At 48.7% G+C, this 71,036-nt stretch overlaps 1 protein-coding gene across 3 annotated transcripts; it reads left to right on the top strand.

The window, feature by feature from the left end:
• Positions 1–35,771: 35,771 nt before the first annotated feature.
• On the top strand, positions 35,772–55,235 carry LCMT2 (leucine carboxyl methyltransferase 2). 3 transcript variants are annotated; one of them, XM_063306093.1, is made up of 13 exons: positions 35,772–35,975; positions 36,225–36,306; positions 36,393–36,573; positions 36,672–36,828; positions 37,724–37,913; positions 38,047–38,154; positions 38,568–38,658; positions 40,109–40,366; positions 40,451–40,681; positions 41,100–41,197; positions 43,661–43,848; positions 52,439–52,574; positions 53,708–55,235. In XM_063306093.1, the coding sequence occupies exons 1-13, from the start codon at positions 35,788–35,790 to the stop codon at positions 53,876–53,878; spliced, it is 2,079 nt and encodes a 692-aa protein (XP_063162163.1). In that variant the 5' UTR covers positions 35,772–35,787; the 3' UTR covers positions 53,879–55,235. The 3 variants fall into 3 exon arrangements, with proteins under 3 accessions (XP_063162163.1, XP_063162164.1, XP_063162165.1); XM_063306094.1 differs by lacking the exon at positions 40,109–40,366; XM_063306095.1 differs by lacking the exons at positions 40,109–40,366; positions 40,451–40,681.
• Positions 55,236–71,036: the final 15,801 nt, after the last annotated feature.

The raw sequence follows: 71,036 nt of genomic DNA, 5'->3' as shown, positions 1-71,036 counted from the left end.
TTCCAAAGCAAAGCCAAAAGATAATCGTTCCCATCCTCCCTAGACAAGTGAAACACGCATCCAATTAATGACATGCGAAACGTTACGATGCATCAAAGACATTGAAACGGCGCACATGACACCCGCAAAGTTACCTCCCCTGGGGCCAAACTTACATGGACTTCTGACTGTCAAACAGCTTTTGACAATTTGAAATTGCTTTTCACTCATGAACCTATTCTCGCCCACCCAGACCCAACTCGCCCTTTTATTGTGCAAGCTGATACTTCTGACTCAGCTATTGGGGCAGTTTTAGTGCAAAAGGATGAGACAGGTTTTCCTCGTCCTTGTGCTTACCTATCACGCAAGTTTTCTGATGCTGAGCACAATTGGCCAATTTGGGTGAAAGAGGCTTTTGCTGTAAAAACTGCTCTTACACACTGGAGGCATCTCTTGGAAGGTGCCCTTTGTCCCTTTGAAGTGTGGACTGATCATAAAAACCTCCAAGTCTTGCAAACTCCCAGAAAATTGAATGAAAAACAGATTCGTTGGGCTCCATTTTTTAACCTTTTCAATTTTACCCTTAATTTCCTTCCGGGGAAAATGAACTTTTTAGCCGATGTGCTTTCTCGCCTCCCTCAATATCACACAGCACAAACACAAATTGTAGACACTGTTTTCTCACAAAAGCAGCTTGGAATGGCATGCGTAACGCACAAACAAGCAGTAGCCAGGAAAGTGAAAGGCAGCACCTGAATCAGTTCCTTTTAAGTCAGCCTGCACTAACGATCCCTGGCTACAATGTAACAAAGCTCAATTGACTGAAATTGACATCTGGTACTCTAACGGCAGAATCTACATTCCTGAGTCTCTTCGCAAGACCATTTTGCAGCGTTCCCATGATAGTAAGTCTGCAGGTCATTTTGCCTTTACTAAAACTCTTCACTTGGTGAGACACCAATTTTGGTGGCCCTCCCTTTGAGCTGATGTGCAATCGTACGTCACATCATGCCACGTCTGTGCCCAGGCAAAGAGGAAGGGGGGGAAACTGCAAGGACTGCTCCAACCGGTAGCCTCCCCAAGGGCTCCCTGGCAGGAGATAGCCATGGATTTCATTGTGGATTTACCTGAGAGTAAGAACAAAACTGCAATTTGGACTGTCATTGACTTGTTTTCTGAACAAGCTCATTTTATACCCTGCACTAAAATCCCAACAGCTCAGCAATTGGCCAAGCTGTTTCTCACGCACATCTATAAAATTCACGGGTGTCCCACGTGTGTAATTTCTGACAGATGCATCCAATTTACTTCTAACTTTTGGCACACATTTTTGAAATTAATTGGGGTCCAACAATCTCTCAGCTCAAGCCATCCAGCCACTGACGGGGCCACTAAATGGGCTCAATCTACTCTAGAGCAATTCCTGCGCTGCTACATTAGTTTTCAACAAAATGACTGGGTAGACCTCCTCCCTTTTGCGAGGTTGCTTACAATAATGCTGTTCACCAAAGCACTGGGTTTTCTCCTTTCTGCATTGTTTATAGCCAGGATTTTGTTCCTATACCTGAGCTCCAGCTGCAGTCCTTGCCTGACTCCTCCATGGCAGACTGGGCTGCACAAATCTCCACTAATTGGCCTGTCATCCGCCAGGTGCTGGATCACACTCATGAGACTCAGAAAAGATTCGCTGACCGCCACAGACGCCCTGAGTGGAATTTCAAAGTGGGAGACCTCGTTTACCTCTCCACTAAATTCTTGCACTCCCAACAACCTTCAAAAAAACTTGCTCCCAAGTTTGTTGGACCATTTCCCATTACTAAGATTATTAACTCTGTGACTGTTCAATTGCAATTACCCCCCACCCTAAAAAGACTTTACCGTTTTTCATTGCACTTGCTTAAACCGGACCATTCTAAGTGGTACCAGCCTGCAGTAACCCCTCCATCCATCATGATCGATGGCCACCAACATTTTGAAGTTAAAGACATTCTGGACTCTCATTTCTTTCGCAAAACTTTACAGTACTTAATTCAGTTGAAACATTTTCCAGATCCTGAGTGGGTTAATGCATGTCATGTTAATGGTCCTCTGTTAACCAAAAAGTTTCATGCTAAGTATCCTTCTAAGCCCTCTCCTGCTTAGTCTCATTATTTAATTAACGCTTGCTTAATTTTTAGTTTGTCTTGGGGGGGCAGTATGTCAGATTCCGTGATCAAAGGTTTCACAGAAACCCTTATCAGGGCATCTCCCATCATGTCCTTCTCTAAGGTTGCTGGATGGGAGGGGTGTGTGAAGTTGGAGTGTAAAGGGTTTTTTTTGGCTATGGAGCACATCAAGGACACAAGGTTGTGATACGACAGGAATACCATCTGGATGGGAGGGGGGAGTGACATGCTTCATGGGAAAGGGTACTAGCTAAGGGAATGTAGTTTAAATTAGGTTTTGGCGGAAATTCTTTATTCGCAGCTTGCCTTCTATACCATTCATTATGCTTCATTAAAACAGCTCAAAGAAATTCAGTTTCTTGACTGTGAATGCTCCAATGAGTAGGTGCTGACACATGCTCCTTTTCATTCTCTGAGTAAATTAAAACATTGAGATAGACTTAACACTCTTTTGTACAAATGCTCATGTAAAACTTCATTAATCAATTGCATAAACACTCAAGGACCACCTTTCAACCCAAAAGGTAAAACCAGGTACTCAGAACTTCCAACGGGGCAATTAAAAGCAGTTTTCCACTCATCTTCCTTGTGGATGCAAACCCGAAAATAAGCCTCTCTCAAATCCAGTTTTGTAAAAATTTTCCCTTTTGATAGATGGGCCAACATGTCCTTCATTAGAGGGAGGGGGTACTGGTTTACTGTGCATATTGCATTTAAACCCTGATAGTACATAATCTCAATGAGCCATCCTTCTTTGTTCTAAACAGCACCGGAGCAGCCATCAGGGAGTTGGGTCAAATGAACCCCCGTGCCAAGTTTTTGTCTATAACTCCCATAGCGCTTCTTGCCTTTTCAATGACATAGAATACAGTTTTGGTTTAGGGAGCTTCGCCCCCAGTTCAATGTCAATAGCATAGTCTATTTTACAAATAGGTGGTAATTGATCACATTCCACTTCCCCAAACATCTCCCTTAGGTCCTGGTATGGCTTTGGAATCAAATCCCCCTCAGAGGTGCCACTCATCCCCTCCTCCATAGAGACTGCATCTATGCTTTTGATGTTTTTTTCTTCCCCTTCTCCCTTGGATCCTAAGTACAGTCCATCTTTAAATTGTATTTGCCTGGTTACCCAGTCCACTTTTGGGTTGTTAGCCCTCAACCAAAGTAGCCACAAAATCAGCAAATGATTCGCTATGGAAGTCTGTCATGATCACCGTTGCTATGCTTGTGATATCGCAACGGCTCGCATGACAATACAAGGAAATGGGTCTCTGGCGGATTAGGCAAAGGCAACTAAGAAACACAAAGAACCAGCAGCAGGTGCGAGGAAACTAAGTAACGACCGAGACCGGCAGACCGGGAAACAAAAGATACAAAGTAGCCAACGGGTAATTGACTAACAACAGGAGAGGTGCGCCCGGGCTTTCGAAGAATTAAGAGCCTGATCGCCCAGCAATGGATCGTTACTGCACAGAAAGGTGATCGAGGTGATGCCCAGGGCGCAGGGGGGCTGCATGACCTCTCACCTGGCAGGGACAAAACCATTGGAACTCGTGGGACGCACCTGGGATGATGTGGGGTGGAGTGCTGACCGGCACGGGCTATTTAAATCCCGTTCCGGCACGCTCCCCTCACTCTCAGCTTTCTAAGGGCATGCACTCTATTCCCAAATAAACCCAGAACCTAAGTCTACACTAGTGTCTGTGTTTTTATTGGGTCTCAGGCAGAGCCTGACATAAAGCTGAGAGTCACAAAAAATGAACCTCGCCAGTCTCCCCGGGAAATTTTTTTTCTGAGGGAGAAAACACCGGCGATGATGGAACCGGGGACGGCCATGGAGTCGGCGCTTCACACCAGAGGCGCGAAGGATGCAACGCAAGAGGGGGAGACGATCCAACAACTGCTGGAGTCAGCGCACCCGAGATGGGACACGGGCTCCCTCCCTGCCCACACCGCACCCCAGTTCCAGACCTGGAGCTCCAGCCCGGAGTGGAGAGCCCCGATGGAAGAGGAAGTCGGGGGCCAACAACTCTTCATGTGGGACGGCGTAGCGGGACCCCGGCCGGGGACATCCTACACCACCTGGAGACTCCACTACCCCCAAACGCCCGAGCGGGGAGTCATAGGACTGCCGATCGGGCAGCAACCGGCAGCACCGAGGACGGACGACCCTGTCACCCCCGACAGGATCAGAGCCCTGGAGGCCAAGGTACGAACCCTGGAACACATGCTCCAGTCCATGGCATTGGCGATGTGTGAGCTCACAAGGACTGCTGCTGCACAGGGGGCAAGGGGGATCGTGGCACTCTACCCACCCCATCGACAACCCTGAGAGGAAGGGGACAAGCGCGGGACTCCTCAGGACCTCGTGGTCCCATTCCGGCGAGGGCCATCCCTAGCCACCCACAGGTGGGGGGCTCGCAAATTGGGGGGCTCGCCAAGGACTTCCCCATGAAATTTGACAGAGACCGCACGAACCTGTCTTTCTTCATAACTAACGCCACGAACTACATGTCACAATATGGACATTACTTCACAACAGAAGGGGCCAAAATCTCGGCAGTAGCCATGAAACTCAGAGGCAGGGCTGCGGACTGGTACGTCCAGATGTCAGAGTCTGGAGCCCCAGCCCTGGCTACCTTCCATACCTTCCTGGTCGCTCTCAAGCGGTACTTCGAAGACCCCCTGGCAAAGGAAAGGGCCAAGAGCACCCTTAAAGGACTGCGCCAAGGACAAAAGGCGGTGGCGGACTACGCCCTCGAATTCAAGGTCCTAGTGGGTAAAATCCCGGAATGGTCTGAGGCCACCTTGATCGACATGTTCAAGGATGGCCTCAGCCATGAGGTGTTGCAATGGGCACTATACAGGGACGATCCAGACTCCCTGCATGAGTGGATCTGCCTTGCTGGGAAGGCTGAGCACGCCCAGCACACCTTCATGCTAGCAACCAAGAAAGACAGAACCCCTCCCAACGGGAAAGGACCAGTCCCACAGTCGGGCTCGACGTGGGACGCAGAGCAACAACGGCGGTTTGCCCGTGGGCAATGCGTCAGGTGTGGGAAGACGGGGCACCGGGCAGCTGAATGCCTCAAAACCAGAATGACGGATTGCCCGCCCAGACCAACGCGGAAGGCGCCGCACAAGCCACCCAACCCTCCCAGATGGCTGACAGGAGTGCTAGCAACCCCGGACAAGGAAGAGGAAGCCTACCTCGCAGGGGACGACTTGGACGACCAGGAGCAGCCAGCGGGAAACGCCTTCCACCTGCCCTAAGCAGCACCTCCGGGCAGGTGGTAAAGGACGGGTGCGACAACCCCAGGGTGAGTGAAGATTGTCCCATCCTGGCAGGGAAAATCGAACTGACTTACGGCTCCAAAGCCATCGCGGTCGGAGCTCTAGTGGACTCTGGGTGCTCCAGAAATCTGATCCACCCAGACATTGTCGCTGCACTAAAACTGCCCTGCTCCCCCCTCCCAAAACTGCTGATATTTCAGCAACTTGATGGCTCCACAGCGGGGGGGGGGGGGACCGGCCACCCAGAGTACAAGAAAGGTCACCCTGAAAATGGGCACCCACAGGGAGACCATAGACTTCGTGGTCACCCCAGTGGGCAAGCCCACAGTGGTACTGGGGATCCCCTGGCTAACACGCCACAACCCCTGATTAATTGGAGGACCCATTCCATAACATTTGAGGACGGGGTCTACCAAGCACCAATGAAAGAGAAATCCTCCGCTTTGACTGTGGGGAGGGCTGAGATCGTTGACCAACAAGCCCACACCCCCACCCCCCAGAAGGACTGCCGGAGCAATACTTGGACTTCGCCGACGTCTTCGGGGAAGAGGAGGCGGACCAATTACCCCCCCATCGCAAGACGACTGTGCAATCGGACTGCTCCCAGACGTTCCATTACCCAAGCCCAAGATCTACCCCATGACCCAGAGGGAATTGGCGGCACTGTGAGAACTCTTAGACAAGAACCTCACTACGGGCTTCATCGAACCGGCAAACTCGCCGGTTGGAGCGCCCATCCTATTCCGGGAGAAGAAGGACGGCACCCTGAGACTATGCACAGATTACCGCGGATTAAATTCCGCCTCCCTATCAAACAAATACTCCCTCCCCCTCGTAAGAGACATGCTGGCACACTTGTCAAAGGGAAGGGTGTTTTCCAAACTTGACCTCCGCAAGGTGTACTACCAAATTCGCATCAGGGAGGGGGACGAGTGGAAAACGGTGTTCAACTGTCCCTTGGGCTCCTTCCAGTACAAGGTACTGCCTTTCGGTCTTGCGGGGGCCCCGGGGGTCTTCATGCAACTCATCAACAAGGTGCTGCACAACCATCTATTCAAAGGAGTCCTAGTTTACCTAGACGTTGTCCTAATCTACACAAGGACTCAGAGAGAACGTGAGAGATTAGTGAGACAAGTTCTCACTAAGCTCCGGAAAGCCAAACTCTACACTAAGCTCTCCAAGCACGAATTCCACAAGTCGCACTTGGACTATTTAGGGCACAGAATCTCAGCCAAGGGCATAGAGATGGACCCTGCGAAAGTTCAGGCTGTTTTGAGCTGGGAGCGCCCACGCACCCGGCGCCAGCTTCAAAGCTTCCTTGGGTTCACGAACTTCTATAGGTCCTTCGCGAGGGGGTTTGCGGAAATTGCCCTGCCCTTGACTGATTTACTAAAGCCCAAAGGTGTCGGGGAGATGAACAAGGTCAAAAACACAGGGGCCATGCTTAATTGGACTCCCGACTGTCAAACCGCTTTTGACAGGCTGAAAGTGCTGTTCACAGCGGAGCCAATTCTGTCCCACCCTGACCCCGAACGGCCTTTTGTTGTGCAGGCTGACGCCTCTGACTTCTCAACTGGGGCTATCCTACTGCAAAAGGATTCCGCTGGAATCCTGAAGCCATGCGCCTATCTCTCTAGGAAATGTTCAGAGACAGAGAGGCGCTGGCACGTGTGGGAAAAGGAAGCCTTTGCGGTCAAAGCAGCACTGGAGGCTTGGCGTCACCTTTTGGAAGGGGCAACTTGCCCTTTTGAGGTCTGGACAGACCACTGCAACCTCAAGGCGCTCCGTACGCCCCGGCGCCTCAGTCCCAAGCAGATATGCTGGGCTCAGTTTTTCAGCCGGTTCAAATTCCAGCTGAAGTTCATCCCAGGGAAAAGGAATTTCCTGGCAGACACACTCTCCTGACTACCCCAGGACGCGGAGCCTATCTCCGACGTTGTAGGGACTGTGCTTTCTGACTCCCAATTGGGTCTGGCAGCTGTCACCCGGGGACGCGCTCGGGGACAGCCTTTCCCCCCCCTTGCAAACAACTCCGGCGCAGCCTGCACCAAGGCGCAGGCAACCACAGATGCCAGGCGGGTTACATGCAGATTTTATAACAGCATTAAAATCTGACCCCTGGCTCCTCACCAACCCTAAGCAACTAGGGAACAGGACCTCGCCTGGGTGGAGGGAAGGTTATATGTCCCTGACTCACAAAGACCGACAATCCTCAGCAGGTCACATGACAGCAAACAGGCTGGTCACTTCAGGTTCCTAAAAGCCCTACACCTAACCCGACGCCAATTTTGGTGGCCCTCGCTGAGGAAGGACGTCAAAATGTATGTGGCGTCCTGCCCTATGTGTGCGATGGCCAAGCGACCGGCCGATAAACCCCAGGGGCTGCTGCAGCCAGTGGCTGAGCCTTCCCGCCCTTGGGATGAAATCTCAATGGATTTCATCGTGGATTTACCGCCTAGCCAAAAGAAAACGGTAATCTGGCTAGTCAAAGACTACTTCTCAAAACAAGCCCATTTTATCCCATGCCTCGATCCCGTCAGCACAACAGCTGGCGAAACTCTTCCTGGTACACGTGTACCGCCTCCACGGCTGCCCCTCCTGCTTGGTGACCGATAGGGGCACACAATTTACCTCGAGGTTCTGGCGGGCTTTTTTGAAACTAATAGGTACCCAGCAAGCCCTGTCAACCTCCTGGTACCCCCAGACGGACGGATTTACAGAGATCCTTAATGCCTCACTGGAACAATTCCTCTGCTCCTGTATTAACTACCGCCAGGACGACTGGGTGGACCTACTCCCGTTTGCAGAGGTCGCATACAATAATGCGACACATCAAAGCACGGGACAAACCCCCTTTGGGGTGGTGTCGGGCCGGGAGTTTGTCCCCATCCCTAAGCTACCTCAGCCCCCGTCCCCAGCAGTGGCCGCCTGTGATTGGGGTGCGAAACTCGCAGATTCCTGGCTGGTCATCAAGGACATGCTTAAAGAGGCACAAACCGCATACAAATTGCAAGCGGACAAGCACCGGCACCAACAACCAACTTTTCGGGTAGGGGACCTGGTTTACCTATCCACCAAATTCATCAAATCACCACAACCGTCCAAGAAACTGGCCCTCAAATTTATTGGGCCATTCCAGGTCACACAAATCGTGAACCCAGTCATGGTGCGCTTGGACCTGCCCCATAATTTAAAGCGGCTGCACCCAGTGTTCCACTGCAGCTTACTCAAGCCAGCAAGTGACCCCTCCCGGTGGCACCCACGCACGCCCCCCCCCACCAGTTATGATAGACGGACAACAACACTTCAAGGTCAAGGAGGTACTCGACTCCCGCAGGCTGCGGGGCTCCCTCCAATACCTGGTCAAATGGAAACGCTTCCCACACCCTGAGTGGGTCACTGCCCGCGACATCCAGGCTCCCGACCTAATCCACAACTTCCATACTGCCTATCCCTCCAAACCCGCGGCTTGATTATCTCAAGGGGGGCAGTATGTCATGATCACCGTTGCGATGCTTGTGACATCGCAACGGCTCGCATGACAATACAAGGAAATGGGTCTCTGGCGGATTAGGCAAAGGCAACTAAGAAACACAAAGAACCAGCAGCAGGTGCGAGGAAACTAAGTAATGACTGAGACCGGCAGACCGGGAAACAAAAGATACAAAGTAGCCAATGGGTAATTGACTAACAACAGGAGAGGCGCGCCCGGGCTTTCGAAGAATTAAGAGCCTGATCGCCCGGCAATGGATCGTTACCACACAGGAAGGTGATTGAGGCGATGCCCGGGGCACAGGGGGGCTGCACAACCTCTCACCTGGCAGGGACGAAACCGTTGGAACTCGTGGGACACACCTGGGATGATGTGGGGTGGAGCACTGACCAGCACAGGCTATTTAAATCCCGTTCCGGCGCGCTCCCCTCACTCTCAGCTTTCTAAGGGCATGCACTCTATTCCCAAATAAACCCAGAACCTAAGTCTACACTAGCGTCTGTGTTTTTATTGGGTCTCAGGCAGAGCCTGACAAAGCCACTATGAATTTTAAAGTCTCCTTATGGGTACCCACTTTCATTCTCACCTCCTCAGCACAGAACATTGCTGGGCCCCCTGTGGCTTCTGACCCATCCAGTTGGGTAAAGATAATGGGTTCTTTTAGTCTCTGTACTTTCAACCCCAAGCCATTCACTATAGCTGGCTGAATTAAGCACTTAGCACACCCAGAATCCAACAGAGCCATTAGAACTGCTCTCTTCTCTCTCCCAAAGTCTGTGACTGCACCCCCACCATCACCATGGGGCCATCTCCATTCACTAATAAGTGTTGCACCCTTTTGGTTCAGCCTGCCTGTTGGCGCCCTTTAAGGCAGGCTCTGCCCATTTCCTGCTGGCAACTGGGGTTCATCCGATTCCATGTCATGATCACCGTTGCGATGCTTGTGACATCGCAACAGCTCACATAACAATACAAGGAAATGGGCACCGGGCGGATTAAGGAAAAAGGCAACTAGCTAACAAAAGAGAGCAACAGGTGCTGGCAACAAAGTATCAATTCTAGCCGGAGGCGCGGAAGGGATACAATGTTGCAAAGGAGGTAATTGACAACACCCGACCACGAGGCACGCCCGAACTGTCAGAAAGATTACGAGCCTGATCACCCGGCAATGACCCATCACCGGCCGGGAAAAACAGTCAAGGAAACACCCGAGACACAGGAGGGGCTCCATGACCCCTCACCTACCGGCAACGGAACCGAGGATCGGGGCACACTTGGAGTAAGGAGAGGTGGAGCGCTGACTGGCGTGGGCTATTTAAATCCCGTTCCGGCGTGCTCCACTCACTCCCAGCTTTTCTAAAAGGCATGCATTCTGTTCTATCAATAAAGCCAGAACCTAAGCCCACGCTAGCGTCTGTGTCTTTACTGGTTAGCAGGCAGAGCCTGACATTCCATGTCTGAGGCGTCAGGTTCTGCAACCAGCTGCACATGTTTGCTGGCCACAGCTGCCTTGCTTTTGGCAGTTGGAGATTTAGTAGGCTTGGACTTTGGTTTTGGAGAAGGAGCCGCGGTGCTATGTTGCCTGATGGCCTTCCTGGCTGCACTTAAAACATAATCCCTCTCTTAGGAACGATCCTTTTCTTCATCCCAAGACAGCCGCACCAAGGACTTTGCTCCCACGCTCCTGTGCAAGGTTGGCTTCTTGATTGCTGGTTGCAGTTGGCATTGCTTCTTCAGGTGAATTTTGGCGTTCTCCACTATGCCCACTAAACAGATCTACTCTTTCAGGGTTTCTGGGTCACCCCTCACCAGGCACCAATCTAGAATGTTGGTTGCAGTCCCACCTGGAAAAACTCCACTTTGAGCAATTCAGGCCAATCAGTCAAGCTTCCTGCCAGGCTTTTGAATTCCATTGTGTCATGCGCTGCCTACTACTGAGTAAAACACAGACACTAATTTAGGGAAGATCAGGTTCTAGTTTATTTCAGCATAGTGCATAGCTAGAAAAAGCTGAGAGTGAAAGGAGCGCGCCGGTATGGGGTTTAAATAGCCTGCACCGGTCAGCGCCCCCCCCCACCTTGGGTTGTGTCATCCCCCCAAGTCCTGTATGCTTCGTTGCCGGTGAGGGGTCGCGGGGCCCCTGCTGGTGCCCCGGGCTTCTCTCGTAATCGTCTTCTTCCTCCAGCCGGTGATTGCTTTCAGCTGGGCGATATCCTTTGTGTTCCTGCTGACAGCTCCAGGCGTGCCTCGTGATCCGCCCTGTCTTTGTCACTCTTTCTTCCCCCTTTGTGTTCTTTTGACAGGATTTTCTGGCCAGGGTCGTTCCCTTCTCCTCGGAGTCTGTGTCTGTTGTTGTGCATCGCTTTGCTTATCTTTTAATCCCTTGCTCTTGTTTCCATGGTATTGTTATGTGTGCCGTTGTGCTGATGCATTCAGCTCAACGGTGCTCATGACACATTGCATATTTGGTCACGGATCGGTTCCCTTGCCTGATATATTGCAGATTAGTTTTGGCTTTCATCTTGGCTAATGGGTCTTTGAACTGACCCCTCAGTGCTGTCACAAAGTCCTCAAAGCTCTGGAGCTCTGGAGGTCTAGCTCCTTGCATCGCCACCATCTACTTGGAGGCTTCTGCCACCAGGTGAGTTGACACATGCCTCACCCTAAATTTATCAGTAAGGAAAGTGCCCCCAAATTCATCCATAAATCCACTCACATGAGTTAAGGAACAGGCCAGTTCATTCGGATCCCTTCCGAACTTCACCTTCAGGTTCGAACTTCACCTTCAGGTCGTGGAACCACTTCTGGCTCTCGGTCCTTCTGGCTCATCTTGAGGCAGGCTGGATTCGAAATCACTTCCCAGCCGGCTGATTTCTTGCTGCCTCTGAACCTGTAGTTTCGTCATCACTTGATCGGGTCTGATCCAATGTTCCTGAGTCGCCTCCTGATACCAACACTGATTGAGTGCTTTCTGGGGTAGGCACTTTCTGGGTTAGGTGACTGACCAGTCTGTCTATCCTATCTTTCAGGCTGGACACCATATCAGCCACCCCTTGCATCTCTCGCTCCAGACGGGGTAAGTGTCTGTTGGTCATCAGCTCCCAGCTTCTGGCTTCTTGCTGAAAGGAGTACCACCTTGCTGGAGTTCTTTCTGTCCCATCTCCAACCACAAAAGTCCAGCCGGGTTTGGGTTTCCGAAGCAGTTCCTTCTCCAACAGGTCATCTGATTCTGGGGAAGGGGGTCGACTCGTGTGCTTTTTGACTTTAGGCTTAGCTCCCTTCTCTTTCACCTTCCCCCTTGAGCTTTTGTACCTCGACCTCTCATGGTCACTGAAATCCCTGCAGAAGTTCCTGGGACCTCTTTGTCCTCTGCCACCACCATTGGCTTTGTTTGATCAGAGCCCTCCATTCCATCAGGGTATGAATGTGGAGAGCTGGAGCTTAACTTTCCTCAGCAAAGGTAACTTCTCCTGGTAAAGTTAAAAGATGGTATAGTTGCAACTTTATGTAAGAACTGACACCTTGGTTCCCAAATAATGACCTGACTCATGCACAATTGAAATATGCAGAATTCAGATTTAATTAGTATACAGATCAAGAGAAAAGCTGCGAGTAAAGATTCCCGCCTAAGCTACCTAATTAAAACTTACCTAACACCCCACTCCCCCCTTACATCTCTTCCCAATTCCAACGATCAGCCATACCAAGCATAGTTGTCTCCGGCAGCACAACCTTGACTCCCCCCTTAACCCAAATAGAATAGTTTCACACTCCTTGGTGTTCCCCCTCCCATCTGGTTCTTGACATGCGTTGACTCATTATGGCAGATGAACACAATCAGACGATTCATCAATCATTTGATTGTGGAGTCTGACAAGCTGAAAAGTTGTAAAATACGCTTCAATATGTTCATCCTCAGACAATTTAGGGATCTTAATATCCTTGGGACCAGTCTGGCGGTGGGTAGACCGCAGTTAAGAGGTAGGCTTGCGGTAAGAGGTAGGTACGGAGGTAGATCACTCTTTGATAGATGGAGAGATGGCAGTGACACCACTGCGCCCATTTCTTGTCCCATTCCGTGACACGGTTCTAGTTGTCTTCCCACGCGAGTGGGTCGATTCCGAAGCGAATGCCGAGAATGCATACTATTGGTTGAGTTGTTGCTGTATGTGGTAGAGGTATGTACTGTGGTGGGCGGAGAGAAGCAGACTGATGAGTGGTAGGAGGGGTACTGTGGATGCTTTGGCATGGCTGGGGGAGGTAGGTCCTACCAGCCAGTGACCAGCCACATTGAGAGGTCTTGTCGGTATGGTCCTTGGTGGCGGTGCAGTTGTATGACCAGGCTGTTGTCCGTATTGAGTTGTGCTCTGGAGGCATGACTGAAGAAGTGGAAGATGTTCCAAGCTGCTTGTGTCTCATGTTGTGTTGCGACGATGAGGCTGATGTCTGTGTGTGCTATAAATTTTATGGGGCGGATGGCGGCCTGAGGTGTTGTGACTTGAGTCAGGCATGGGAAGCCTGTGATGGTATCGTCTTGCATTGCCCATAGCAGAAGATCAAGGTAGATGACATATAGGATCGGGCTAAGGGGACACCCTGCCAGATTCCTGCATGAAGTGGTATGGGGACACCCCACTTTTGGTTTACCTGTGGTGTAACTGTCACTCCTGAGTAGAGGAGTTGGATGGCATGGAGGAATGCCTCCGGTACCCCGTGCCACTTGAGTGCCCGCCAGAGGAATGCATGGTGGACTCTATCAAAAGCTTTTGATTGGTCCAATTGGAGCAGAAAGCCATTCCATGTGCATGACGTTGCCCTCCAAAAAATTTCATGCATTAAACATAGTCTGTGATGGAATGGCCTGGGATGGCGTTGGTTTGAGTTGGGACGATTCGCTGTCTCATGGCAGTTGCCAGGCGGGTGGCAAGGACTTTGGCTAATAGGCAGTAGTCCCCATTTGTAAGGGTGATAGAGCGCCAGCTACTGGGAAGTGTGGGATCAAGACCTCCTGGTTTGCTGAAATAGATCACCATGATAAAATGAAGGTGGGATAACCTTGTTGACAAATGCTGCTGTGAGATAGAGCTGTAGGAGGGCCATGAGGGGTGGGACCAGTTGGCGTACATTTGATAAAATGCCCATGGAAGGCCATCTGTGCCCAGCACTGTGTTTTGTTTGCCTGCCATAATCGCTGTTCAGACTTCTGCTTCGGAGATGGGTTGGAGGAGCAGGTCCTGGACTTGTTGTGCAGCTGGCCAGTGTGGGGAAGAGTGGGAAAGGAAATAGTTGTCAAGTGTGGTGACTTGGACATCTGTTCATGCTGAAAATAGGCTTCTGTAGTGGGTGTCCATGATGTGGAGCATACCTTCTAAATCCCGGATGATGGGTTGATCTGGCGACATGTGGAGGCCAGTGAAGTTAGTTTGTGGTTGGCCATAGAATTGGACACCCCCGATGGATGTTTTATCATGCTGTGTGGACAGGTGTTCTTTCCTGGTCGTCTCCTGGTGCTATGATGGCGCCTGTTGCCCTTGTGTATTGGGTGTAGGTTGGTTTGCATTTAGCTCTTCTGAAAGTGTTCTCAATAGTTGAATGTGCTGTTGTAAGGGTGAGCTGGTTGAATGGGGTGCTCAAAGATGCTGCCTGATGGCAGGCCAAGAAGCGGCCTACTGCTGCTTGGTGTATTTGTCTGAGTTGATGGCATCAGCGGTCCCATTTCTGGCCAAGGCATTTGACTGCTGTTTTGACCCTTTCCCACCAGTCCACTAAGGTGTTTGAATCGTACAAGTCACATAGGGAGATTCTGCATTCGAGGAGGGTGGCAATAGCTGCTTTGAGGCTGTGGTCTGTGTCCAATTTAGCGGCTGTCAGTCGCCATAGGGGATGGCTCCTATGCATCCGGGGTCCAACAGCCAGGGTCACTTTCACGATGGCATGGGTTGACCACGGGGTGATTGAGAGATGGCAGCTTCAGATGTGGCTGTTTTGCGGTGTCCAAATCCTGTCAATGCGGCTTGCTGTTTGGGAACCATAGTGAGTATAATAGTGGTGATGATGTGGTGATAGGGAGGTGGTGGAGGTCGTTGGCTGTTGGATGGGGCAGAGTTGTTCCATGTGATATGGCTTGAAAAGAGCTGGCAGTGGGCATATCGGAAAAAAGTTCATTTGGTTGTGGACCGTCATAGCTGCATCTGTTAAGGCTCGATGCGTACAGACTTTTTCCAATAGGTGTTCTGCTGTGAGCAGCGTTGACTGTCGTGGATGATGGGAGTGGGATGCAGTGGAGTGATGTGTGGCAGATGGGAGTGCAATGTGGTAAGGGACTCTATCACCTGGTGTTGCACGGTTATTGAAATCTCCTATTATCAGGTCACAGTCAGTATCACAGACAGCTTGCAGTTGACACCAGAGGACCTTTCTGACATGCGTAGAGGAAGCAGAGGCATAAACTGCACATAATCTGTAGATGCTGCAAAGGTGGGGCCTCTCTGTGGTGGTTGGGATCAATCTCGAAGTCGAGGAAGGCGAGGCAACCCATGGCAACCTGTGTGAAGCAAGTGAGATGGAGGTCTGGGCAGGAGGTGACGAGGATGGCCACTCCTATGTAGCCTTCCGTCCCATAACTCCAACGTGATGGGCCTTTTTGCCAAAGCCATTGTGCATTTGCCTGGTGTCTTTCTGATGTAAGGTGTGTTTCCTGAAAGATGAGGAAATCTGTTCACAATTTGGTCAAAGATGTTAAGATTTCAGTCCATCGATGTGCTTGTTGGAGGCCACTGGCATTCCACATGGCAATTGACAGGTTCCAAGTCAAAGCAGGTTGTGGAGGTGATTCCAGGCTTGATGTTGGAAGGGTGGGTGAGTGATCTTGTGGAAGGTCTGCCATATTACGTGGAAGGGGGAGATGTGATTGGAGGTTCTTTGTTGCTGCCCATTTGGGAGTCATCGGCTGGTGGGGGTTGAACCTGGGGAGGTGATGCGTGTGGGCCACTAGACAGGTGTTCGAGTGGGTCCCAGGTGTGGGGGAGACTATCATTCGATTGCCATGGGGTGAGTTGACTCAAATCAAGTGATGTCCATGGCATCTGAGTACTGGGTGGCAAGGCTGGGCTGCTCATGTGTGAGGGAAGAGAGTCAGAAGGAGTGCTGAGGTGCCCTTCGGGTCATTCAGATGAAAAGCCACTGAGGACATGCTGACGTGGAGGTGGAAGGCCTTGTTGGGCTGGGTGGGCGGGTTGTAGTAGAGGAGAATGTGGTGCAGGGGTGATATGTTCGTGCTGGACTGAGACATCAGTGCTTGAGGTGGACCAGTTGGCACGTGAAGGTCTGGGGGTTTGGGTGGTTCCGCTTTCTGTGGAGGCTGGGAAGGATGGTGGTCAGAGGGCTGTGCTGGAGGGGTTGCTGTTCGTTGAGGTGGAGATGTTGGTTGTTGAGGATGATGTGGGGTGTTCTGGCAGAGATCCGGGTCTGTTTGATGGGTTGGTGTTGATAGGTGGGCCTGTGGGTCGGTGGTTCCTGCTTATGCTTGCATGGAGAGGTCAGAGGTGGTCAGAAGGGGTGCGAACCTGTTTCTTTGAGGTAGTGGTTGTTCTAGCAGGTTGTCTGTCTCAGGAGCAGTAGTCTGGGACCCTCTAGGTTTCTTCTTCTTGCAGGTGCCTGTGGCGGGTGTGTTTCACGGACCCCGCTTCCTGAAATTCCATGTCTCCATCATCAACATCGTGGCTGATTCTTGAGCCACTCGCTGGAAGTATGGCAGGTTGCAGGTGCTGCTCAGTGGGATGTTCCTTGCTAGGGGCAGTGAGGGGTGGGGTGGTGGGGTGAGCCGATGTGGTTGGTTGTTGAGCCATCTGTTGGTCTGCAGATGTCGCTGTAGAGTGGTGCAGCTGTTGCTTTGGCTGTGGTTCCTTGTCAGGGTTTCGTTGCATGGATTCATGTCTTGTAACTCCAGTGGGATGTTTTCACCTTGTTGCTGATGAGGTGGGAGGAGTGTGGGACTGGTCACAGGCCTGTTGGGCTGGTGGTCTGGAGGACCGGGTGGTGTTTGCTGCCTTTGGACATGCAGCATATGTATGGCCGCCCTCATCACATAAGTTACATTTGATCATGTTACATGATGATGCCATATGGTCTTTTGCATTACACCGAGTGCAGATGGGAGTGGTACAGTTCCTGCGTTGGTGGTCATAGGAACCACAACTAAAGCAAGCATGTAGTTGGCCCAGATATCACATCATGCCCCTGGCAGCACCTAAATAGAACTATTTGGGGAGGCGGCGTGTCCCTCCTGGAGGAAAATGGACCAGCAACCTGACTTCACCGGTCCATAAACCTACCTCATCCCTTACTTTCTCTGGGTGGACGATAACTTGCCCATATTTTGTTAGCCAGGTCTCGACATCCTGAAGGGGTATAGTGGTTGTATGGAAAAAAACATACACTGGATGGATGTCCCCTTCGACCACAGTAACTGCTGCAAAGTCCTGGAACATAGCTGGTCTGATTTGTGCGAGGCCATAACAATTCCGTGCAAAAAGTCCAAAGTCTGTAAATGTCGCAAAACAGATGTCGACCTCATTGGATGCGGGTGGCTGTATGACTGCTGTGAGGCTTGTAATAGGGAAAGCCAATTGTGTTTTAATAAGTTCCCTGACAATGTAACGGGGTTGGAAGCCATCTGTACATCCCAGGTAAAGCGCAGGACGTAGTGTTCTTTGCCATCAATTGCTGGGTCATCTTGGTCCTGTGTGGCATCATAGGGGCTGGGGAAGTGGCTTCTGTAGTGGGGTTGATAGTGATAGAAAGATATGTTTGAAGTCTTTCACTGGGTCATTTGGCTGGTCTCAGTGAGAGGCTGCCCATTTTGCCCATACTGAGGGTTCCTGGCCCACTGCAACTGCTGCATAGGAAGGCAGCTTTCGTTGTTCTGGTTGTTCTTGAGATGGTGGCACAAGGTGTGGGGCTGTGCGACTGCAGGGTGGCATGGAAGGTTGTTGAGTAGTGACATCATAGCTTGGGTTGCTTTCACTGTCTCCATGATGGTGCACAGGTACTGCTTGTGGAGTGGTTAATGGAGCCATGTTGTGAGGCTGGAACGTGTTGTGAGATGTTGCCTTCAGTTTGCAGTGTTCCTGTCATATCTGAGGTTTGTTCTAGTCCTTTCATTGTTTCTACTTCCATGTGTTGCAGTGGCACGGTGGGCGAGTCAAATTGCGGCACGTAACTTGTTTCAGGAGAGGCGGGATGCTCTTTGTGGAATAAGTCGATGAGCTCTGGAGGTTCAGAAATCGGAGCGGAAGCCTCTTTGTGTTGTACTTGGTCCATGCCAGAATGATAATCCTTTGCTACATTGTCAGCTGGACAGTTGTCAGCAGGTTGTGGAGGTGGAGCTAGGACCTGTAATTTCTGGTGTTGTTCTTTACGTGAGTAGTGTTTGGATTTGGTGACTTGCTGTGGAAGTAGGCCTGACTGGATAGGCGACGGGTAGTCCATTTCGGTTGTTTGGCAGAGCGTGCGTTGGCGATGTTGCATGACTTTAATGACGTAATCTATCCATTCTTCGTAGGTCTTAGTGGAGTAAAGCGTGGATCGATCTCCTTCGATTTTGAGCAGTGAAACACCTGCTCTGGGTTGCTCTCACCTTCCCTGTTGGATTCTTTGGAAGGCCTGGACAAGGCCTCTCTTGGTCATCCAATCAGGCCAGTAAGTATAGCCTCTAGGTTTCCATGAGACTAAGAAGCACTCCACAACTCGCAAGGTGAGCGACCAGTCTTTGGCTGCTCATTGGTGTTCTATGCCTTGAGGGGGGAGTCCGTTCTGAAACATGTTGAAGAGGACTTCCATTTGTTCTGCCATGATGAGCCGACACCGTTTGTGGCCGTATTTTGTGAGTGCCAGGACTTCCACATCTGGCATGTCGATGTGGGCAACTGCAAGGCCCCAAAAATGGAGCAGCACAACTCCTATCTCTGGTTCTGATGCGAGGAATTGTTGGGGGAGTAGTGAGCAGGGGACTTTCCTATCTCTTTGCCATCCTTCCCTGATTGCTACTTCTCTAGAAGTGCCTGGTTCTGCTCTGTGGAGTGGGACTAATTGGAGAGGGGGGTATCTCTTCAGCATGTGCTTGATAAAGCTGGCTGATCGGGATCTCTCAAAGGGGGGGAACAGTCTCTTTGTTCAGAAGTGAGGCTACTTCATGAACTGGAACGCTCTCTTCATTCAGTTCTGTGGGTGGGGGTGGGGGTTCGACCTCTCTCTGATACCTCACCTGATGGAGTGCTCCCCATTTGCTGTTGAAAGAGGTCTTCATGCAAGGACTCCAACAATGAAGCTTCTGACCAACCCGATGCAACATAGAGGTAACAAAGTAATAGGGTGCCAGCTGATTGGCAGTGTGGGGTCTAAGTTGTCCGATTTGCTGAAGTACACCATCACCCCTTCATAGAAAGTGGGAGGGAGGTGGGGCGGATGCCCGGTCGTTGATTGGAGGCATTCATTGTACAGATCTGTGACCGGTGCAGCCAGGTATTCTCTGAAGTGTTGGCTAAGCCGTCTGGTCCCACGGCTGTGGGTTTCTTCCCTGCATTAATGGCTGCCCTCACTTCCGGCTCGGTAATTGGGTCTAAGAGGGCCGTAAGGTGCTGGTCCGAATCCTGCCATGGCGTCGAAGGCAATGTGGCAAAATATTTGGCGATGGCGTCCTCTGTGATAGAAGAATCTGCGGTAAAAAGACTAGCGTAGTGGCTGCTCATTATTTCCAGCAAGCCGTTGACGTCCATGTTAATTGGATGGTGCGGTGAAAGTTGTAAGGTGGCGTTCGGGGTGCCGCTGGAGCGGGCTCCCCCTATGGTCGTGTTGGCATTGGCGGTCTGGTCATTGTTGCCATTCCATTCCATTCAGCCTGTGGTATGATGCCGCCCGTAGCCCTTGTATAGTTGGCGTGAATTGTCCTTCGGTGATGGATTTGGAATGCGTTGGCTATTGTTGCCCATGCCAATTGTAACGATGCCTGGTCCACAGGGTGGCCCGCTGAAACAGCAGCGTGGCACGCTAGGAACTTCCTGATGACGCTTTGGTGATGGTACAGTAGGCGCTTTTGTTTTCTGCGATACTTTTGGCATTGCCAACATATTTCAAGCTTAAGGTGTTCCCACCATTCCCCAATCCGAGGTGCACCATAGAGGTCTTTTAAATTCAGTCTCGCTGCAATCAAGCGCGCAAGGGCTGTGGGAAGATGTCTGTCTTCTTGAAGGTGTCGTGCTGTAAGTTTCCACATTGGCTTGCCTTTGGTGGTCTGCTGACCTATGGTTGCTGTCACCATAACAATGGTGTGCTGTGACCACAGTGTAACATAGAACGCACAGTTCTGAAGGGTGGTCTGAGGAGGCATCCAGATACGATCAAGGCGGCTGGCTGTGCGCAGTCCATAATATATACAGTACATTTTGGTGTCTGTGGCTCTGTGCTGTGGGTGGCAGAGCCCAGTCGTTGAAGAAGGCCGATTGGTCTGATGGGCAGGCCAGAATTTGAAGAGGGGAGCTGTGGGAAAAATGAAACACCATTCTGGATTTGTGCAGTTGTATTGAGAAGGCTATGTTCTTTCCTGATGGCTTCTAAGAACCTTTCATCCATAGTAAGCGGTTTCTGATGAGTGTTGTTAGACTGAGAGTTGACACTTGATATGGGAGCTGGGGGAGTGATGTTCAGGCAATTTTGAATGGGAATGCGGTTGTGAACAGAAGCCCGATTGTTAAAATCTCCAACAATTATAATGTTTCTTTGTGTCTTGCAAAGTGCTTCTAGGTGTTGCCAGAGAAGTTTCCTGTCTTGAATAGAAGACGCTGATCCATAAATTGCACATAATTGGTATTGTACAAATTGCCTGGTCACATTAGATTGGAGAGATGGTTCGGCCTTGAGTTGAAAATCTAAGTAAGCCAGGTGGCCTGGCGTGACTTCCACAAAGTTTTGTAATGTGAGGTCTAGGCATGTTGTAATTAAAATGCCCAGGTCTGCATGTCCCTCTGAGCCATAAGACCAAAAAGGACCTTTCTTCCACAATCGTCCTTGTGCACATTGTTTTTCTGATGTCATATGTGCTTCTTGTAAAAGTAAAGTATCGGTTTTTAAAGTTGCCAGGGAAGTAAGAAGAGTAATTCATCTTTGCTATCTTAATCCATTAACATTCCAGGTAGCGATTATAAAGTGTTGGTGATGTGTAGGTTGGTATTGTTGAGGAGGTGCTCTGTGTGGACCTTGTGGGATTCGCTGTGTTTCAATCACCTGGTGTATTTGTGATTTAGAATGTCCTTGGTACATCTGTTGTGTTGCCATATTTAATTTGATGAGGTAGTTTCCAATTGACTGGAGAGATCTACTGGTACTACTTTGGTTTCTGGATTTTCAGTAGAAGGTGATGGTTGATCTGTACCTGTGGGAGATAATTGTGAAATGAGATTTGTACTGATGGGGTGTCCCGTTTTGAACCTGTAGATTTGGATCCCCCATTAAGCAGGCCACAGTGTTGCGCTCATTCAAAGGTAGCCTTGTGGTCGACGGACTCGAATGGCAATGGCAGAGGCAGCAGTCCTGACAATGCCAGTAACGGACATGAGTAACAACCATGACATTGTGATCAACAGAAGCCTGGACTGCAACAGCAGCAACAACGGAACCAACAGTGGCAGCAGCAATGTGAGCAGTGGCACAGAAGTTGGTTGGCAGGCACAGTCAGCTCAGTCTCCAGCACCCTAGCGCATGAGACACAGTGGGAGCAGGGGTGCATGTCCCTGGGCACATCTCATCACCGTGCTCTTGGGTGGTGGCAGCAGCTCTGCCAGGTGGAGGACTTGGGCATTTCTGAATGGCACCGTGGTCGACAGTGAGGCTGCTGAACCTCCTTATCCTGCAGGCCCTGGTGCTGGTGGCGGATCGATGGCGAGAGGTGCCTTGTGAGCAGCAATGGGGCACTCCATCCCCAGACTGGGACGCAGGCCCGGTGGTGGACGGGGTCCTCACCCAGCTAGAGACACACTGTGAGGCAGAATGGGCACACTTAGGGTTGGGGGGTGGGGGACAGGATAGAGAGGTCTCCATGGAAGACTTGTAACCTCCATCGACCAGCCCAAAGTACGGCAAATGAGTTGCCAGGATGTCCGGAAGGGGAGGAATCACAAGGCCCAAAGCAGCCCAGACGGGATTGTCCCAGTCCTGAGGGTGCTTTACCACCACAAAGGGCTCGGGTGGCCCCCCGACAGGGTACATCATGTTTATCAGATGGGCTTCCACCCACGGAGCCAGAATCAGCAACAGGGACTGCAGGGCAGGGACTGGTGGAAGGGGCCAAGGACCCTGCGGAGGGGACCAGTAGTGGATCAAACCAAGAAGGGGAGCCACAGTATTGCATCGCCCCTCAGCATCTCCTCGACAGGGAAGGGGAAGCAAGGCGACGGTTTGGTGCCCCTGCCCTCTCATATGCCTCGGCGGTGCAGGTGGGCTGCAGGGGGCCCAATGCTGGGAACTGACCCATGGGCTGGGGCTGAGCGGGGAGCGCAGGTCCCTGGTGAGCTCGGCAAGATCCTGATGGTAGTAGGGGTGGGAGCGGACAGCCTGGTGCAGTCAGGATACGGAGTTCACAGGAGAGGCTAGGGCAATTAGGAGTGAGAGGGCGAACTGGATCCATGGCATCACTATGTCCTGACTTTCCGATGCCAAGGGTCTGAAGGCACTTTTGATCATTCATAGTTCAGACCCTCATTTCCAGAAGCTCTGCTTTGATAAAGTGGAGCTCGCCGCAGTAATTCAGCAGCCAGGATCCCCTGAGATAGATGTTTGCTTTATCTCATTATATGCATTTAAAGAGTTCACGGTTGCATGTCACCAGTTCTCATTGGAGAAGCCTGAGTTGTTCCAAGATCTCTCAGTGCACTCGGTCATTACAGGCAACATACAAGTCATCCATGTAGCCTTCCGCACCCATATGATTCCGCCTCAGGATGTGGCCTTTTGGTTCCACTTCAGCACACTTCTTGCCAGCCCAGAGAAGGTATGGGATGCCAAGGGCATCTGTACTGGTCAATTCCACACAGTCCTCTCCTGTCCACCAGCAGGCTCCCCTCACTTGCCCAAGTTTTTCTACCTGGGTGCTGATGGGGATGATGCAGTACAGCAGCCAGCCACTAGCCTGCTTTTCCTGCAGCAGCTATTATCACCAGTGCCATAACTGCACCAGATGTGGCACACATGATCATGTAACCTCAACCTGCAAACTAGGTATCAGGTGCAACCTCTGTCAGGAGGTGGGCCACTCATATGTGATGCCCATCCTCCTACTATAACAGATCTTCAATGTCCCAGAGAAGGCTCAGAGGATGGCGGAGGGCCAAGCCAGAGCAGCATGTCGGGAGCAGGGTGGTGCCAGGTCAGGTGTCATGTTCACCGTTGCGGTGTTTATGCATCATAACAGTTTACTTGCCAAGGTGCTGATACGTGTGCTGGCTGGGAGGGTGCTGCTGAGAGCCTTGTACATGAGACGTGATGGACTGTGCCAGGGAGGAATGTGTTTCGGCTATCTCTTAAATGTCAAGGTCTTTTTACCCGTTGATCAGCAGAGCTCATTAGGAGCACCTGGGAATGTGGGGTTGTACTGTATGCGAAGGAGGAGGTGGGCTGATGTTTGTACGATATTTAGTTTGAGTTTAGGTGCGCTTTTCTCATTCTCAGCTTTTTACCTGTTTGCACTCTTTTCTAAATAAACCCAGAACCTGAATTGTGATTTTGAGTCTGAGAGTTTTATTTGGATTAAGGCAATCATCACATCAGGTCCCTGGGATCACTGGTGGCCACAATGATGGCATCCAGAGGGGGGAAGGGCAAGGCATGGTCAGATGCCCCTTTAGGGGCCGGTGGCTCCCCACAACCTTTCAGGGTTCTCACTGAGCCACAGGATCAATGGACAGAAGTCAGTTCTAAGAAGAGGGGGGCTGGGGCTCAGGGGGGATGGCTCTTGGGAGGGGCAATCCTTTGGGGAAATCTGGTCAGGGCCCTGCCGTAGAGACAATTTCAGGCTCTAGGTTTGCACTGCTGGAATTGTTACCTGAAGACAGCCCACAGGGGATGGAGTTTTCACATTAGAAGCCTTCATCTGGATAGAGTTTTAAATGTATTTCTCTCTCATGCTATATTTTACTTTAGGTTTTGCTTTGCTTTAAACTTCTTGCTCTCTGAGAATACCAGTTCTTCCCCCACCCCGCCACTTACATGGCTGTCAGACTCCACAATCAAATGAGTTCTGAATTGTCTGCACAGATGAGCCAACGTGTGTTGAGGAGGAAGATGGGAGGGGGGAATTGCAAGGAGTGTGAATCACTTTTTGGCCTGCCAGGGGGAAGTCAAGGTCGTACTGCCAGGGACATCTGCTGCTGGTATGCCTGACCGTTAAGAGGTTGGATGAGAAAGGAGAAGAAGGGGAAAGTGGGTGTCATGTTCACTGTTTCAATGTGCACTGTATATCATAACGTTTCACATGCCATGGCGCTGATGCACATTTCTGTTTGGGAGGGAGCTGCTGTGAAACCTTGTGCCAAGCTCTGTATCTATGTTCATTTCAATGGAACGTGTTTGGGTTATGTGCTCTGCTCAACGACTTTTCCCACGGACCATCAGAAGCCATTAGGAGCACCTGGGATTGTGAGCTTGGGAAGATTCTACGGGGGGAGGGATCTCATTTGTACCGAGGGTTTTTAGTTTGCATTTGGCGCGCTTTTTTCATTCTCAGTTTTCTTTGTGATCCTGCATACTATTCTTTAATAAATCAGATATCTTTGTGATCCTGCTCATGAGTGATAGTGTTCTAGAATAGGCAATCATTACATAAAGCTGAGAATCACCAAAGTTGTACCGTTAGCTCCTACCAAGATTAGTTTCTTGTGAGGGAAAATAGTTAACGATGGCCGAGTCCAAGCTCACGACCGGGGGACTTGAGGAGCCGGCTAGCTTGATGCCCGAGTCGATGGTCAGGAGCGGAGAACTGAGTCTCCTCCCCCCCAAACCTTCAGATTCGTGTTCCAGCCCTGAGGTGGAGGAATCTAACGATGGGGGAGAACCAGAGCAACCGGCACCCAGCAAATCGCCCGCAGAGTTGATCACCTGGGATGCATTGGGAGAATTGCATCGGTTCCCGCTGACCCCAGACGTAGAATTTACCACGGTGTCAATGGAGAGACAGCCTAACATGCAAGGGAGGGAGGAATCTCAAACCTCTGAAAGGCTGAGTGGTGGAGGCCAAAATAGAATCGGAGTACATGTTAAGAAACCTGTCTCTATCATTGGGGGGGCAGGGGAGGCACAACGGAGGCCCCAGCTTCATGCAACCATCCCCCATCCTCCCACCCGGACCGCCGGCAGAGAGGGGCTGGAGACGGCTCCGGGATGAATCTCCACCCCGCAGAGCGACAACTACCACTCAAACAGCCGCCGGTTCTGCTCCAACAGGAGTGGGGGTGAAAGACTTCTCTGTTAAGTTTGATGGGGATCCAACCAAGTTATCTTTCTTTCTAACCAATGCCAAAAGTTACATGAGGCAGTTTGGAGCATACTTCCCTTCCAAAGAGGCTAAGATAACTGCCATTGCCACCAAGTTGAAGGGTCAAGCGGCTGACTAGTATGTTCAATTAAGTGAGGCTGACTCCCCTGAACTTGAGTATTTTGAGGACTTTATGGGGGCGTTAAAGCTGCATTTTGAGGGTCCTCTGGTCAGGGCAAGAGCTAAGAAGGCACTGAAAGATCTTACCCAGGGCCAGCTGTCTGTAGCTGGTTACGCCCTGGAGTTTAAGGCTTTAGCGAGGAAAATCCCCGACTGGTCTGAGTCAACCTTAATAGAACAGTTTAAAGAGGGACTCAACTGGGACGTCCTACGATGGGCGTTGTGTAGAGACGACCCAGAGTCATTGTACGAATGGATCTGTCTGGCCGGCAAGGCTGAGCACGCCCAGCAAACCAGACGACCTGAAAAACCACCAGCCACCATGAGGGGACCCCAAAGTGTCATAACTGCTGCCCGGCCAGGCTATAGAGCCTGGGAAGAGGAGAGAGATCGGCGCTATGCGAGGGGTCAGTGTCTCCGATGTGGAAAGGAAGGGCATTGAGCAGCAAATTGCCCAAAAGCCAAGGCTGGAAATCGAGCAGGCAAGCTGCCAGCCAAATCGCCGGCCCCCTCGCGGCGGATGACAGCAGCCAAGGGGGCAGCCGACGCTGAGGAAGTATTCTACTTCTCGGGAGAGGCTGAAGATGACTCTAAGGAGCCAGCGGGAAATGCCAGCCACCTGCCATGAAGAGCGCCTGCGGGCAGGTGGGGGAGGATGGGCGCGAGGATGCTATGGTGAGTGCTGACTGTCCCACTTTAGCAGTAAAAGTGAAATTGGGCTCCCGCACAAAGACTACAGAGGTTTTGTCATGTTCATCGTTCCAATGTACTGAATACATCGTAACATTTCGCATGTCAATTTCCTGATCCGTGTTTCACGTTTGCTGGGAGGAGATTTTCAGCCGTGCCAGGCTGTAATCTCCTTACTGTAACTGAGGAATGTATGTTTGGGTTATTGCATGTGTTCAAGGTTACTTTCTCAGGCCGATGTGTGATGGTTGCCAACACCTGGGAGGGGATGGTTGCTAAGTGGGAGCTAGGGCAGGATCAGGTTTGAAGCGAGGGTTTTTAGTTTGTATTTGGTGCGCTTTTGCTCATTCCCAGCTTTCTTTGTATTTGCACACTATTCTTTCAATAAACCAGTTTTCCTTAAGCACCTGCTTGTGAGACTGAGTCTGTTAGAATAGGCAACCCTTACATAAAGCTGGGAATCTAAAACCTTATTCCGCTAGCCCCTATCCAGATCCGTCTGTGAAGGGGAGCGCTAGCGATGAGCGAACCGAGATTGCAAGAGATGGAGAGTGAGGCATCGAGTGAAGGGGAACCGGACGCCACGGTGGTGAGAGCGGGGAAGGTACCCTGCAGCGACGCTCCGGAGGGTCAGGCAGAACCCAACCCCAACCCGAAGGAGAAGGAGGGACGTCAAAAAGCACCAGAAACAACCAGTACTTTGGCCGGTGACTACATCACTTGGGACAAGGACTCGGTCACTGGGGCGACTCAAGCCTCCTGGAAGCGGCGGTACCCGCTGTCACCTAAGGTGGTCAGAACAGAGGTGCCTGAGGGATCACCCACCCCTGACCGTATAAAGGTGTTGGAGTCAAAGTTAGACTCGGTCGAATTCATGCTGAAAAAATTGTCAATGGGCTGGGGTTTGCCTGAAAGAGGAAGGGAAGGGTCCCACCGCAGACATTCCACCCCACCATCACCCCTAATACCGGAGAAAGTCCCTTTCTTTGGGGATGAGGAGGAGGCTGTTCTTAATCAACTGGCAGGAAACGCCAGCCACCTGCTTTAAAGGGCGCCGCTGGGCAGGTGGAAAAGGGCGCGATCACACTTTGGTGAGTGGAAACTTCCCTACACTGACAGTGAAGGTGAAATTGGGGTCCCGCACCCGAACGGTGGAATTGTGGGCGATGATTGATTCGGGGTGTTCTAGGTGTTTAATGCACCCTGACGTGGTGGCTGCGTTAGAGTTACCCACGTTCCCTTTGAAACGTCCTATGATCTTCACGCAATTGGATGGATCTACAGCGGGAGGGTCGCCTGCGACTCTTTCCACAGGGTTGGTGGCATTGCAGATGGGCAGTCACTGGGAAAACATGCCTTTTGTGGTGGCACCTGTGGGGGGTCCATTTGTCATTTTGGGAATGCCTTGGTTTGTCCAACAAAACCCCCATATAAATTGGGTGCACAGAACTGTGACATTTGCAGATGGGTTCTACAAAGCCCCTGAGGGAGATGATACGGACGATGGGACAGTGGGGAGGGCGGCAGCGGCAACTCCGCATTTCCTCAACGGTCCACTAGACGGGCTACCGGTACAATACCAGGATTTTGCAGATGTGTTTGGGGAAAAGGAGGCTGATCGGCTGCCACCGCGCCAAAAAACTGACTGTGCCATAGAGTTTATTCCTGATGTGAAACTGCCGAAGCCGAAAATCTATCCTATGTCCCAAAGGGAGCTGGCAACACTACGGGAGTTTGTTGACAAAAATCTAGCTAGAGGTTTCATTGAACCAGCCAGCTCCCCAGTAGGGGCTCCTGTGCTCTTTAGACCAAAGAAAGATGGAACTTTGAGACTCTGTACAGATTTCCGTGGATTGAACGCAGTATCAATATTAAATAAATATCCGGTACCGTTAATCAAAGACATGTTAGCACATCTGGCGAGGGGGAAAATATTCTCCAAGTTAGACCTGAGGGAGGCATATTTCCGGATTTGCATTCGGGAGGGGGATGAATGGAAAACGGCATTCAATTGCCCTCTGGGATCTTTCCAGTATAAAGTATTACCTTTTGGGTTGGCGGGAGTGCCTGGGGTCTTTATGCAATTAATTAATGAGGTCTTGCATGACCATTTGTTCAAGGGGGTCTTGGTGTATTTGGATGATGTGTTAATTTATACTGAAATCATGGAAGAACATGTAGAAGTGCTCAGACAAGTGCTCAGCAAGCTGAGAAAGGCTGAACTGTATGCTAAATTGTCCAAATGTGCTTTTCACAAATCTCAAATTGACTATTTGGGCTATAGAATTTCAGACAAAGGTATTGAAATGGATCCAGCTAAGATTGAAGCCATTTTGGGCATGGGAGCCACCACGCACGCGTAGGCAGCTCCAAAGTTTCCTCGGATTCGCGAACTACTATCGGCAGTTCATCCAGGGGTTCGCGGAGATAGCATTGCCCCTGAGTTACTCAAAACAAAGGGGCAGGGGGACACACGGAGGGTAAGAAATCCAGGGACGTTGCTTAAATGGACGCCCGCATGCCAGGTGGCCTTTGAAAAGCTCAAACAGCTATTCACAGATGAACCTATTCTACAGCATCCCGATCCTAACAAACCATTTGTGGTGCAAGTGGATGCCTCTGATTTCTCCATTGGAGCGCTCCTGCTACAAGCAGATGAGTCGGGATGTTTGAAGCCTTGTGCTTACCTATCCCGCAAATTCTCTGAAACAGAACGACGGTGGCATGTTTGGGAGAAAGAGGCTTTTGCAGTTAAAGCTGCTTTAGACACCTGGCACCACTTATTGGAGGGGGCTACCCACCCTTTCGAGGTTTGGACTGATCACAAGAACCTCGAAGCACTCAGTGCACCTCGTAAGCTCAACCCAAAACAAATCAGATGGGCTCAATTCTTCACCCGGTTTGACTTCAAATTAAAATTTATTCCGGAAAAGAAAAACTTTCTGGCTGATGCGCTTTCCCGCAGACCCCAAGATTCCAGTACTGTGCCTGATGTAGTGGGCACACTGTGGACAGAGCCGCAATTGAGTCTGGCAGCTGTGACTCGCAGCCAGACTCGCGCACAGCAAACCGACACTTCACTTTCACCCCGTCCGGAACACTTGCCAATTTCCTCAGACTTGCAACAACAGTTTCTTTCCCAATTGAAATCTCACACTTGGTTGCAAGCAAATTTACAGTGTTACTTTTGACCGCAATTTCGCTTGGAAGCACGATCGTCTTTATCTGCCTAATGCTTTGCGTAAAGACATTTTGCTCTGTTCCCATGATGACAAGCTGGCTGGGCATTTTGAGTTTGTGAAAACACTCCATTTGGTCAGACGCCAATTCTGGTGGCCAACATTAAGGCGTGATGTTAAAGACTATGTTGCATCCTGCCCTGTGTGCGCTGGCTCCAAACGGAAGATTGGTAAGCCCCAAGGGTTGCTCCAGCCAGCGGCCAGTCCCTCTCACCCCTGGGAGGAAATCTCTATGGATTTTATCGTGGATTTACCTCCAAGCCAGAGAAAGACTGTAATCTGGGTTGTAAAAGACTTTTTCTCAAAACAAGCCCATTTCATTCCATGCGCTTCCATTCCCTCAGCACAGCAACTAGCCCGCCTCTTCTTTGTACACGTGTACAGGCTCCACAGGAGCCCCTCCTGTTTGGTGACTGACAGAGGCACACAATTTACTTCCCAATTTTGGCGGGCTTTTATGAAATTGGTGGGCACTAAACAAGCGCTGTCCACTGCGCCGCATCCTGAGACTGACGGATCTACAGAGGCGCTTAATTCCACACTGGAGCAATATTTGCATGCTTTTGTTAACTATCAGCAGGATAATTGGGTCGATCTACTGCCCTTTGCTGAAGTCGCCTACAACAATGCCGTGCATCAGAGCACCGGGCAGGTGCCATTTCGTACTGTCTTTGGTCGAGATTTTGTGCCCATTCCTGAACTGCCTCAACCAACCTCTCCTCCTTCATCCCCTGCAGACTGGGCAGCACATCTGGGCGACTCCTGGCCTAAAATCCAACAAGCTCTAGCCGATGCACAAGCCGCTTACAAACGCCATGCTGACACCAAACGCGCCCCTCAACCACCTTTCGAAGTGGGTGATAAAGTTTATCTCTCCACAAAATTTATCAAATCCCCGCAGCCTTCTAAGAAATTGGCACCGAAGTTCGTGGGGCCCTTCCCTATTGTGGCCCAAATCAATCCTGTTACGTTTAAATTGGATTTGCCTCATAATCTTAAACGTTTGCATCCCATGTTTCATTGCAGCTTGCTCAAACCGTTTCACCACTCGGATCGCTGGCACCCACAGCCGTCACCGCCTACTCCCATAATGATTGATGGCCAGCAACACTTCGAGGTCCAGGGGATTCTCAATTCTCAGCGCCTTCATTCTACCCTGCAATACCTTATCCGATGGAAACATTTCCCTCATCCTGAGTGGGTTGCTGCCCGCGATGTTTACTCCCCTCTTTTAGTAGCCCGTTTTCATGCTGCCTACCCTGCCAAGCCTGCTCCTTAATTTAGGTTTCTTTAAGGGGGGTGGTATGTCATGTTCATCGTTCCAATGTACTGAATACATCGTAACGTTTCGCATCTGTGTTTCACGTTTGCTGGGAGATTTTCAGCCGTGCCAGGCTGTAATCTCCTTACTGTAACTGAGGAATGTATGTTTGGGTTATTGCATGTGTTCAAGGTTACTTTCTCAGGCCGATGTGTGATGGTTGCCAACACCTGGGAGGGAGTGGTTGCTAAGTGGGAGCTAGGGCGGGATCGGGTTTGAAGCGAGGGTTTTTAGTTTGTATTTGGTGCGCTTTTGCTCATTCCCAGCTTTCTTTGTATTTGCACACTATTCTTTCAATAAACCAGTTTTCCTTAAGCACCTGCTTGTGAGACTGAGTCTGTTAGAATAGGCAACCCTTACAGTCTGGGCTTTAGTTGACTCTGGGTGTTCCAGGTGTCTGATTCACCCTGATCTGGTTGCTGCTTTGGACCTGCCTAGCTTCCCCCTCCAGCAGCCTTTGATCTTCACACAGTTGGATGGTTCAACGGCGGGGGCGGGGGGCAGCAACCCATTTCACTGGAACTGTCGCAATGCAAATGGGCAGCCACCGTGAGACTTTAAAATTTGTAGTGGCACCTGTTGGCAACCCCTTGGTCATTCTGGGGATTCCCTGGTTGACCTATCGAAGCCCACATATAAATTGGGAACACAGAACTCTGACTTTTAAGGATGGGTTTTACCAAGCCCCTACCGCGGAGAGAGCTTCAAGTACGGGGGTTGGAAGGGCTGCAATTGCCACGCCACGCCCTAGTTTGGCACGTTTAGAAGGCTCGCCCGATCAATACCAAGACTTTGCAGACGTCTTTAGGGAAATGGAAGCAGATCAGCTACCCCATCGGAAAACTGACTGTGCAATAGAGTTGGTTCCCAATGCTCAATTGCCCAAGCCAAAAATCTATCCAATGACTCAGAAGGAGCTTGAGGCATTACAGGACTTTATTGACAAAAATCTGTCAAGGGGGTTTATTGAACCTGCAAATTCCCCAGTTGGGGCCCCTGTGCTATTCCGGGAAAAGAAAGATGGCACGCTTCGACTCTGTACGGACTATTGAGGGTTAAATTCCGTCTCAATTTTCAATAAGTACCCTCTTCCGCTCATGAAGGACATGTTAGCTCATTTGTCTAAGGGCAAGATTTTCTCCAAGCTCGATCTTCGTGAAGCCTATTTCCTTATCCGCATACGAGCTGGAGATGAGTGGAAAACTGCTTTTAACTGCCCACTGGGTTCATTTCAGTACAAAGTCCTCCCTTTTGGGTTGGCAGGGGCGCCCAGAGTCTTCATGCAATTGATTAATGAAGTATTACATGATCGTTTGTTTAAAGGAGTCCTGGTTTATTTAGATGATGTTCTCATTTACACTGAAACCGAGGAGGAACACAAACGCCTCCTCAAACAGGTGTTAAGCAAGCTTAGGAATGCCAAGCTTTATGCCAAGCTTTCCAAATGTGAGTTTCACAAGACCCAACTTGACTATCTAGGCTACAGGGTGTCTGACAAGGGCATTGAAATGGACCCTGAAAAAATTCAGGCGATTTTAAGTTGGGAACGTCCCCGCACCCGGGGGCAATTGCAAAGTTTCCTCGGGTTCAGTAATTACTATCGCCAATTTATCCAGGGGTTCGCTGAGATTGCTTTGCCCCTCACTGATTTACTCCGTACCAAGGGCTTGGGGGAGACACGCAAAGTAAAAAACCCTGGGGCAGTGCTGAATTGGACGCCTGAATGCCAGGCAGCATTTGAGAAGTTAAAAACCCTCTTTACTGCTGAGCCTATTCTACAGCACCCCGATCCTGAACGCCCCTTTGTGGTCCAAGTTGATGCTTCTGACTCCTCAGTTGGGGCTATATTGTTACAGAGAGATTCTGAAAATCACTTAAAACCCTGCACTTATTTGTCCAGAAAATTTTTTGAAACCGAACGCCGGTGGCATGTTTGGGAAAAGGAGGCTTTTGCTGTAAAAGCCGCTTTGGAAGCCTGGTGTCACCTCCTGGAAGGCGCTAAATGCCCTTTCGAGGTTTGGACAGATCACAATGTTGCTGGAAAATTTTAGTGAGTTTAGGCAGGAATCTCTTAATTGCACATTTTCTTCTGATCTGTACACTAGTTTCAATAAACCTAATTTCTGCACATTCCAATTGTCAATATTGGGATTGATGATATCAGTTCTTACAGTGGGTTTTTGCAGGTAAATCTGCTGCTAGGTGGGATGCAGATGCCTCTCCTTCACTGTTCCTTGAAAGCTACAGAACAAGAGGAAAATCAAGGAAATGGTCAATCTGCTGGTGGAAAAGATGGCAATAGTGACAGAAAACAAGGAGAAGGCTTAACTGTTTAATTCCTATTTTGAATATTTGTTTAATAAAAGGAAAATGTGGTCCAAACTGTCAGTTGCGGGGGTGGCAGAATAGAAATGCAGGTTAAAATATGCAAGGAAGTTGTGAGAGAGCACCTAATGCTTTGAATGAATTCAGTTTGCTGGGTTTGAATGAATTCAGCTTGCTGGGTTTGGATGGATTACATCGCTGGGAGCTAGAAACTGGCGGATGTGATCTCAAAATCTCAGACTGCGATTTTGAGAATTCCTGGAGTACAGGAAAATGCCACAAGATTGGAGAAGAGCTAACGCTGTTCCTTTCTTTAAACAGGGAGAAAAAGTAGAACCAGAAAGCTACAGACTAATCAGCTTAACATCAGTACCTGTGAAAATCCTAAAAAAGATCATTAAGCAGTGGGTTTGCAACCATTAAGGAACAAGGTGATTACAAGAAGCCAGGATGGGTTTGTTAAAAGTAGGTTGTGCCAAATCCTATTGTTCTTTTTCACAAAGTGACTAGATTAGTAGACCAGGGGAATGCTGTGGATGTAGGTTTCAGCAGGACATTTGATAAAGTTGGCCATAACCTCCTTCTAGATAAAATAGAACAATGTGGGATGGATTGTCCCACTGCCACATGGATTCATGGCTGAACAACTGTACCCAACATATGGTCCTTAATGGATCTATGTCTATACAGAGTCGTTGCAATTCAAGATGGACAGTAAAGAAAATAAAAAAATACATAGATGGGTATGCAGAACCTCAGAATTCTGTCCAGGGCCCAACAGTCATAAATTACTTCAATGAGAGGATAGAAAGGACACTTATCAAATGTGCAAATAAGAAAAAGCTGGGGGGATCACTAACACCTCAGAAGACAGGTTCAAGGCTCAAAAATATCCTGATAAACTTGAACATTGGGCTCCATCCAACAACATTCGATTCAATGGTAAGATATAAATGGTTCCACGTAGGTCAGAAAAAAAGATGCACAGATACAAGATAGGTGGTACATGGCTCCAAGGCAGTACTTGTGAGAAAGATCTGAGTGCCCTGGTAGACCAGAAATTAAGCATTAGCCAGCAGTGCGCTGCAACTACCAAAACAGCCAATGCAATCCTGAGCTGCAGCAACAGAGATACAATGTCGAGATCATGGAAAGTGATAGTTCCACTGTGCGCTGTGCTCATCAGACAGCATCTGGAATACCACAGATCATTAGGCAGTGGAAGAGCCTGCCTCCTGGGGGCTCCTTCACCAGAGGTTTCAAGCAAAGGTTAGAAGCCATTTGCCTGGGATGGTCTTAAGATTCCTACCCGGGCAGGGGGTGGACTAGAAGACCTCGGCTTACTTGTTCAAGAGAAGCCTGGTCTGTCCTGCGCTCTCTCAGCAGTTCTCCTCTACACTCCCAACCGCTTTCTGCGATTCTTCCATTTTACCCTGCTGGGAACGCCACCGGTGGGTGGCAGGCAGGCACTTACTGGTCTTTCTCAAAGAATACTCCCGCTGATAAGCAGCGAGTGGGGCGGGGGGAGCGCCCTGGCGCCCACTTCGGGCTGCTCGTGTTCCCGCTCCTTAGGCCTTGCAGCGGAGGGGACGGAAGCGAAGGGCTCGGGGCTCGCATCCCCGCGGCTTCTCGTTGGCTTTCCCCCGGAGGAGCTTTGCCTGAGTCGTGAAAGAGCACGTTCTCGGGAAGCCTCCCGACCGTTCCCGCTGCCGCTCCCGAAGCCAGGTCGCAGGGACCGGAGCGGGAAGAGACCACCGTTGTAGCGGCCTCAGTCGCAGTGCTGCCAGATGGCCAAAACTTTTACAGCCCAACGCGCCCTTAAAATTAGCCCAAAAAAAAACCCGCCACCGCCAAAAATTTCCCGCCACTGATCTCCAAACCTCCTACCCCTCCAACCCCGAGCTGGAAGGCGGAACTTCCGCACGCGGGCCCCAGGCAGGGGTAGGGATTGCGCGTGCGCCTGCAAGTGGGAAGGCGTCCAAAGCGCGAGCCGAGGAGGGTGGTTTGGAAACGCAGCGGCAGGTGGCGCTGTCTCTCTCTCTCGCCCGTGGCTGTGGACGAGAGAGACAGAGGCACTGCGCACGCGTCTGCATCGCGGGGGAGCGCACAGGAGGTACAAGGGGAGGCGGCTTGTGGGCTGCCCCTCAGCGGCTGGCTGGGACACAACGCCCCCTCAGTAGCCCCCTCCCCACCAGCATAAAATAACGCTCGCGGGAGCGAAAGGGAAGCAGTTCCACGCCTAGGTTGAAGGTACTCCGGGCGTGGACGAGGGGGAAAAGAGGATTTCGGAGAGGTTCTTTATAAACGCGCCCACCCTGCCCTGGCGGTATCGCTCAAAACCTACGCGCCCTTAAAAGTAGCCCGCAAACGCCAAAAATTTCCCGCAGCTGATCTCCGAAACTAGCCCAATTGGGCGGGAAAACAGCCCAACAGCAAATCAGAGCTCAATCGGAAGCAAGGCCGGCGGGCGCTCTGGGACGCTCTCGCCTCTATGGTGACGCGGCGACGAGCCAGGCTGTGATTGGCCGGGGCCGGTCACGTGGGGCGAAACAGGTTGCGCCGCCGCTTTGAAGGCTCAGCACATGCGGCGGCGGCGGCGGCGGCAGGGCGAGGGGCCCACCTCCTTCCCCCCTTCCCCGCGGGTGCGCGGCACTGGGGACAGCAGCGCGGCCAGTAAGAGGTCTGCCGCCGCGCTGGGCTACACGTCGGACCGCTTCGTGCTGCGGCTGCTGCCCCAGGGCGGCCCGCGCCGCGCCCCCGCCATCCACCGGTGGGGGCCTGCTCTCTACCTCTGAGCATGTGCAGCGTGCGCGTCGAAGGGCACCGACGCCGTTGCTTGCCGGCTCGGGGCCTGCGGGGCACAAGTCCCCCGGGTGCGTCAGGGAGGGAGCGCCTCAGGGAGGGAGCGCCTCTGAGCGCGAGCAGAGGGCGCGGTGGGGCCAGGTCTCCCCGCCGCGGCTCTTTCCTGGGGAGCTGGGACCCCCGCTGCTCACGCTCTCCCCCCCCCCCCCCGCCGCAGGGGCTACTATGTCCGGGCCCGAGCGGTGGAGTCGTGCGTCCGGGCGTTCCTGCTGGGCACTCAGGACCACCCTCGCAGGCAGGCAAGTTCGGCGCCCCCCATCTTCACCCCCACTCCCACCCTCGCCCCCCCACCCAAGCAGGCCTGACGCGCGAGCCCTCCCCGCAGGTGGTCTCCCTGGGCGCCGGCCTGGACTCGCTCTACTTCTGCCTCAAGGGCGCGGGGCTCTCGGCTGACCTGGATTTCTTCGAGGTGGACCTCCCCGAGGTGGCTTCCCGCAAAGCGGCCGTGATCGGCGGATCGGCGGAGTTGAGTGCCTTGGTGGGAAGCGGCGTTCCTGCGGCATTCGGTTGGTGTGCGGAGGAGGGAGGGGAGAGGCTGGCACCGTCTGTGTGCGGGAGGGCGCGCCCCCGGCCCGGCACCGAGAGCGCTTTGCCTCTGTTGCAGGAAGCATCATGTTTTCCGGGGAAGATTACAAGCTTCTGGGCGTGGATCTCCGCGAACTGCTCCTGCTGGAGGGGGCCCTGCGTGGCGCTGGCCTGAACCCCGCAACACCCACCCTGATTATTGCAGAAGTGGTGCTCCCCTACATGGAGGTTGAGAGGTGAGCGCTTTGGCTGTTTGAATTGCCCAATAATGCCCACCACACCCGAAGGGTGCAAAGGGGGAGAGTTATGCAGATTACAAATCAGACTTGGCTGGTCTGAAAGTACAGTGCAGAGTTTTAAGTTAAATTTCAGCAGATTCTGACCTTCAGAGGCCTGGCTGTATGAGATTGACTCTTGTGTTGTGTTTCCCATCCTTAATTTTACTCCAAGCTTTGTAAGAAATAGCACATGTATCCTATTGTATGCCGTTCATATCTTTGTTGAGTTTTTGCATTTTGTTCTGCTGGTGCAACAGACGGAACTACAGCTTACCAAGCGATTGTCGTTTCGAGCCGTAGCCAGACAGACTTCCAGGCCAATTCTTCAAACCTGAGAGTCCCATCCAAGATATTTTGAGCTTGAGACCAAAACATTAATTCCAATGGTCACAAAAAAACCATTGGAAATCTGTTCCCTGTATAAAGCACTGCTGAAAATTCAGGCTTAGCAAACCTAAGATGGAACAGGAACAGACTGGAAGCCCAGTGTTTCGCTGGTTGCTGCCTCACAAGGTCAGAATAAGGTAGAGTGCAACTATCGTTTAAAAAAAAAAAAAAGTTTTCCATTGTGGCAGGCTGGAGGAGCTTTGGATCCATAGATCCTTCTGTTTCCTGCTTAGCCCCACTGCACCCCCGTGGGGAATATTCAGAATATGTTATTTCCAAACTTTGCCAGGTAGATGTTCAGGTGGGATCTCCTGTCAAGGTCTTAGGTTCTTCTCCAGTTTCGAACTTGGCAAACCTGAACAGTCCTCTGGCTTCTGAAGACTTGGACTGGCTTTTGGGGTCAGGTGGCTCCTTGGCTGGGTTGCTCTTCCTTGGTGCATTCCACCCTCTTTCTGGTTCATTCCAGGTCAGATGCTCTGATTCAGTGGGCAGCTGGGCACTTCCCGAGGGCAGGGTTCATTCTGTACGAGCAGATTCATCCCAGTGACCCTTTTGGCTGCATCATGCAAAATCACTTTAGCCGGCTACAATCTCCACTCCACTCCCTAACCTCATACCCAGACTGCAAGGCCCAACAGATGCGCTTCCTCCAGAGGGTGGGTGTGAGACTTGGACTGGTGGAGGGGAGACCAGAGGGGGTCACAGGAGCAAAGAGGGTGGCCTGAGCTTTGTGGGGCCGCCAAAGCCAGTGACCGTGCCTCAGCCTTAATGCTACGGCCTTCTCTTTAGGGCTGGACAGAATGCCGCATCATGGATATGAATGAATTCTATGGCTGCTTTGTCCCTGGAGAGGAGCAGAAGAGGATTCAAGCTCTGGAGCCCTTTGATGAATTTGAGGTTGGTCTGCTACAGTGCAGGCAGAATGTGGAAGGAGATGGCTGGCAGCTGGCCACAGAGGGCAAGAGGTTCTTTCTATGTGGCCAGCATAGAAATGCAGTGAGATGGCAGAAGAGTGTGTGTGTTTTTATGTCGTGCAACCAGAACGTAACGTAGCTTAGTAATGTTCTAAAGTAGCAAATAAAAATAATTCCTACTTGTAGTCGTAAAGCAATTGTGTTTGAGCATGCAGCGATACTACATTTAGTTTATGGAAGCATATGAGGTACGTAAAACCTTTGTTTATAAAACTACGGAAGCCAGCTGCCAAGTTGCTTCCTTATGTTCTGGGAAAGTCCCAATATGCGATGGAGGCATTTCTTTCAACTGAGATTATATGGCAATGAGTGACATCTCTGTTGCTCTTCTTCCAGGAATGGCATCTGAAGTGCTCCCATTATTTCATCCTTGCTGCGTCAAAGGGAGAGGCCTTGTTTGCAACTCCTGTGTTTTCCAGGATGGAAGGTAAAAGCACAATGTCTCCTCTGCCCTCAGCACTAGCAATGATGTGGTGGAATGTTTTTGCCCCATCTCACCTCCCTGACTGATGTGGTTGCACAAATACTGATGGAGGCGGCAGATTAAAGCACATAGTACCGATTTTGCATCAGCTGTGCTAGCTCCTGGAGGGTTTCCAGCCCTGTTCAGAGAAGTAGCATTAGCCGCAAAGGGTCTCTGGCTTTGATCCTCTTGTCCATACAGATTTCATGGAGGCATCTGGCTGGCTGTTGTGTGATACAGGAGCTTGTGCTAGGTGGTCTGTCCTCACCTGTGCACCTCTGTCAGTTTGTTAGATCTTCTCTTGAGAATCCTTTCACTTAAAAAGTGGTTCAGCTGTTGCCCCTAAGATGGTTCCTTCTCAGCAGTGAGCCACTGCCATGAATTATTTTTTTACTTAATTTCTATGTAGTACCAATGGCGTGGATTTCTAAGCAGACTTTACAAAGGTATCTCTTCTATTTTGTTTTATTTTTATTTATTTAATTACATTTACGTCACTGCCCATCTCCCCCCAGCGGGGGACTCTGGGCAGTTTACAATAAAATAGAGATAAAAACGTACCCATCTAAGTTATAGTTAAAAATATAGACAGGAAAATAAATATAAAATCCAAAATGCTGTTTGTTGGGCTGCCCTATTTCTGTGGGTTTGTGTTTTTGGTTTTTACATTTTACTTATTTTACTTTTTAAGGGGTTTGGGGAATTCATGAAATTGTTCTGTTTCTTGTTGCCTATTGAAAACTGCTTAGTATCTGGTATATAAATTCAGGGTAAATAAGCAAGACAGGGAAAAGTTTTTGTCCCTTTCTCCTAATACCAGCCTCGGGGTGAGGGCCATCTGGTGAAGGAGATTTCCAGCAGGAAGAAAGGAAGCTCTTCTTCACCTGTGCATGATTAACCTGTGGAATTCATTCCCCAGGGCGTGGCAATGGTGGCTAAACTGGATAGCTTTACTAAGGGCATTGATAAATCCCTAGAAGGGTATTAGTCTTGAAGACTCCATGTTAGCTCCTGGGTGAGGGAGTGGGCAGCATGCCACCAAACTGCAGCTGCAAGCAAATAATGGAGAGAGAAGGTTGTCCCTCCAGATCCAGCTTGAGAGCTCTCCAGAGACATCTGATGGCCCAAAAATGCTCGAGAAAGACGGGCTGGCCTGATCCTTCAGGGCATTTCTTTTGTTAAATTCAGGAAGGAAATAGCCTGTAGGTGGCTTTTGTAAGGACTCATTGTAGAAGCAAGAGTAAACTGGGGCATTGGGGAACCTTTTCCGACTGTTCTGGCTGGGGGAACCAGATTGGTTTTTCCTGAGGGACCTGTAACTAGCAGGGAAGTTCCTCTGCCACTTTCCTTGCTTACCAAAGCAGCAGCACCTTCACGGCTGGCGTGACCCTGGTGTTTCTCCTCTGCCCTGCAGCCTTCCTGACCCGCTGCGCTCCTTGCTTTGCTGGGACCGTGGCTGCCTGTCTCTGCGGAACGGGTGGGGCAACTGCTGGCCCAAAGCGGTACGGTCATCGTTCAGTGCTCCTGGCCCCAGGCGTAATTCTAACCACCGGAGGTTTTGGTGACCATGGCGGGCGCCACGGCCGCTTGACTGAGCTGCATATTCTGATCAAGCATGAGGATGGTTGGAAAAGCGACGAGGTCAGGCTGGCTGAGCTAGGAATGGCCTGGGGTAAGCTGCAGGGAAGGAGGAGTCCATTGGTGCAGGTGAGCAGGCCCTGCCCACCCACATGAGCATTCTCCCCTCCTCCTGCAGATGGGCGGCTTTTCCACACGGTAACCCTTCTGCGCTCAGGCTGGGCTATAGCGCTGGGTGGGCGCAAGTCCCCAGTGAACCCTGCTCTGGAAATCCTTCGCTTAAGAGGACTGGGGGATGCCGATTCTTTGAGCCCCAGCAATCCCGTTATTGAGCTTGCTCAATTGCCACCTGTCAAGGGCCTCTCCTTGCCCCGCTGGAGACACACTGCAGCAGAAGTCACGCATGAAGGTATAAAGGGAAAATTTGCCCTCTGGAGGCAAGCTGGGGTGGGGAGAAGGAACTGGCCAGGGAATGACTTCTGATGAAACCTAGGGGCGTCTTCGGATGCCAGTTGGGGAATCTCTCCACATTGCTCTTTTCTCCTGTGGGTTGTGCTTAGCACCCCTAATTTATCTGTCATTCGGGCAATAGCATTTTTTTGCCAACTTTCAAAGAGTTGGCAGGCCCATGACCTGGCATGCAAATGCTCCAGATTCTCCCCCAAAATGAGGCCAGTGGTTCTGGGGCCCACCAGTCCTGATTCTTTGGGTTTATGGAAGGAGTTCTTCTTCCCTAACAAATGTGAGCTGTTTCAGGTGACTTAGGAGGAGGGGGAGAGGGACTGGGGGCTCTAGGAGCGGGGCCTAATGTTCTGCTCCCTTTCTAGGACAGGCTTACCTTTTCATCTACGGAGGCTGCAGTTCTGGGCAGTCTGTGCAAGCTGACTGGTGTTTTCTGCATGTGGAGGAGCTCTACTGCCAGCAGGTGCAGATAGATAAAAGCCTCTTTTGGCCGTTTTAGGAGCCTGTCATCAATTTAAGTTCAAGAGCTCTTTAGAATATTTCTTTGTTGGCTCAAGGTGATGGGATGGATCACCCTGGGTGTTGAGTTTGCCTGAATTTGAAAGTTAGCCTCACTTTCATCACTTGTACCAACAGAACAGCGTGAAGAGCTCCTGCAAAGGGCTTAGGACCTTGAGGGGGGTCTTTCCTAACCCTCTTTTTATTCAGAAACAGCAACTAGCTCACTTAGAATCTAGCGAAGGAGAGCATGTTAGGGGACTTAAACTCTAGAATCCTAAGTTGGAAGAGACTTGGAGGGTCTTCTAGTCCAGCCCCCTGCCCAAAGCAGAAATCCTTACACCATCCAAGACAAATGGCTGTCCAACTTTGGTTTGAAAACCTCCGGTGACAAAACCCACACAAATCCAGGAGGCAGGCTACTCTGCTCCTCAACAGCTGTCACGGTGAGGAAACTTTTCCTTATTCCAAGTTTGGATCTTTCTCCATAAGGCTTCCCACCTGGTTGGTTCTTGTTCTACCCCAGGGCATTACAGAGAATAAACCCACAGCCTCTTTCTTGGGAAGCCCTTCAAGTATTGGAGGACTGGTATCACATTTCTCTCAGCCTTCTCTTTTTTAGGCTAAACATACCCAGGTCTTTTAACCATTTCTCACAGGATTTAGCCTCCAAGCCCCTCATCATCTTTGCTGCTCTTCTGTGTACTCTTTCCTGTTCCTCAGCATCCTTCCTGTATTGAGGTGACCAAAACTGGACACAGTATCCCAGGTGAGGTCTGACCAGTGCAACGTAGAGGGGAACTATCACTTCCCTGTGATTTTGACACTACCTCTGTTGAGGGAGCCCATATTGCATTAGCTCACTTCGCAGCTGCAGCTCACTGCTGGCTCATGCTTAATCTGTGGTCTACCAGCACATGCAGATCCTTCTCACGTATTACTCCTCAAGACAAGTACTACAAACATTTTTTCTATCGAAGTGCAGAACCTTACATTTCACACCCGCGAACAGCATTTTGTTGGAAAGGTCCTAATATTAAAGTTTATGAAGATTCTTTTGAATCCTGAACTTCTCTTCTAAGGTGCTATCAGTCCCCTCCCCAAGCTTTGTATCATCTTCTGATAGCTGAACATCCCTTCTATCCTTTAATCTTTTATGAAAATGTTAAAGAAAACTGGGACCAGGACAGAACCCTGATGTGCCCCACTATATACCTCTCTGTGTGTCCATCAAGGACCATGCACTGTGTATGGCTGTTAAACCAGCTGTCAGACCATTTGGTAGTGGGACCATCCATTGCACATTGTTCCATTTTGTCAAGAAGGAGGCTGTGGTCAACAGTCAAGTGCCTTACTGAAGTCTAGGTCCACAACATCTATTGCATTCTCTTGGCCAACTAATCTAGTCATAATGTCCAAAAGAGCCATATGATTTGCCTGACATGACCTATTTTTAACAAACCCATTCTGGCTTCTAGTAATCATTTTATTCTTTTCAAAGTGCTTGTAAACCCACTGCTTGATTATCTCTTCTAGGATTTTTGCAGGTATTGGTGTGAAGCTCACTGTTCTGTAGCTTCCTGGGTCCACCTTTTGGCATTTTTAAAGACTGGAACAACATTAGCTCTTCTCCAGTCTTTTGACACTTCTCAAAATCCAAGTCTGGTTTGGAAAACCGCTGGCTCAGGATTGACTTGGACTCTTGGGAGGCTAAAACTGTCTCCTTAACAAGCATGAGATGACTTCGTCAGCCTGTGATTTTTATGAGCTGGACACTCCCTTTCACACCAAGATGGTTTAAAGATGGTTCTTGCAGCCTATTCTGTGCTAGCTAAGCTGTCAGATCCTTTTGAAGGGTGGAGGATTTAGCGATGGATGCATTTATTAGTGTCATCATAAAATCTCACATTTTGCTTTTTGGTAAGAAAAGGAAGCAGTTGGCTACAATATTGCTGTCAGCCATAGGTATGTACGTGCCATCTTTTTCAGTCTGGCACATTTATCAGCCAAAGCCCAGTTTCTCCCCAAGTGTGCTTGCTCTATTCTGTATGAGCTCAGATCTCTGATCTAGAGGCTGCCTTGCAAGCTAACCCACCGTTTTGTGCCACCATCAGCTAAGAAATACGTGCACTGTGTTGACACTGGATGCTGCTTGGGGGTGCGGGGGTAAGGGCATTTTTCACAACAATGCTTGCCAGAAAGAAAATGGCATGATGCGTATGTAGGTACAGCAGTGAAAACTGAACTCTGAGAGAAGGTCTGGTTTTTCCTATAGTTAGGAATCTCTCTTGACAGCCCTTGGAATAGGTTGATGCTTTGGGCCAGGTGCTTCCTTCTTCCAGGGAAGTATGAAAGAGATGCCCTTTTTTTATTAATTTGGGCAAGAAAAGCTGCAGCTCACATCTTCCCTTCTGCTCCACCTTCTCAGATTCCAGTGGAGGGTCCCATTCCAGCTGGCCGTCACTCACACAGTGCCTGTAGTTGGGCAGGGGGTGTGCTCATCGCTGGCGGCCTGGAAGCATCCGAGAAACCTCTGGGCAGCATTCTGTTTCTGAAGCCAACCATGAGAGGCTTCCAGTGGCATTCTGTCGAGACCTGCCCCCCACTCACACCTAGGTAAGTAAGCAGTACCTGCCCCACCCCTAGCACAGTAATCTGGCAGCTGCGGGGTTCGAGCTGCTCTGGCAAGCAATCCAGCCTCCCATCCGAACTCTGGCAGGGATTTTGTGTCTAATGGCTGGTCAGACTCATTCTTTGACCCCAGTACTTCAGAAGCTGACACCTGTCTCACACGTTCTGTCGAACAGCTAAAACTTTTGTAGAAAAAATCCCAGTAGCATTCTGGTGTGGAATTAAGTTAAAAATAAATGTTTGCAGTGTTTAAACAGGAAATTCCTCAGAAAGGGAGGAAAGCAAAAAATGTTTGAGAAGCAGTGTTCTTCTGGGGAGTGTCTTCCTGCTGCTGTTCATCTGCCCAGTGTTTCCATTTGTTTTAAAATGGTGCCTCTGTGCTGCCTGTGTGCAGTTAAACCGAGCTAGTTCAGAGGACAGAACCTGTGGCCCTGGAGCTGAGGCCACACTTACGCTTGAAAACTAGTCGTACGTGGTGGGATGTTACTTAAAAAATGAACCAGATGCTATGCTGCTGTTACAAGGTGACCGTGGGTTCTTTTTGAGAGGGGAGGGGTAGCGTCTTTAAGGAGGACAATTGTTTCACAGTGACAGAGACAATCTCTCCTAGACCACCTGATCAGCTCCCCTCAACCGATAGGCTGCCCGTGGAAGGGCCACAAACACAGGAAATGACAGCAATGGGCTCATTCCCCCAGGAGGGAGAAGGAAGGAGGGGAGGTGGGTTCTGTGGTCTTGACCACACGAGGAACCGTTTCCTTCATATCCGCATCTCAAAATCTGATCCACATACTTGGAGCCAAGGAATAGACTTTGGAAGTTCTTGTGGGCAGGCCTAACACAAACCAGGGTTGTTGGGTTTTTTTGACGAACTAGAAAAGTTTGTAGAGAAGACATGTCTTGCTACTAGGTTAGATGGACCCATAGCATTGCTCTGGCTAATCTGAAGCCATATTAGGAACTTTGTCCCCTGCGGGCATGTCAGCCACAAAAGGCAACAGAATGTGTTTCAAAATCAGTTTGCATCAGCTTATTGATTCAAATAAGTGCCTCTTTGATACACTTTTTCAATTTCAGTCCTGGCTGCCCATGCAGTCAACTCCGCTGATTTCTCAGTGTGGTAAGCGGGGAGTCATTTGGGTCCTATTTGGGACTACTAGGAATACATCCTGTTGAGCTACTGTTCTAGGGAGGCTGTCCTCAGGTTAGTGCTGGTTAGTGTAGGAGAAGGTTGACTCACCACTTCATTTTTTCATAACCTTCCTCCAGGTAGTATTCCTAATCCCCTGAATAGTCCTTGGATGAATATAATTTGCCACTGGAGGGATGGGCCAGCTAGTTTTCGTCAACTTTGTCATGGAATACTGTTAACAATTTAGAAGTTATATTTATCTTTTGAATTAACATAGCCACCCATCTCACAAACAAGCGACTCTGGGCAGCATGCAAAGAGCTAGGAGAGGGTCTTGCTACTCTTGGCCAATTCTTAATCATGGAAGTTTAAATCCCTGACTCTTGATATTTATATCCATCAGTCATACTTGGGGTTTCCTCCTTGTCTTTGGCACATCATTGTTTTAGACTACTCACGTACCTATGTGTTTAAATGGAGTATGTAGCGAGTATTCATCATAGAGTTCATTAAGCTCACTGTCCATCATGATTACTGAAAGAGATAATTTGCTGGGCAAGCCTTCAAAGAGGTTGTGTTCTATTCAAATATGGATTCTCTCTGGTTCAGCTATCCCTTGGTGTCTGTACATCCAAATCACTCTTTCAGTAGGCATGTCCTCAAATCCGGTTTCATCTTGATTATTCTCTGCTGAACTTATTCTAACCTATCTATTTTCTTCTGGGAATGTGGTGTCCAGAATCATGCAGAGCATTCCAGATGTGCCATCAGTGCAAAGTAGAGAGGAATAATGATTTAATGTGTCTGATATAATGCTGCTTCTGTGTTAACCCATTCAGCCACTGTCTCACACCAGAAACACGTGTTTGGCTTGTTGTCAGCGTTCACACCCAAATCTTTCTCCAATGTAGTGCTTCCAAGATGTGAATCTCCCATCTTAGAATCAAAGGTCTTTTAGTCCAGCCCCCTAGCCAGGACAGGAATCTCCAACCATCCAAAGGGTCATCCAACCTTTGCTTGAAAACCTCAAGTGATGGAGCCCCCATGACTCCAGAAGGCAAGCTGTTTCACTGCTCCATAGCTCTTACTGTCAGGAAATTCTGCCTTATTTTGAGTTCAGATCTGACTCTGTAAAGCATCCACCCACTGGTTCTTGTCCCACTCTCAGGAGCGCTGGAGAATAAAGCCAAACTCTGGTGGTAAACCCCCCATGCACATGAGATACACTCCACATGCATGTGAACTGTTTAAAGTGCCCTTGCACTAAAACGTTCACACAAGCTCAGTTGACCTGAGTGGTGACAGGAGGAAGAATCAGTCAGGAACTAATGGGCCACTAAACCAAATTGTTTATATTCACTGACTATTATCTCAAAGATTGTATAGCTCGCATGCCAACCTAGTAGGGAAAGGTAAATAATGAGAAGGTCACCCAGATGTGTTTATCAAAAACATTCCAGTGCCATGCTGTAATTTACACTATGTCTGCCTGTTTCTTTGTCCTGTAAAGGAGTAGGACAAAAGTATATAAGTTGCGGGTCTGCTTTTGCTCAGGGCTACTCAACAATCTGCCAGTGCTTTGCTGGGAACTCAGTGTACACTGTTGTTAGCATGCTAATAAATCAATGTTGTATCTTCAAAATGATTTGGTTGCTTTAGGTGACCCCTCACCACCTTTGTCGCTCATCTCTGCTCACTTTCCAGTTCCTCAAAGTCTTTGTATTATGATGATTGGAGCTGGACACATTATTCCAGGTATGATCTGACTGGTGTAGGGCAGAGCAGAATATTACTTCTCACAGTCTTGGTACTATGCCTCTGTTGATGCAGTCCAAGATTGCATTAGCTCTTCTGGCAGCTGTGTCTGCCAGGACACCCAGATCCTTCTCTCCAGTACTGCTGAGCCAGGTACCACCTATCTTGTACCTATACATCTGTTTCTTTGTACTTAAGTCCAGAACCCTACCTTTCTCACCACTGAACTACATTTTGTTGGAGAAGGCCCAGTATTTGAGTATCAAGATCCTTTTGAACCTTGAGGCTGTCTTCTAGGTGTCAGCAATTACCCCCAGTTTTGTATTATCTGCAGTCTTGCTGAGCATCCCTTCTATCTCCTAATCTAGGCTGTTTATGAAAATGTTGAATTTATTTGTTCCATTTTATCCAGAAGGAAGCTGCAGTCAACTTTATCAAATGCCTTACTGAAGACTAGGTCTACAGCATCCAAAACATTCCTTTGATCTACTAATCCAGTCGCTTTGTCAAAAAGATCAATAAGATTTGCCTTGCATTAACAAACCCATGCTGGCTTCTACTGATCACCTTTTCTGAATGCTCACAGACCCACTGCATGAATGTGTGCCCAATGATTGACTGATCGATTGATTGGGTTTGTTCAGGCCACCCAACTCCAAGAAGGTTCCAAATGGCTTACAGCATGTCCAATAGATGGGGTTAAAACACAACCAGAAACCGACTGGCTACCTGGGCTCAAGCAACAGTCCCCGACGTGCAAGAAAGACTCAGCGGGGGCTCTGCAGACACCCTTGTCTCAGACCTACCTCTCTCGTGCCTCACAACCACAGTTTAACAGCTGGCCTATAAGCACACTGTGCGGTGGAGTTCCCTTGTTCACCAAGGCACCGTGTGGAAGAAGCAAAGAAGATTTGTCTCCCATGACCTCTTGGACAAAGACGTACTGACTCTTGGCAATCACAGTGTTGTTTTCAGGCTGCTGGCAAATGGCCCATTGTAACGTATTTCCAGGGATCAGTGTTAGGGTCCCTGGTCAATAATTGCTGAGATCCTCTTTTTTTCCTTTCTTGAGAAGAGACCACGTTGGCTCTTCTCCGGTCTTCTGGCCTCTCCCCAGTTCTTCAAGACTCCTCAGAGATAATTGACAGAGGGGTCAACAGCGCTTCCGTTAGTTCTTTCAGTATTTTAGGGTGTGTTTCATCAGGAGGCCTGGGCAGCTGAAGGCATTCAAAGTAGCTAGGAGACATTTGACTGCATCCTTGCAGGCCTGCACCCTCCCCTGCCCATTTCCAATCTGTGCCGCTGTTTTCTTTGGCTGTAAAGACAGAAGCTAAAGAGGAGTTCCCCTTCCTTCTTCCTTCTTGGGGGGAGGGGCAGTGCTGGGGAGGTTCATCTGTCATAATTTATCCACCTGGAGTAAGCAGTGAGCCCACTGCCTCCTTTGTCTTTCTCTTGTTTTTTTATGTTTGAAGAAGCCCCCCCTTGCTGGATTTTGCCTCTCTTGCTAGCCTTAGCTTGTTTTCCACCTTTGCCCTCCTGGCCTCACTCCTACATTTCCGGACTGAAGCTCTATAGGCTTCTTCAGCCACTAGCCCTTCCTTTCATTTCCAGGAACGATCCTTCAGTCTGAGCTCCTTCACAAGCTGCTTATTCAACCACATTGCGTCCTTTAGATAGCTCCTAATTTTCTTTCTCAGCATTGATTGTAAACGTCCCAGAGTCCCCTTCTCGGGGGAGATGGGCGGTGATGGAAATTTGAAATATAAATAAATAAATATTGTTTGAAACTACACCGTCCTTCATTTTTTTAAGAAGTTGCAGCCACCAACACCTTTGTCTTTAAGGGTTTTTCTCATGACAGTTTCTTTAGCATTTCAGTTAGTTTATTCAAGTCAGCCTTTCCACAAAGTCTGAGTTCAACTGTTTTGACCAAGCTGCTTGAGCACATGGTCTCTTGCACCCAAATTCCCACCACTTTAATATCTTCAATCAAGTACTCTCTGTTAGTAAGGACCAGTCCAAGGCAGCAGTTCTCCTAGTGTCCACATCAACTTTTTGAAAGAGAAAATTATCACCATGTGTATCTGACATCTTGAGCTAAGGAGATCTTCCAACAGATATGTGGGTAGTTGAAATCTCCTATCATGACCATTTCATGTTCTTTGAGGTTCCATTTGTCTGCTTTAATAAATCTTCATCTATCTCTTCTGATGGGCTTTGTAGCTTGCAGCAGATTCCTGGCAAGGTATCTCTCTTGTTAGCTCACTATTTTATGTTAACCCAGGTGCTTTCATAATTCACATTACCGTCAGTCCAGTGGCCTCTGGCAGATAAGTTCAAACCCCTCCTTATTAAGAGATTTCCATCTCTCCAAAGTAGCCCCTCCTCCCTGAAGTTTTACCATTGTTGAAAAACCCAAACCTCTGTTACTTGCATCAGCATTCTAGCCATTTCAAGTTTGCTCAAGAACTTTGGCTTTTGCCCTTAATAGGAAGTATTGAGGAGAAACCACCTGGACCCTAAGTTCCTTCACCCTTCTCTCCAGAGTCATTAAATTCCTGGAGAACATGTGTCACTATATCAATTGTGCCTACTTGGCTATCTTGGATGGTATGAGGATTCCTGCCCAGGGTAGGGCATTGCACTAGAAGATCTCCAAGGTCTCTTCCCACATTCTGCGAATGAGTGGTAAGGGGAGCTGACCAGCAGGTCCACGAGCCTTGTCAGTCTTTCTCTCTTGTTGTGGATACAGGCACCTTAGAGACAGCCTACATTTCTAGATAAGAGATCTGGAGGACAAATGGGAGCTTCTGTGTCTCTGAAGAGGGGCTCCCCTGCAATCATTACACTACAGAGCCAGAGTGGGCAAGGCACCACTGAGGAGAACGGCAGTGGATCCTCTGACGTAATGCGTGTCTTTGTCCCCCACAGCCCATCTTAATATACTCACTTTGTGCTGGATTTCTTATGTACCCCTTTGGTTCATTCACCTTTATTCGGACTGTTATCCAGTCTTCCCTCCTCAGTCTCAGTCGCGTGTCACACGCACGTGAGACACATAGTACTTCATTAGGTTTATATGGCCACCCATCTCAAATCCATGTCTCTGGGTAGCTAACAGTATTTAAAAACCTATAGAAAAGGCCTAAAACACAGCAAATACAGTCAATCATTTGGCGCAACCAAGAGACGGCCTCTGTCACGCACCTGGGGCCCCGGGCTTGAGCACAGAGCCAAGCTTTCGAGATGAAAGGCCAACAGGGATGGGGACCACCTAATCTCTGGGGGGATGGTATTCCAGAGGATGAACAGCACGGCAGAAAAGGCTCTCCTCCTGGGCCCAGCCAACTGACACTCCTTAGCAGATGGGGCCTGGAGCATGCCCCTCCTCCAGGACCAGATGGGACAGGTAGCAACAACCACAAAGAGGCGGTCCCGTAAGTAGCCCAGCCCCAAGCCATGTTACTTGTAGTGATTGTTCAGTTACAAGTTACACACGTAAGGAAAAATAAGACGATATAAATTATCTGTCTCGTTCCTATTCAAGAAGGATTAAAATACCAGGGTCTACAAGGTAATTTACCCATCAGTTCACATGTAGGAGGAGCTGGCGGCCATTCAGATCTCCAACCATGAAGATGAAAGCTGATGAGAAGTGTCAGGAGCTAAGGAACATTGTTGGAGAGAGCTGAATAAAGTAACTTCTTTTCCCCTCTCTTAGAGTACTCAGCAGAACAATGTGCTGAACTCTGATGTCCAAATTTGGACATTATTACACTTGTACTCCCTATTTGGAAGGGAGACATGGGAGAAATTGTTTTCTTCTGGTCTCACAAACATCATTTTCAGACGCTGACTTTCCACAATACTTCCATCAGAATGAGCAGTTTGGCTATCAAATGCGGGTCTCATTTCTTTCTCCTTCCCAGCCATTCTTTGCCTACCTTAGATCCAGTGCCCCTGGTCTGGAATGGAGTATTTTCTGAACTGTTTCTGTTTGTTCTGGCCAGATGTCTTAATCACGTTTGCAAACAGAACATTTTATTACAACTTCTTTCACTCAGCTGATCATCGGTTATGCGATACCAAGCACCAGTTCCATTTACAAAGCTGCTCAAATATGGATACCCTGTCAGGTTTGGAGAAGTTCTGCGTGTCCTCCCTTACTGGGCTGTGTGGCAGTCCAGGTATCTCAAGATGCAATTGTGTGTGTTTTGCTCCTGTTTACTCACAAGAAAAGATAACCTGCTTAGTCCTGGTTCAGAAGAATTTCTTTTGAAGAGACTGCTTGCTGAGGAAGAGTTGATTTCTTTTGGGCAGAAAGCCCAAATTCCAGCGCTGCCTTACAGCCATTTCCTGCAGCAACCAGAGAGGAAGAAAGGCACCGCAGCTTTCCTGGTATTGTTTTCTGGACCAAGGAAGAGGGGCCACGTGGCTTCTGCCCTCTCAACTCTGGAAAGCCCTGAGGACAAATGTGGCCAGGAGTGTGAGGGGGCTGCTCTCCTCCCCATCCCCCTGACTTTCCACGCAGCTTCTGAAGCAGGAGGCGGGGGCAGCCTGGCAGATGGGGCACTGCGTGGAGTTCTAAATAGGGGGGCCAGGGAAGAGATGCAGTAGGAGTCAAGGCTGAAGGTACCCATCACCACATAAATTGGAAGAATTCCTTTTCTCTTGCCAGGCAGCAGTTGTCGATTTTCACTGCCTTTGGGGAAGTAATTGCAAAGTTAGTTACTTACTAATCCAATTTATATGGCCTCCCATCTATCCAAGAAACTCCTGGTAGCAAACAAAACCAGCAAATTACGTTAAAGCAGGAACTAACCAAAACTGCATTGAGGCTCAATAAAAGCACAAACCACTGACGCATACCCCCATGCCAGAGCTCCCAAGCTAACATCCCACCCCCAGTATCTCCCCAGATGATAAAATGAAATAAAGTGGAAGGATCGCTAGTTCTGAATGTTGAATTAGTCTCTTCTGGAGATGCTATGAGTTGCCCCACCAAGCCATTGGTTCTGTATTCTATAGGGACATTGAGTGGCAGGAGTCTGGTTCAAGCCTGAAAGGCTGACCCAGGGGTGCCAGGCTGATCTGCCCTGCAGCAACATGCTGAGAATCTACTGCTCTGCATCTGTTATTTGCTTGCTTATTGGATTTTTGAACTGCCATAATCAAGTGATTCTTGGCAGCGTACAAAGATAATAGCGAATATATAAACAAAATAGCCACAGTTGTAATCAAATACAATAATTGCAAGAGCAAAAAAATGTGTGTGTTTTAGAGGAGTAGGAAGCATATATGGCATTCCTTTAATAAAGTACAATTTTAAAAGCCCTCTGGAAAAGCTCCATTTTAACTCAATGGCTAATCTTGATTCTCCAGAAGGACAGTTCCATAATATGGGGGCATAGCTGAGAAATGTCTCCTGGCCCAGCTCCCCTACTCAAGAGTCCTAGCTACCCCTGAATGAAGAGGTCTGGCTGGGTCTCATTCTTTCCATAGAATACAAACGAGAGCCTCACATCTCTTGCTTTACAAGGAGCAATGTTTGGTTTGGTCAAAGTGGCAGAGCACCCCCAGACAAGTGAAATATTGTTTGAAAAGGGTTAGGGTTTGGGCCCTGGAGAAGCTGGAACTGACCTAGCTCTGGAGGACTAACCCACCCTTTCTCTTTGGTCTTCTGTCCAGGTATTCACACACAGCTCACGTGCACTGTGGTAAACTCTTGCTTGTGGGTGGAGTCTGGTTCAGTGCTCCTTCAGTACCTGGTGTTGCTGTGATAGACCTGGAGACAAGAGTCCTTATGGAGTATCACATTGATACAGTGAGTTGAAGCTTTGGGACAATTTGGAGGGAGGGAGAAGATAGACTTGGGGCTACCCTTGGCCTTTCTCCCCACTGGGGCTGAGCACACTTGGTCAGGGTCAGCGGCAGGAGAGGCTGCACCTGATCTTTTGGCTTTGATACTGGTACTTTGTTCCTCGGTATCTGAATTACCAAGTTCATTAGCTCAGTTGTCTTCTGCAGAAGATGGTGGGTCCAGCTGCTAGAGCATCAGCAAGGACCCTCAGATATGCAGTTCCTTTGGCCCTAGAGAGTTAAATTTATTCAAAGAAGACAGATACTCCTAGGCCATGTTTGCTGGGGGGAAGCAGTTCCCCTCTTGATAGAGAAGGCTGAGCCAAGAGAGGAGTTGAGTTACTCTGCGTTTTCGCCTCTTCTCATTTTCCCACCTTCTGGTGGACTTTTTTCCTTCTCATGAGCCTTGCTACAAATGCATTTCTGAATTGATAAATCACACTGTATATCAGGAAACAGGCACGTGAATGGAATATTGGGGGCCTGCTGTGGTTTCAGGTCTGGCTGAAGCACCGGACAGGCCAAGAACAGCCGACCAGCAGGAGCCATTGTCTCTGCCTCAGATCCACACTGAGCCCAGAAACGGGATCTCAGGCAGAACTTGTGTAGCTCAGCTGCTCCGAAGAGCAGGTCCCAAGAACATCCAGTCTTCTCTAACAAAGTGAGGAGCAGAGGGAACGCAGAAATGTTTGAGGTGTTCCATGCCCCAAAAGGAGGAGAGACCTGGATAACCTTTTGAGGACAAAAACTCTGCAAGGGTGTCCTCCTCCCAGGACTGGAAGCCTGTCAGGAAAGGGATGTTGCTGGTTCCTATGTGCAGGGGAGGAAAAAGAACAAAAGTAGTTAACAGAAATCAAGAGACTTCGCAAGAAATGCTTCCTGTATCATCTTGGGCTGTTTATCAAGGGTGAAGCGTATTCTACTTCACACTTCCTGTACCTCGGTGATAGCTCTGAACAAGGGGCCTGCTCACCCACATTTCATCTGTTAGCAAAAAGCCCACCCTTGGGGGGGAGTAGATAGATCTGCCCAGTTGCTGCCTTTGTGTTTTTCAGCTGCCTAGTTCCTAAGGTTGCCTCTTGTTCCTCTCTCTCTCAGGCATTCCTAGAGTGGCCTCTGATGCTGCACAACCACAGCAGTGTCTTCATGCCTGACCGGGAGGAGGTGATTCTTACTGGTGGGGGCGGCAGCTGCTTCTCCTTTGGGACTCATCTGAACTGGTCTCCTGTCTGCCTGGATCTGAGCAGCATCTGGAGGGCTGGGCCTTGACATCTGACAGGTCAAGAGGACTTGACTATGAGAGGACAAGGATCAAAGCAGGGCTGGATGACTCCTTACATTCAAGAGCATCCCCTCCTTTAGAAACAGTGGCAGCCCCTCCAAGAAGAGCTGCGTTCCTGCATCAGGAAGACAGTCCGTAGGTGGCACCTGGCTGGGGCAAGGAGTCCAGGCAGCCAAGCAGGGAGGGGTCACGCACACTAAAACTCTTCATTAGACATGGAGCCCTGTCTCCTTTCCTACCTCCTAGACGGACAGCCACTGTCAGTAAGAGGGTCTCCTTTGTAATTCCAGTGGACTTCCAGGGGGAACTTTACAATTTCCTTTGTAAACCCTTGGATCTCCGTCTCCTGTGCCCAACTTCTTGTGCAGCACTTCCTTTCTACTGATTTCAGCTAGCTCTGGGTTATATTTTGGTGACTCAACAGATAGTTTCTCTTGCCATCTGCCATTTCCCTACCAGCTCCCAAGGAAAAGCAAATGATAGGTGAGGATCCAATTATATCTTTGCTCTTGGAGGATTTAGGCCTTGGGCAGTCCTAGCTACTCCCTTGCATACCTCCACGAAAGCCAGTGGGGTGAGGTGAGGTGGTTACGGTGCTGGCCTAGAAACTAAGAGACTGTGATTCTAGGCTTCCCATAGGCGTGAAAGCCGGCTGAGTGACTTTGGGCCAGTCACTCACTCTCTTAGCCCAACCTACCTCACAGGGTTGTTGTGGGGAAAAGAGAAAGCAGGGGAAGGGTTAGTTTTTTTAATCCCACCTTTATTATTTTTATAAATAACTCAAGGTGGCGAACATACCTAATACTCCTTCCTCCTCCTATTTTCCCCACAACATCCACCCTGTGAGGTGGGTTGGGCTGAGAGAGAGTGACTGGCCCAAAGTCACCCAGCTGGCCTTCATGCCTAAGGCGGAACTCAAACTCACCGTCTCCTGGGTTTCTAGCCCAGAGCCTTAACTGGCTCTCTCTCTCTGCCATCTTGAGTTGGCCAAAATATAATTTTAAAAGGCGAGATAAAAACAACAACAGATGACTAGAGGACATGGAGAAAAGGTTTTGCCGCCCGCTGCAGAAAGGTAACATTAGCCTTCCTAGGCGGGGACCCGGGCGTCTTCTGTTTGATTCCCGGCAGGTGATGGTGGGGTGGCTCTTGAGTTCTTTTGGCGGGACAGACTAAGGACTGTGTCTGGCTTTGTCCAGGTGAGGAACACTTTTCTCTCTATACTTGGAGATGCCGAAAACAAAATAGATACCTTTATTTTCCTCCACCTGAAATCTCAATAAAGTCAGGAGGTGCCTCTTAAAATACTAATATTGCAATAAAAACAGTTTTCAGATGAAAGTCTGCAGTCGGACTCGCCCAGCACGCACCATTTTTTCTTCCTTGCTCCTCCATTTTCACAGGATTACAAAGATGTCAGCAGTTGAGCCTTTCTCACAGAGAAATGCTTGTGAGTACTCAACAAACTGCTGGCAGAGAAATGGGGCAAACCTGGGCACACAGTTGAGTGGCATACTCCTAACCCTAGGAGGGCCAGCTCTTAACTGCTCTGACAGCTCTTCCGGAGATCGGTTAGCTGGGTTTGCTCAATGTGCTGGAGCTGGGCCAGAAAAGAAAAGGATAAATAAAATCCTAGTGGTGGTGATCCTTTAAGTAACAAAAGTAAATGGGTGGGCATCTATAGTTATGCCCTGCAATTTCCATGGCACATTTGTGGTTCTGCCTGGGAACAGGCTCACTCGCGTGTTCAGTCAATTTATAAGGCCACCCATCCTGCAAATGTGATTCTGGACAGCTCATAACATGTCAAAAATCATTCTCAAAGAGTAAAATCCTACAATGGTTGCTGAGGGTAAACCCATACAAAACAGTCAAGGAAAACCCCTCAGCAGGCCATCTAGCCCCAGGCCCTGGAGCACATTCAGGTCTTCCAACACTTCACAAAAAGCCAGCAGGGTCGGGGCCAACCTCATCTTGGGGGTTATGGCATTCTGGAGAGCAGATGCTGTGGCAGAAAAGGTATGCTGCTTAGGTCCCATGGATAATTGAGGGGATCTGGACCGTGCCCCTTTCCTGTCAGACTGAGTGGGATGAATAGAAACCATTGGGGAGAGGTAGTCCTGCCAATAACCTGGTCTGGCCACAGAGGGTTCTACAGGTAACAACCAGCACCGTGAATAGCGACTGGAAGCCCTTGAGCCAGGGCAGCTCACAGAGCAGCGGTGTAACAGGCATACTGAGCTCCCGACTAGAACGCCCTGGAGGAGAGAGGAAAACCACTGCCAGTCCAGAAGGGTATCATGATTGACGGTATCAAAAACCACTGAGAGATCAAGGAGCAAGGATGGGTGCGCCACCCCAATCCTACTCCTGTCAGAGGCCAAGCACAGTACAATCAGTACCGCCTTGATCCCTTACCCAGGTCTGAAACCTGACTGGAAGGGGTCCAGATAATGTTTCCTCCAGGGCGCTCTGAAGCTGCAGTGCAACCACCTTCCCTAAAAAGGGAAAGACAGGGCAAAATTTATCCAAAGTGGTGGAGTCCAGCAATGGCATTTTGAGGAGAGAAGAGGTGACCACCTCCTTAAGCACTGGTGGGACCACCCTGTCTCTCAAGGATGAATTTACCACTGCTGGACCCAGCCCCACATTGTCTCTCAAAAAGCCTTGGCTAGCCAGAAGGGACATGGTTCTACAATACAGGTGGCCAAGTCGCTTCCTCAGGACTAACAGGACCACACAAAGCCTGGCCATGCCTCCGTCAGCTCTGTAGGACCTGCCTCAAGGCCAGAGTCCAACTTGGAGCAAATCTGAGCAATTTTATCTGACGAGTTAGCAGTAACTGCAGGTTTGTGGGGTCCTTGAAAGAAATGAACAAAAAAGGGAACACAACCGGATAAAAACAAGTTAGCAACAAGGTCGAGTAGTAACGTAATGGGCCACAAATTATACTATACAATGTTGTCTACTAATGTTGGATGTAGAATTATAAAAGCATACATAAAGTACAATAGTAACAATAGAAAAAACAATGAAAAAGGCCCCAAACAGCCAATATATAAAAATAAATACAAAGACAAGGATAATCAAGCAAACCTACTAGCTAGCATCCAAAAACCTGACTAAATGTGTTTCGGCTTATGAGCCTTAATCGGTAGTCACAAATATAGGGTTATAATAATGCTGGAAAAAACGGAAAAGGTATAAATAATCAAATATCACAACCAATCCATTCATTCATTCATTCATTAAATTTATATCACTGCCCACCTCCCCCAATGGGGGACTCTGGGCAGTTTACAATAAATAGCATTAAAACATAGCCAGATAAAAATTACATTAAAATATACATAAAAGCAAACATGAAATCCAAGTGGAGATGGGTCACTAAGGGGTGCTATGGCGCCAGTCATCCCCAGGTGGAGCTATCTCTCTCCCCCTCCCAAGCAAGGCAGCAGAACCAGGTCTTAAGTTTCTTCCGGAAGTCCATGAGGAAATCTGTCTCACCTCTGGGGGCAAGATGTTCCAAAGGGCGGGCGCCACTGCAGAGAAGGCCTACCTCCTGGACCCCATTAGATGAAATTCCTTTGCTGATGGAGTCCGTAGCATGCCCTCCCTGCCTGACCGGGTGGGACGGGTTGATGTTATGTGGACGAGACAGTCCCTCAGGTACTCTGGTCCCATGCCATGTAGGGCTTTAAAGGTGATAACCAACACCTTGAATTGGACCCGGAAGCAAACTGGTACCCAATGCAGCTCGCGTAACAGTGGTGTCACATGGGCTGATTTTACAGCCCCAATAACTGTCCGCGCAGCCGCATTCTGGACCAGCTGAAGCTTCCAAATACTTTTCAAGGGTGGCCCCATGTAGAGCGCATTGCAGTAGTCTATATGGGAGATGACAAGGGCATGAGTGACTGTTCGGAGGGCATCTCAGTCCATTAAATTAATTTAATTAAATTATTAATTAAAATAATACACATAAACTTAACATAAAAATAGCCCTTAGTTGAGTAGCATAATTTAAATATAATTTGTTATAAATTCCTGTAAAATAGACTGCTCCACAACTTAAAATGATTAAATACAAGTTAAAATTATATTCTTAGTGGTAAGAAGATAAACTATTTATTGTTATAGATGTACCTACATCCAAGCAAGTGCATACTGTAAGCTGCGTACAAGATACGCAGATACCATCTGCGTAAATGAAATGTACCTGGCCAAATTAAATAAGGAGTATAGAATGGTGCAGTATGAGTTTCACTTTAAATTCCTTGTACTGGAGTCAGATGTTAGTCATTACTGTTATGACTAGTTATGTCTTTCCCATACCAGTAGACAATGGGTGAAGTACACATCACAATTTTGCAACACAAGTTTTGTCAGTTGCCCCAACAGATGCTTGTGTTCATAGGAGACCCATGTGCAGCTCAGAGGTGACACTCTGGCCAGCAGCAGACCACCCAGTTGGGTACCACAAGAAGAAGACTCTTCTTCCCCCTCTTCGGTCATCATGCCTTTGCTGGATTGTGCAGAAGATAAGCTACCGCCGATTTTTGTGAAACTTTCTGTGTGGTAGCTGGACTTCATGTGTGTGGCCTTCACAAGTGGAATGCTGGAGGTAATACTGAATGTGCATGTGATGGCACATGTGTATGCACTTAAGCATACACTCAAGTGACGTAAATGCCAACATCTTGGACTGGTTTGCTCTCTCTGCAGCTGAGGTGTACTCTCAGTTCCTTCCCACTGGTTTGAGACTAGTATGCTTTCTGCAAGCAACCAGAGACTGTCTTCTTCAGAAGCTCCATAAGGACAGACAAAACAACGTGTACACTCTAGAGCTGGCCTTCTAGCACATTTGAAAAGCAGACAATCACTTTGCGCTTCTGTCTCTGTTTGTTCATTGTTATACTCTGGGCATTTTGCATTTTCTCATGCCTTTTTCTGTATGGGCTTGGAGCATGCATTTCAAAACACAGACATGGTTGTGTATTGAATGCTAAGCTTACGTTATGCATGTACATGAACTGCACCCTATATGCGCTTTTATAAACTGTTGATTAGGTGTGTCTAAACAGAGGCTGGATGGCCAACTTTTGGGATGCTGTTTTGCATTCCTGCATTAGGGAGGGGATTGGACTAGATGACCTTGAAGATCCCATCAAAGCCAATATTCTATGATGCACATTGTAGTGTCCAATACAAAAAGTCCCATGAGACATTTCAGCAGACAGGAAGAGGAAGGATTTTGGAGATGAGTGAAGAGAGGCAAAACAGAACCATGAGAGTGGTCTGTCTAAAGCATAGTGAAAAGCTCTAAAGTTACAACTTCTCCTGGAATCCCCCTGAAGAAACATCCATGAAAGAACACAACACAGTTGATGCATTGTGCTACCAAAGCCGGTTTGAACTTGTTGACTTGGTGGCTTGCTGCAGTTTTTCTTTACCACTTTGCAAGTTAAAGATGTTTGCTGTGCAGGATGTGTGCAAGACCACAACTGTTACTGTGTGTGGTCAGAGTAGTACTGCACTGGGAGTGAATCTATAATCTAGTCTCATTGGAGTGGCATATATGGCCAAGTGATAATTAAATTAAATTAATAAATAATGCAAGGTAACTGGGGAGGGGGGTCATTTGTTTGTCTGTGCATGCCCTCCCTTTTCCCTCCCCTCCTCTCCTCATAATCCTTGTAATCCTGGTGGTTTGGCAGAGAGAGGCCAAAATGTAGCTGTTTAAAGAATCTGACTCTACCCTGGATCACCAGAATCTGGGTTGTTTTTTTTCCCCCTGTATCTCTTTGCTGCCCTCTAGTGGCTTCCCGGAGAAGGCAATGGCAAAGTACTGCCAAGAATCTTGCCAAGACAAAAGCAAGGCCCAGTCCAGGCAGTCGCCAGGAGTCAACCTTCTCTCAAAGGCACCAGAAAAAAAAGGGGGGCTTCCCAGACCTCTTCAGTTTTGAATGGTTGCTCTATCAGATACGCCAGATCCGTCTTGAAATGGAGTGGCAGAACCTGAGTGAGCAAAACAAATTTGTTCCCAACACAAAGGAAAGCCCGTTTTCTATTCAGGCGCAGCTCTCTATCATAGAGGCCATTCTATGTTTGCTTCTGAGCCTTAGGGTTATACCTAAATAATTATAATTATCTCCTGCTAAGTATTTAACACGCTATTCGTTTTAGAGAACAACGGCAAGTACAAGATTTTATTATGTTTGAATTGGTTTAGCTGCAGTGACAGAATCAGTTACTAAACTATTCTGTCAAGCCAATTGGGATGAAGTTGGAGGCTTGAGAACATGAACCAACGCCAAACCAAAATATTTCACACTCCAACTCTTCCTGCTTGGCTGCAGGAGACGGCGGCGGCTGCTGCTAGAATACAGGGAAACCCCTTGGCTTTCCTTCTATTCTCCACCCATGCTTATTTTTATAACAGGCGACGCCCACGAGGAGCCCAAAGGCAGGACAGCGTCCATCTTAGCAGGAGAGGAGTTTCTGCTAAGTCTCTAGGTTTTGTTGTTATAAAAAAAAGCACCATGGCCGCTAGATGGCGATGTCGCTCACCTGAAGACCAAGAGGTTCTCCAAGAAAGGCAGAGGAGCTGCTGCTGGGGAAAACCGACAGGGCTGAATTTATGCCTCCTGTAACAACTAACCAAATCCCCTTTCTTGCCACTGGCTGCTGCGTTGTGCACTTAGCCCTAGACTCCCACCTCAGTCAGCCACCAGCCAGTTCTCCAGGAGGCCCTGGCTGTGGCTTGTAGCCCACTGGACCTCATCCAGGCATCCTCTTTCCAGCCCAGAGTGTTCTGCAGTCTCACCCTGGTGTCATACAAATCCTGGAGTTCCAGCTAATCATGGTTCGACCAACCATGGGTCAGGATGTTGTGCAAACACGGCCCCAGAGGAGGGCAATCCTTTTGAGGAGAGTCTTTCTCTGCCCCCTTGCCCTTGCCAGCTTTTCCTTCCTTTGGAAAGATGTTCCACTTTGAGGTCATACCGTTGGAACAGCTTGCAAATTGCAGCCTATTCCCGGGCAGGACCCTTCCCTGAATTGTTTGGCAGTGCAGCTTCCTCAACCCACACCCCTTTCGCTTCCCATGAAAGGGGCTTCTGACCCAAATGCTGCCCTGTTTCCACCCGTGGAACCCAGGCTGTGTTTGAGCTCAGACACATGAAGCCACATGGAGTGGAAAGCTTAAAATGCCCCCGGGCAGGACAGCCCATGGCAGCAGCCCAGAGGACCGAGGAGCTGAGCCTTTTCTCCTTTTGCTAGACACCCAGCACTGGCTTCTACAGACGCCCATTGCCAAGAAAGCACTCCGGGGTGAGAGGGAGGGAAACCCTGGGGTGTTGGGTCAAAGGAAGAAAGCCAGATGTCCATCCAGGCAAGGAGTGGAGGAGGCCGGAAAGGGCCTGGCTGCCTTCCCTATCCTCTCTGGTGAGGTGCTGGATGGTGTCCTCTCCCTTTGGTTCCTGGGCAGTGGGGCAGGGCAGTCTGCTCAGACGAACAGCCTGGCTTCTAAACTAGCCAGTCCTCACTGCTTCCTTTCTGCTGAGCAGATGAGGTCCCCATGGGGATGGTCTCCGGATTAAGAATAGTCTCCTTCCACCTGCATGCTTAACTAAATCGGGTGGGGCAGCAAGTTGTATGAACCCAACCAGTACTGGAGCGGATATCATCCAAAACACTACCAGGGCAACTGTAGACTACACGTAAACTACAATACAGTCAACTGCAGGGCAGTATCCAAGCTGCCCCACTGCCCCCCACACATACTCTGGGTTAGTCCTCCCAGGAGAAAAGATGGGGGTCCAGGGTGGCTGAAGAGGTGTAGAGACCCCTCTCCCTGATTGGCTGCAGTGGCCAAGCCCCACCTCCTCCCGAAGCCTTGCCGGTCCTGTCCTCGTGGGATGTTGGGCAGGGCTGGGGTAAGAGGTAGGAATTATTCCCCACCCCACCCCAATGACAGACCCCTACCTGGCTAGTGTGGCTGATGCACCTGCTTTAGAAAGTCTCTGCCTGAGACCTTGGAAAGTCTGGCCCTCAGAGGACCTGTGGGTTGGCTCTAGGATCTTTGTTCCCTGTGGAGGTCACAGTTGTGCACATTCATTGACCCAATGCCCATGTAGTGGCTCCTGAGGATGCAGACAAGGTCCTGCAATCTGTTGATCCAGCCACCCATCTGTCAGATCCCAGCCCCTTTTGGGTTGTTACAGTGGCCTGGGAAGTGACCGGCGGATGGATCCGTGCAGTAGTATCAACCTCTTTGAGGGAGGCAGTAGTACTACCAGTCTTGAAGGAGGCGGTGGTACGCCCACTCCTTCAGAGGCTATCGCTGGACCCCTTCGTTCTGGATAACTATCAGCTGGTTTCCAGTCTTCCCTTTTTGGGGAAGATTGTGGAGAAGGTGGTCAAATGGCAGTTGCAGAGGATCTTGGAGGAAGCAGATTATCAGGACCCACTTCCATTGCATTTCAGACTAGGGTGTAGTAGGGAGATGGCATTGGGCACACTTGGTGGCCTTTGGCAGAGCTGGGATAGGGGTGGTACATCCCCCCTTGTGCTCCCTGGTCTCTCGGCAGCTGTTGATACCATTGACCACAGTGTCCTTCTGGACTGGCTACAGGGGCTGGGAGCACAAGGCACTGTGCTCCTTCCTCAGTGGTCAGTCAGTGTTGGCAGGAGGGGAGAGATCGTGCTCATCGTCCCTTACTTGTGGGTTGCCTCAGAGTTTGATGCTCTCTCCCCTCCTATTTAACATCTATGTGAATTCGCTGGGTGAGGTCATCCATCGGTTCAGGGTTTGGCTCCATAGTTTTTATTCCCCAACTATCTTGTAAGCAAGCTTAACCACTAAGTCCTGCCTCTCCCAGCCAAGTGATAAGTGGGTGAAAGCACAAAGATGGCATTGCTGCCAATGCCTGCAATGCCCTAGAAAGTCCTCCAGGCCCCTTGGCCATTCCAGGTGCTTTGGTGCCTGCCCTCCAGCTCTTCTTCAGCAAAGGATTGTTACCTTGTCGTGATGCTGGAGCTTGAGCACCTCAATGATGCCATGAGCTAAACCATGAAAGGCCACCCAAAACAGGAAGGTCATGACAGAGAGGTCAGACTAAACGCGATCCCTGGGGAAGGTAATGGCAACCCACCCCAGTATTCTTGCCGTGAAAACTAAATGGATCAGTACAACCAGAGATATGTCGGCATACCATCGGAAGATGAGACCCGCAGGTCGGAAGATGATCAAAATGCTACTGGGAAGGAACAGAGGATGTGTTCAACTAGCCCCAGACGTGATGACGCAGCTAGCTCAAAGCCGAAAGGACGGCTAGCAGCCGACGGTGCTGGTGGTGAACGGCGAATCCGATGTTCTAAGGATCAACACGCCATTGGAACCTGGAATGTAAGATCTATGAGCCAGGGCAAATTGGATGTGGTTATTGGTGAGATGTCAAGATTAAAGATAGACATTTTGGGCATCAGTGAACTGAAATGGACTGGAATGGGCCACTTCACATCAAATGACCACCAGATCTACTACTGCGGACAAGAGGACCACAGAAGAAATGGAGTAGCCTTCATAATTAATAGTAAAGTGGCTAAAGCAGTGCTTGGATACAATCCAAAAAACGACAGAATGATCTCAATTCAAATTCAGGGCAAGCCATCTAACATCACAGTGATCCAAATATATGCCCCAACCACAGATGCTGAAGAAGCTGAAGTAGAGCAGTTCTATGAGGATCTGCAGCACCTACTGGACAATACACCTAAAAGAGATGTTATTTTCATCACAGGAGACTGGAATGCTAAGGTGGGCAGTCAAATGACACCTGGAATTACAGGTAAGCATGGCCTGGGAGAACAAAACGAAGGACACAGGCTGATAGAATTTTGCCAAGACAATTCACTCTGCATAACAAACACTCTCTTCCAACAACCTAAGAGATGGCTTTATACATGGACTTCACCAGATGGACAACACCGAAATCAGATTGACTACATCCTTTGCAGCCAAAGGTGGCAGACATCTATACAGTCGGTAAAAACAAGACCTGGAGTGATAGGGGGAGATATGCCCAATTAAATGCAAAATTCCAGAGGTTAGCCAGAAGAGATAAGGAATTATTTTTAAACAAGCAATGAGTCGAAGTGGAAGAAGACAGTAGAATAGGAAGGACAAGAGACCTCTTCCAGAAAATTAGAAACATCAGAGGTAAATTCCAGGCAAAAATGGGTATGATCAAAAACAAAGATGGCAAGGACCTAACAGAAGAAGAAGAGATTGAGAAAAGGTGGCAAGAATATATGGAAGACCTGTATAGGAAGGATAACAATATCGGGGATAGCTTTGACGGTGTGGTCAGTGAGCTAGAGCCAGACATCCTGAAGAGTGAGGTTGAGTGGGCCTTAAGAAGCATTGCTAATAACAAGGCAGCAGGAGACGACGGCACCCCAACTGAACTGTTCAAAATCTTGCAAGATGATGCTGTCAAGGTAATGCATGCTATATGCCAGCAAATTTGGAAAACACAAGAATGGCCATCAGACTGGAAAAAATCAACTTATATCCCCATACCAAAAAAGGGGAACACTAAAGAATGTTCAAACTATCAAACAGTGGCACTCATTTCACATGCCAGTAAGGTAATGCTCAAGATCCTGCAAGGTAGACTTCAGCAATTCATGGAGCAAGAATTGCCAGATGTACAAGCTGAGTTTAGAAAAGGCAGAGGAACTAGGGACCAAATTGCCAATATCTGCTGGATAATGGAAAAAGCCAGGGAGTTTCAGAAAAACATCTATTTCTGTTTTATTGACTCTTCTAAAGCCTTTGACTGTGTGGACCATAACAAATTGTGGCAAGTTCTTAGTGGTATGGGGATACCAAGTCATCTTGTATGCCTCCTGAGGAATCTGTATAACGACCAGTAGCAACAGTAAGAACAGACCACGGAACAACGGACTGGTTTAAGATTGGGAAAGGAGTACGGCAGGGCTCTCACCCTACCTATTCAACTTGTACGCAGAACACATCATGCGACATGCTGGGCTTGAGGAATCCAAGGCTGGAGTTAAAATCGCTGGAAGAAACATTAACAATCTCACATATGCAGATGATACCACTTGGATGGCTGAAAGCGAAGAGGAACTGAGGAACCTTATGATGAAGGTGAAAGAAGAAAGTGCAAAAGCTGGCTTGCAGCCAAACCTCAAAAAAAACCAAGATTATGGCAACCAGCTTGATTGATAACTGGCAAATAGAGGGAGAAAATGTAGAAGCAGTGAAAGACTTTGTATTTCTAGGTGCGAAGATTACTGCAGATGCTGACTGCAGTCAGGAAATCAGAAGACGCTTAATCCTTGGGAGAAGAGCAATGACCAATCTCGATAAAATAGTTAAGAGCAGAGACATCACACTGACAACAAAGGTCCGCATAGTTAAAGCAATGGTGTTCCCAGTAGTAACATATGGCTGCGAGAGCTGGACCATAAGGAAGGCTGAGAGAAGGAGGATAGATGCTTTCGAACTGTGGTGTTGGAGGAAAATTCTGAGAGTGCCTTGGACTGCAAGAAGATCAAACCAGTCCATACTCCAGGAAATAACATCAGACTGCTCACTTGAGGGAATGATATTAAAGGCAATACTGAGGTACTTTGGCCACATAATGAGAAGGCAGGACACCCTGGAGAAGATGCTGATGCTGGGGAGAGTGGAAGGCAAGAGGAAGAGGGGCCGACCAAGGGCAAGGTGGATGGATGATATTCTAAAGGTGACGGACTTGTCCCTGGGGGAGCTGGGGGTGTTGACGACCGACAGGAAGCTCTGGCGTGGGCTGGTCCATGAAGTCATGAAGAGTCAGAAGCGACTGAACGAATAAACAACAACTTCCAGCTCTTGCTCCCTTGCAAAAGGGAGTCATCGCTTTCAGGAGGACATGTGAGGGTCCAGTGGTTGGCATTTGGGGGCTGCAGAAGGTTTGGCTGTTTGGAGCTAAATGAAGGTGAGCTGCAAGATCTTCTCCAATTACTTTTGCTTTGCAAGTCTATATATTTCTGTCATGATTGCTAATGGAGATACTGGTTTGGCTTGACATCTGTTTTGGGTAGAGTCATCTATTTTAGGTTTGCAGCATCTGCTTTCATTTGGAGTCCATGACGCAAACTAAAACTCTTTTCAGAGCTGCTATGAATGTCACGAACTTCTCTGAAACCCTGGCACCCCTTTTCCTCTTTCTGAAAGCTCCATGCTGCTGCGGAAAAGCAGATGTTATTTGGGCAAAAGGCCTCTGTCCATAAACCCATCTTTGCTCAGACACTATGAATGTAGGGAAGGGGGAAGCATGGGGTTCCCCCAAAGGAGAATCAGACAATGGGAGGGAGGCGGGGTGGCAAAAAATGTGGGCTAAAACCCACCCATCAATTCTTCTCTGCAAATCACATCTCTGCATCCCCTCTTGTGCCTCCACCGCTAAGTTGACTTTCTACTTTAAAACCTAATGAGGAGTAAAAAGGTGATTTTAAAACTAGTGTTTATTGTCTGTTTTCTATCCCTTTCTCTAGCTGTCAATTTGAATACAGTTTAGAAAAATAATTTGTGGGAAGCATTAGCAAGGAAAAGTTGTAGGAATAAAGAAATTAAGGCTGCCCCCCCTCTCCCAGCATTATAGGAGATATAAAGGATTGAAACAGCTAAACAGGATGTGCCCATGAGGTCACCAGTGCTGTACTTGCAGGAGACTAACACTAGTAAGGCCACTTTAAATGTAACAGCTATCCTTAATTACTAGTGAGAGTACAACCTCAATAGCTCAGACATACGTGCTCTGGGATTTTGGATCAAGGGGGGAAAAAAGGCCACCCAATTTTTTGTGAGTGGGCAGGCCTAGAAATTGAATGAATGAATGAATGATTTTTTCCTCAGCTTTTGAGGGGGGCAGGGGGAAGTAACCAGAACATTCCTTTCATATACAAAGCACTTTCTTCTTTGTAAAATGTGTTATATATACCTTGGTTGGTTTGAAAAAGTATGTTTACTACATGCAATCAAATGGTGCTACATTTACCCAATAGGAAGACATTTGGTGCATGCCTTCACCAAATGCAAAGGTTGCAGACAGTGCTGCTGAAGTTTGGGGATGCTTCTAGAGATTAACCGGGGAACATTTGCTTGGAAGAGCTGCTGGTCTGATCAGCCTGTCTGGCAATGCCCAAGAAGCCAGGCAGGCTTCTTCCATTCTCAGAGCAGCAGCCAACCCTTCCCCTCACTCTCACCCTTTTACTAGGGAGTGTGGTTGGAAATAAAGGCTTTTGTTTCATTTTGATGGTTCTGTAGGCAGCAAAACTTTAATGCGGAAAGCAGAAGAAATAATCAACTGTACTGAATGGGCAGGCACCCCCACCACAGTTTGAATCAACATTCAAGTCAAGGGAGGCATGGCTTGGGGTCTCCTAGGCAGGGAGGTGATGGGTTTGCATTTTCAAAGCAAAGGCAGGCACTAGAAACCAAGCTCGTTCCACCTCCCAAGCAGCCTCCAAATTAATTGCCTAGTATGCTAGAGAGATGAGGAGTATCCAGGAGTGATGGAGACAGAGGGAAATCTCTTTCGGGAAATGGTGATCTCTGAAAGGATAGGCAAAATAACATTTAGCTAGAATGCTTGCATAAGAGTATTTTTTATTCTGGCTGCTAGATTAGTAGTCCAAGGGAGTGCTATGGATGTAGATGACCTAGACTTCAGTAAGGCAAGGGATAAAGTAGACCACAGCCACCTTCTTGATGAACTAGAACAATGTGGTCCCACTGCCAGATGGATTTGCAGATGGTTGAACGACCTTAGTGGATTTATGTCTACATGGGGAGAGGTCTGCAGTGGTGCAGTTCACAGTTCTATCCTGGGCCAAGTGCTCTTCAATATTTTATAAATGACTTAGACAAAGGGATAAAAGGGATGTTCAGCAAATTTGCAGAGGACATAACATTGCGGGGTGGTGGTGGTGGAGATCAATATGTTAATTAGTCAGGTGAGATGTTTGGCAGAATTCTGATCACAAAGGGCTGAGAGGTGTCAATGACCAAATTTTGGGAAGTTTGCTGTATGCTGGATGGAGGTGGTGGGGCGGTGGGGTACAGACCAGAATTGTGCTCTAAATGTAAAAAAGAAATAAAAAGAAAAGCATACAATAAAATGCTGTAAATATTCTTGAATAATGGAATATTTTGTGCAAACCTTGGAGTTTGCATAAATTTGAGAATAAAATGAGCCCTTAGGAAATGGTTCAACACAGAGCAGAGAATCAGATATGCTTATTGTTTTTTTAATAATTTTTATTGAAAGTTTTAATATTAGTAAAAGAAAATGCAAACTAAACTCAGAAAGAAGGGAAAGGAAAGGATAAAAGAATAAAAGGTATACAGAAAAAAGAAGAATAAGGGAAAGAAAAAAGAAATATTTAAATAAATAGCTTCTAATTTTCATCACAAGTACAAACTTAATAATTCATCACCCCTTACAATGTTACATGCCAGTATCTCTTCTTCCCATAACCCATCTCTTATCCATACACAAATCCATAAAGCATTAACATTTCAGTCCTAGCATCAGCAAAAAATCCATTAAATGATCCCAGATTTATGCAAACGTATCTTATTTTAACCTTGACCAAATAAACCAACTTTATACTCATTCCTTCAGCTTCTATCTGTCCTGTTCAAATTATGAGATGGCCAGGCAGAATTACTATTAAACTCTTTATTTACAATAACTATTTACAACAGTAAAAGTCCTTAGAATAGATTAGGCAATGAAGTTCAATCAAGTCCACCCAGGCAGTAGAGGATGGTCAGGCAAGGCTGCAGGTTCAGATTGTAGCAAAACAATGAGGCAGAACTCAGCTAATTCTCTTATTGAGGCTGCAAGACTCGGTGGAGCTACAGCATGTGACAAAGAGGAGGCTTGAGGCATGAGTCTCTGAACAGGCACAAAGGTTAAACTAGGTTTGACCACAGAGGCTAGATAAGGCTGGACTGGAGCGTCTAGACAAGGCTCGGATCTGGAGACAAGGCTGGACTTGGCTGGGGCGTCAAGGCAAGGCTCAGATCTGGAGACAAGGCTGGACTTGGCTAGGGCTTCAAGGCAAGTTTCAGATCTGGAGACAAGGCTAGGCTTGGCTGGAGCGTTGAGGCTTGGCTCGGATCTGGAGACAAGGCTGGGCTTGGCTGGAGCATCAAGGCAAGTTTCAGATCTGGAGACAAGGCTGGGCTTGGCTAGAATGTCACAACGAGGCCTGAAGCTGGAAGCGAAACTGAAATGTGCTGGAACAGCGAGACAAGGCTTGGAACTGGATGCAAGACTGTGCTCGGCTGGGATGGCAAGAATAGGCTCAACTGGAGCAGCGTGTGCAGGAAGCAGGTCTGTGACAGCAGGAGGAGCTGACTCTGATTCCATGCTGGCTACAAGCAAGGCTCCTGACTTTGGTAAGGATTCTTCCACAATTGCTGTGAGCTTGAAGGATTGGTTGTCCCCCACAGCTTGCTCTTGGTGCACCTACCTTTTAAAGCAATCCTTTCCACACCATTTTTCCTTTGCAGCCAATCAGACTACCTTTTGATTTGCACGCTTCTCTGCTCTTCTCTCTTGAGCACTAATTGGAGGATTCAAGCCTCCCTCCAAAGTTTGTCTAATCAGCGCCTCCAATTTCTCCCACTCTGCTGAATCATCCCTGGTTTCTGTTTTTCCGATTTCTTCCTGATAAGTTTCATTTTCCCCTTGAAAACCTTGATAAGTTTCATTTTCGGAGTCAGATTCAGACTCAAACCTCACACTAACAATCTTAATCTTTAGTTCATTCAGATGCTGTCATAAGATTTGATCTCTCTTCAATGTTTATTGTTCCCATTTCAAAGATTTCTTCAGGGCTTTAACCAACTTCTTTTGTAAGCCCAGTAAAACGTCCTTATCCAGGTCAATCTCTTGGCTTGTTACTTGTATTTCCATTTTTAGTTGTTTTCTCTGTTTTATAGTCCTTTTTTATTTTCCAGTATTTCTGCAAATTCTTTATGTTCTGATATTTCTGCATCAGGCAAAATTTGTTTCATTTCTTTATCTTGTAAATCTTCCATGGTGTTCTCTTTCACATCAGTAATTTCTTCTTTGGAGTCCTTGGTAATTTCTTCTTTAATATCTTCTGGGCATATTCATAGAAGCTTGCATCATTGCTAAGAATGAAGCAGCTATTTTTTAACCCCATTCTTCAAAAATCTCCTGAAGTATTTCAAATGTCATAATGTTTTCTGTCATTTTGCAAGTTCCAGTGCTGACCAAAGACAAGAGACAGGCTTTTCATTTTGTTTTCCTTTTCACCTGGAATCTTTAGTCCCCTCTAGTGTTCAAAATCACAAAGTCTCAAATTTCTGTTTTGACTTAGGATAGACTAAACAAATTGGTTCCCATGAAGGTGCTGTTTGCTTATATAATTATTTCCAAATTCTTATAGCAAAAGTCCTAATACTCCATTATTCCAAGTTTGGTCCCTTAATTCGTTTATAACTTTCTTGAACCAGATTCTTATTCAGCTTTTTGCCATTTATTTCTAATTCTTTAAGTTCTTAAGCTTATAGTTAATTTTTCTTTTGTTCAAGAACAAAGGTAAACTCACCAGGTGGCTTTTCAAACTTGTCATTTTGAAGATCTCTAATATCCTTAAAGTAGTTGAATAGGTAATTTCTGAAAGTGATTAGAAAGTGAGTTAGCGAGCTCAATGTCCTTTAAAAGGCTCTGCCGCAGTTGAGAACATGAGGGTTCCCTTCATCTCCTGGCACTCAAACCCACAGGAAACTGCTATCCTGTGGTCTCCTCACAAGGAGCAGCCATCCAGAGCACAAGTGGATGATCTCCCATCCTCTCCTTATCCAGAGAGGCTCCATGAGACCAGTCTATTTGCTACTTCTACTAAACCAGTCTACTTCGGTCTCAGGTGCGGTCATTGTCTCTGCTCATTCTGAGACATCTTAGCTCACAATTCCTCACCCAGAAGCTCCCCAAGGATATGTTAATTGTTAATGTATTCATGCATAAATGTATAAGGAGTGCTTCTGGTGCTAAAGGTTGTATTGGTTGGTGAAAGGAATGTGTGAGT

This window comes from Candoia aspera, chromosome 5 (genome assembly GCF_035149785.1).
Source record: "Candoia aspera isolate rCanAsp1 chromosome 5, rCanAsp1.hap2, whole genome shotgun sequence".
In the NCBI taxonomy this organism is placed as follows: domain Eukaryota; kingdom Metazoa; phylum Chordata; class Lepidosauria; order Squamata; family Boidae; genus Candoia; species Candoia aspera.
Note: the sequence above shows the minus strand (reverse complement) of the source record. Positions and strands in the feature narration are given on the sequence as shown.

What these genes read in the sequence shown, in the direction of transcription:
- LCMT2 (XM_063306093.1), top strand. Translation starts at nt 35,788, where the DNA reads ATGCGGCGGCGGCGGCGGCGGCAGGGCGAGGGGCCCACCTCCTTCCCC. An exon ending in CCCTACATGGAGGTTGAGAG is followed by an intron (nt 36,829 to 37,723) that starts GTGAGCGCTTTG and finishes GGTTCATTCCAG; the next exon opens with GTCAGATGCTCTGATTCAGT. An exon ending in AGCAGAAGTCACGCATGAAG is followed by an intron (nt 40,682 to 41,099) that starts GTATAAAGGGAA and finishes CTCCCTTTCTAG; the next exon opens with GACAGGCTTACCTTTTCATC.